The sequence below is a fragment of the Nicotiana tabacum genome, chromosome 18 (genome assembly GCF_000715075.1).
Source record: "Nicotiana tabacum cultivar K326 chromosome 18, ASM71507v2, whole genome shotgun sequence".
NCBI classification, from domain to species: Eukaryota; Viridiplantae; Streptophyta; class Magnoliopsida; order Solanales; family Solanaceae; genus Nicotiana; species Nicotiana tabacum.
In genome coordinates, this window is record NC_134097.1 from 92173238 (window position 1) to 92245326 (window position 72089).

At 38.8% G+C, this 72089-nt stretch overlaps 2 protein-coding genes and 1 pseudogene across 2 annotated transcripts in view; 2 read left to right on the forward strand and 1 right to left on the reverse strand.

The window, feature by feature from the left end:
• The window catches only part of LOC107783663 (dihydroorotate dehydrogenase (quinone), mitochondrial), a 14867-nt gene extending 3671 nt beyond the window's left edge, over positions 1-11196 (forward strand). The window contains exons 3-11 of the mRNA XM_075237058.1: positions 286-609; positions 817-1069; positions 1908-1988; positions 2097-2204; positions 2302-2331; positions 9100-9237; positions 9330-9367; positions 9466-9565; positions 10707-11196. Coding sequence (XP_075093159.1) covers positions 286-609; positions 817-1069; positions 1908-1988; positions 2097-2204; positions 2302-2331; positions 9100-9237; positions 9330-9367; positions 9466-9565; positions 10707-10781 — 1147 coding nt within the window. The 3' untranslated portion in view covers positions 10782-11196. The remainder of the gene's footprint in view (positions 1-285; positions 610-816; positions 1070-1907; positions 1989-2096; positions 2205-2301; positions 2332-9099; positions 9238-9329; positions 9368-9465; positions 9566-10706) is intronic.
• A 21921-nt stretch (positions 11197-33117) lies between these two features.
• LOC107783664 (receptor-like protein 53) lies at positions 33118-34390 on the forward strand (annotated as a pseudogene).
• Positions 34391-60684: 26294 nt separating this feature from the next.
• Positions 60685-72089, reverse strand: part of LOC107770299 (phenylalanine--tRNA ligase beta subunit, cytoplasmic) — a 21256-nt gene continuing 9851 nt past the window's right edge. Inside the window, exons 13-20 of the mRNA XM_075237059.1 lie at positions 70330-70458; positions 70132-70233; positions 69201-69332; positions 63663-63737; positions 63128-63235; positions 61942-62037; positions 61771-61854; positions 60685-61047 (exon numbers count right to left, since the gene is read on the reverse strand). Of these exons, the coding sequence (XP_075093160.1) occupies positions 60979-61047; positions 61771-61854; positions 61942-62037; positions 63128-63235; positions 63663-63737; positions 69201-69332; positions 70132-70233; positions 70330-70458 (795 nt within the window). The 3' untranslated portion in view covers positions 60685-60978. The remainder of the gene's footprint in view (positions 61048-61770; positions 61855-61941; positions 62038-63127; positions 63236-63662; positions 63738-69200; positions 69333-70131; positions 70234-70329; positions 70459-72089) is intronic.

Consider the following 72089-nt stretch of genomic DNA (forward strand, 5'->3'; position numbering starts at 1 on the left):
GCTTGTTTGTCTGAATTACTTGGATATTATATGTACAAAAGATTTTTGATCATCATACACATATAGGCATCTTTTGCATTTGCTGTTTGGTTTATGAGATTCTTTTGACAATCTTCTTCATCTTGTTGGCTTACATAAGTACTTCGAACCAATTCCGATTCTCCCTTTTCCCTTTGGCTGAGCATGTTACTTGTAATTCGATCCCCTTTTTTATTTCTGATTGACTGTTGTTTATTACAAGGTTTGTGTGAAAATAACATTTATTATGTTTCAAAAAACATGCAGTGGCTGGCTATTCTCAGCAACAAAACTAGTAAATCCGTTCTTTGCATTTCTGGATCCAGAGGTTGCTCACAAACTGGCGGTCTCTGCTGCAGCCCGAGGATGGGTTCCAAGGGAGAAGAGGCCAGATCCTCCTATATTGGGCCTTGATGTGTGGGGAAGAAGGTTCTCAAATCCTGTTGGTCTTGCTGCTGGTTTTGACAAGAATGCTGAGGCTGTTGAAGGATTGCTTGGATTAGGTTTTGGCTTTGTTGAGGTTGGCTCAGTAACTCCCATTCCACAGGAAGGCAACCCAAAACCACGTATATTTAGGTTGCCAAATGAAGGGTAAGAACGTATGTCTAATCAGACTATGTTACTATCAAGATCTATTATGTTGTCTGTGCTTGAACTGCTTTTATGTTTTTTGGTTATCCAGTGAAGTTCATTTCCTTTTTTGTAATAATTAGAAAGCTTGATACTTATCAATTATTAGAAACTCAAAATGCTTGATTTTGAAAGTTGAAAAAAAGAGAATCCTTTTATTGGTGGCAGTGCTATAATAAATAGGTGTGGCTTCAATAGTGAAGGAATCGTTGTGGTTGCCAAACGATTGGGTGCTCAGCATGGTAAGAGAAAGTTGGAAACATCTAGTACTTCATCTCCAGCTGGAGATGAAGTCAAGCATGGAGGGAAAGCTGGTCCTGGTATTCTTGGTGTTAACCTTGGAAAGAATAAAACAAGTGAAGACGCTGCAGCAGATTATGTGCAAGGAGTCCATACATTATCTCAGTATGCTGACTACTTGGTAGATCTCTGAAATGAAATGTTTCTTTTACTTGGATATTCTTTTGCATGTCTCTTGGGTTACACCTGTTTGGTGTTCCTTTTTGTTTTCACTTTGTGTGTAAATTTGTTTGCTTTTGTGATATAAATTCTACAAATGTCTATAAATTTGTTTATCATTTAATTATCTTCTAAAATGAAAGAAATTAGGTATTAGACTGCCATTTTGCTGGCTGAAGGAGCAAGGCACTTGTTCTTTCCCTAAACAACGCCCTTCAGACTAACTCATCAAAGTATTGAAAGATGTAAAAAGAACTACCCCCCCCTCCCCCTCCCCCCCACCCAAAAAAAAAACACACAAACTCCAGAAAAAATTATGGACTAAAAACTGGTTAAGTTCTTCTGTGTGTCTTTTTGTTTTCTGTACATGAGATATTGCTGGCAGTGCTTTCATTCCATTTCATCATTTGGTAAAATTTTTTAAAAAAACATACTCCTTCCGTTTCAATTTATGTGAACCTATTTCCTTTTTGGTCCGTGCCAAAAAGAATGACCCCTTTCCTTATTTGGAAACAATTTACCTTTATGCAATGATTTATAGCCACACAAAATATATGTACCTCATTTTACACCACAAGTTCAAAAGTCTTCTCTCTTTTCTTAAACTCCGTGCCCAGTCAAATGGGTTCACATAAATTGAAACGGAGGGAGTAGTAATTTTTCTTTGTGTGTGAGAACAATTGGGTAAACTTTCTCCAAGTTAAATTCTCTTGATGAAAGGAGACATTTTCTACCAGCTTCTGGAGACGCCTTACCTAGTTTTGCTTATAAGACTGATTCATTCTCCTTTACTGCTTTAGGTAATTAATATCTCATCCCCAAATACTCCAGGACTACGCCAGCTTCAGGGAAGAAAGCAGTTGAAGGATCTTGTGAAGAAGGTTTTTGCCTGAGATGTTGCCTTTCTGCATTGTTGTAATTTATCTCTGGTAATATGTGCCACCATTTTGTCAAGTACTAGATTAAGTCCTTTCAGTACATTTATTTAGGTTCAAGCAGCTCGTGATGAAATGCAGTGGGGTGAGGAAGGACCTCCGCCTTTACTTGTGAAAATTGCTCCAGATTTGTCTAAACAAGATCTTGAAGATATTGCAGTGGTATGGAAGCTTTTCTACTCATGTAAACTAGCTTGGGGTTGAGGCGGAGTAGTTGATGAGTTTGTTCTTATGGCTTGTTTGCTTTGTGCTATTGTAGGTGGCTGTTGCTCTTCGTGTGGATGGACTGGTACATTTTGAAAGAAAAACTTTTAGTATTCTTTTTTCGTGTTATTTTATTAGTAATTCCTTTTAGTGTTGGATTTCGAGCACTTTGGTGTTGGGAGATTCTTGATGACATTATCTAATTTGTTTCTGATTATCTATCCAGGAAGGGGGGAAAAACTAATGATATTGAGCCTATAGTGACAAACGGTAAAGTTGTCTCCGTGTGACCTATAGATCACAAGTTGGAGCCGTGGAAGCAGCCACTAATGCTTGCATTAGGTTAGGCTGTCTACATCACTTAGGGTGCAGCCCTTCGCCGGACCTTGCGTGAAAGCGGGATGCCTTGTGCATCGGGTTGCCCTAATCATTAAAAGCCGAGCAATTCAACTTTGAAAACCAAGGACCTGCTTGTTATATGGATTATTATGTCATATCTTCCAAATTGGCAGCACCCTACTTTTGTGGCTTTAAAATACATAATTTTCCTGTGCTGTGCCTTTGTGGGTAACTTTACCAAGCCCACCTTTCATTATATGAGAAAATTGGTTATCTCATGGATGGATTGCTTTAGTTCAGTTTTTACAGTGCTACAGCATCCCTTCTGGGAAGATATAGTTTTGACTGTGATATCTGCATTTGCAGTTGTAGGCTTAAACGTAGTCAAGTTTTAAGGGTATCTACTTCATCCTACCAAAAATCCCAAGCTTTCAGGGCGTAAACTTTTCTGAACCGATCTAATTGGTCAAATTATCCTCTCTATCTATTAGTGTTGTGAAGAGCGTGAAGCGAGGAAAAGCGACAAGCCCCTTTTCGCTTAAAGCGTGAAGCGAGAAGCGTAGCGCTCGTTTTTTTGAAGTGAAACGGAATTAAGAAAAATATTAAAATAAATACTGCATAGACAACACATACAACACATGTAACTGCCAATCCTAAAAAGATTAGCAATGAGACTAAGAACAAAAGATGAAGAACTGAAAGAAAAAAAAAATTGGCAGCATTTCGCTGCAATTTTAAGGACTGAAACGACTATTTTAAGCACCGAGAAGAAAACATACCTGGGCTTGAAAATTGAAACCCTAGTCGATGCTTGCTCTGCCGCTCGCTGATTTTGTAAAGAAAGACAGAGCTTTTTTATTTATCAGTGACTTAAAAGACAAAAGCAAGCGCTTCCGTCGTTTCTCGCTTCGCTAGCGCTTCTCGCTTTTTTGGCAAAAGCGGACGCTTCAACTTGCCCGCTACGCTTCACCCTACAGAAGCGACATAATGGCCGCCTCGCTTCGATTCACGCGTAAAGCGCTGAAGCGAGTGCTTTTCACAACACTGCTATCTATAGACTTCTAAGTTCCAAATTGTATCCCCGTTGGTCAAATTGTTGCCCGCTATCTGAAGCTCGAAATTGTTTCCAAAGTATTTCATCAAAGGAACCTTACATTCCCTCCATTTCCTCGGTCTCTTTCTTGGTCACTACTATTTGATAGTTATTTTTGTTTTTGGTTTGAATGAAGTCCTTTCATTTGTCACATATTTGTCTATTTACTTGGAGGCCGAGAGGATCCCAAGACTGTCTTCATAGCATTAACTGGAGTCATTCTTGGAGCTTACAATGTACCCTTATGCTTCCTTATCCTCAAATCAATGGGGGACATAACATTCAACTTTCAACAATCTTAAAATCCGCTAATTGTGGCTTCCTGTTTGTTAAAGCTACTTACTGATCACTTTCAGTCCTGGACATGTTATCGATGGACACTTTATCTTCTATCTAGTGACAAAAGTAAAATTTCATTTGTTACAAATAATTTATAGAGAGATTTTGAAGTTTGTGTTTATCTGCATACAATCTGTCTGAACCTTGTATATTTATGGATACATGCCAGTTAGACTGTCCAGCATCAAAATGGCAGTCACTTCAGTAACATCTAGAATAATATCAGAAATAACTTGAAGAAACTGCTAAGAGTAGGGGAAGTTGTCCTCTTTTGGTCCGATGGTTTAACAGCTACTACCATGGCTAGCAGGAAGGGCGTTGTTAAGCGAAAGGGAAGGTTACATGTAATGCTAGTTTACTTGTTCACTGTTGAGGTTAAGATATTGGATTGATCTGAAGAATAGCTTATAGTTACAACATCTGCTGCCTCATTTACTACAACTCTTATTCCCACTGATGATACAATATATTGTAAGGTAGTAGCCAAATTTAGGTTAACATTAATTAAACGGAAAAGGGCCAGATATGGCAAGGGCCAGATATGCCAGTAAAGCCCGTCGTTAAAAGGCGGACTCAGTCCTGCCCTTGCCGTGCATAAGTTGGGTCACATATGCCTTATTTTTAAAAGAATTCCTCAACCCACATATTATCTTCACTAATATAATATTTAGCACCAGATTTTGACACGTGCCATAATCTTGTGCATTCCATCTGAACCCTGAAGTTTAATAATAAACCAACCCGACTTCAAAATTAAATTAATCATAGCATCAACACACAACAAAACCCTGGGCCCACTCAAATTAATGTTAAACTTTCGAGATTGTTCCAAGGGTTCCGAGGAGTAAGAGGTGATTTCTACGGAGGAGTAGAGTGGGCGGGTGGTTAGAGGAACTCCGGTAAGACCCGAATCGGTGTCGGGTAGTGGAGTTGAGGGTTCGAAGGAGGATTGAAGTGATTGGGATTCGAGGAATGAAATGAATTCCTGTTGGGGAAAACAAGCATAGTGGCTACCGTATGAAGGGTTAGGGTCGAGGTGAAGGACTAATTTTTTGGCGGTGAAGGCAACGATTGCTAGTATGGACTCCGGCAGACTGGTGCCGACCACTATAATGTCGAAATTGGTTGGTTCATTTTTGTTAAACCCTTTTCTTATTTTATTAACACTCTCTCGCATGTCAAAATAAAATAAGAGTAACAAGTCGGGTTGGTTTATTATTAAAATTCAGGGTTTAGATGGAATGCACCAGATTGTGACACGTGTCAAAATCTAGTGCTAAATATTATTCCTTCCGTCTCAAATTATCTGTTGTGTTTCCTTTTTACCTGCCTCTTAAGAAAATATTAAATAGGAGAAGTTTTTGACTGTTTTATCCTTATTTATGTCAGATATAATCTCTCTTCATTTAATATTTACTCATAATTGAGGTATTTGTAGTCTACAAGAACAATTAATATTAAGGGTAGAATAGAAAAAAGATAATTAATTTAGTCTTGAACTTCTAAAATGGCAAATAATTTGAGACAACTATTTTTAGATATCACGACACATAATTTGAGACTAAGGTTGGCAAACGGGCCGGGCCGGGGCCTAAACGGGCCTCGTGGGCCGGTCCTATGTGGGCCCGGGTTTCGTGGGCTATTGGTAGGAACCGGACCGGGACCACGAACTAATGGTCCCGGGCTAAGTGGGCCGGTCCCGGGCCTAAGTGGGCCTGGCCTATTTTTTTTATTTAAGGCAATTTCTTGTAAATTATATTATATAGTTGTGACTTAAAATTTTTTAATTCAAATTTAAAACACAAAATATTGTAAAGAGATATTCAAAGGAACTCGTTATAATTTTTATCATTATTATGACATTAACAAAACATGACCCAATCTTTCTTAGTCACACCCCTCCCTCCCCCCCCCCAATGGAATGAGCGCAACAAAGTACTAATACCACTATTGAGAAGAAAAAGAAACTAATCAAGATATGCCAAAATACAAGTTACATATTAATTTTACATGGTATCTCTAATCCTTCAAGGTTCGGAGGAACTTTCGTTGGTGGTGGCCGAAAAGAGCTTGTTCATCACGCTTCCGGGCGAAGCTGCATCCTCCGCAAGTTCAGCTAGCATTTCTTCGTAAGATACGTCTACCTTTGGTTGTGATTCAGCAAGTCCAAAATTTCTTCGTTCCGAATGGATCCAATCTGTGAAAAGTATTATTTTTCCAAGCTCTCCCTCATAGACGCTCTATAATCACCGAGTTGAAGTCTTGCTTGACTGAAAGCGCTCTCCGATGCCACTGTTGAAGCTTGAATGGTTAAAATGTCTCGGGTCATCCTTGAAAGAATCGGAAAGTGTTTTTCTTTGTCCTTCCACCATTCCAAAATATTAAAGGAGCCGTCGGAATTCACTTCCTCAATTCCCTGTGACAAATAAACTTCAAGCTCATTTAGTTGTGAACAATCACTAGTACTAGAACCTTGAGAACCTCTGAATCCGGCCCAAGCAGTAAGTGCTCTTACTCCCGCAGTTCTTTTAGATGATTGAGAACTAGAAGAAGGAGTTAGAACATTTGGTCTAGCATTATCTATTGCAATTTGATAAGCACTATAAATAGTTTGAGCATTTATTTTAATTGAGGCTTGTGCGTCCGAAAGAGTAGGGGTAGTAACAGGGGGTCAGACGGGGTATCATTTGGATTAGTTGGGTTAACTTGAGCAACATGACTAGTGGGTGTATCGTCATCCGGTTGCGTTTCATCCAAATCTATTTTCTGCTCATCTTCTTCATCAATAGTTGGACTACCATAAAGAGAATTCATATATTCATGATCTAAGTGTTCACCACCTCCAACATTATGCACATATTGACTCTCGGTAAATTGTAATAAAGTATTATCACTATCAAGAATAGGAGCAGGTGGAGGGTGGGTATGAGGTTTGGGTAGGGGAGCCCGGGAATTAGAGGAGGAATAGGTTGGCCACTAGATTCTCCACTCTTGGATTTTCCCTTATTTTTACTAAATATTTTTTTTAAGGAATAAGCCATCTTAATTATAATTATACAAAGTAAATAAAACAAACCAAACTATAATATTAAAACTAAAGAGTTGGAACGAGTTTACCGAATTGACGAATAACTTGTTGAAAATTAATTATCGTTGAAGACTTGAATACTTCAATTCACCAACTTCACAATTTTTCACACAAATTGCATTATTGCAACAATAAAGTAACCAATTATAGAAGAAAATGAGAGAGAGATTGATGATTTTGTGAGAAAATGAAAGGATAAGGGGGTATTTATAGTTGAAAATAGGGAAAAAGTGAAATTATAAAAAGTTTGGAGTTAAAACAAAGTTGTGAGGGGGAGGGGTTAAATGACTATTTTACAATGCGGGCCAATGGCTATATTTTAAATGTTGCAACAGTTAAAAAAAATTTGGATTTTTTTAATTTAAAAATATCCGTTGGGCCTGTTTAGGACCGGTTGAACCGGCCCACTTAGCTCCCGGGCCCAAACGGTCCGGTCCTAACGGGCTTTATAACGTAACCGGCCCACTTAGCAGTCCTACCCCTGGTCCCGGAATTAAACGGTTAGTCCCGTTTAGGCCCACTACCCATATGGGCTCGCGGGGGCTGGGCCCGGGCCTAACCGGCCCACATGCCAGGCTTATTTGAGACACACGGAGTATATTAGTGGGTTAATATGTGGGTTGAGGAATTCTGTTAAAAATAAGGCATATGTGACCCAACTTATGCACGACAAGGCTAGATTGAGTCCACCTTTTAACGACAGGCAAATGTGTACAATTTCGTATAGCTTACTGGCATATCTGGCCTTTTTCCGTTAATTAAATAATAGTTTTGACAGAAAATATGTAACTTACAAAATATTTAAATTGTTGAAATGTGTGGCTATCTCGTCTAAAATCTTAAGTTGTCAGAGAGCACACTTTTATTTACTTAATTATTTCTTCAACAAGCCGTCTCACATGTGCGCCTTATTCTTTTTCATGGCCAAACATGTGAAATTCTTATTACTAATTAGTAACAGTGAGACTTGAACTATGGACCTTTGCCTGCTCTTGTATCATGTTGAAGTGTATGACCATCTCATTAAGAGCTTAAGGTATTAGAGATAACACACTTTTGTTTAGTTAATTTTATCATCAACACTATGAAGCTTGACATGCCTTAACACTTTTCCTTCTTTTTCTTTATTGTTGCCAACTTGGATGGTGCAAGCACCTTTCATTTGTATTATGTGCGCAAATATGACTTCAGTGCGTGCAAAAACTATAGATGTTCTAAGTGAAATAATAGGATACTTCCATATAACAAGATTGCAGGGAAAATATGGTGGATCAAGGGAGATACATTTTTGTCCTTTTTATAGTTAGAGGAGCCAAACTATTATTAAATTTTTAGAGTTCGAGGCTGGGAGGACATATGAATATAGTACAAGGAAAATAATACATGCTATGACGATTTTTTTTGAGAACTCAGATTGGAGAACATTCTGACACAGAGAACTGGATCAACTGGTCACTTATTCTATAATATTCACATTTAAACTGTTAGATCTTGGCTTGGCTTTTTTGTATAATGTATCAGAATTTTCATGAAACTGACGCCAAGGTGGTGCCAATCTCCAATAATAAGAAATATTGATGTATTAGCAACCCAAAAAGGGGAGCGAGAAACAAAGCTTTCTGATCTAGATATTGTAACTTCGTCCAACAAGTTATATATGCCTCATGGTTGCTCCAGGGATCAAGCTAAGCGTCAAGTAAAGTGGGAATTGAAGTTCTTACGTGAACCATTGCTTGTAAAATAAAATAAAATTGTGGCATTGACATTGCTTCAAATGCTAAGTGTGTATCCATGGAGTAATAACTATTGGTAGGAGCATTACTCACCTCCCCCCATGTCCACCCTACTCCCCAAAAGAAAAGAAAGCAAAAATAGAGATATGGGTAGCGAGGTTTATGTTCTCCTTTTTTTTTCTCATGTTTGACCTCCGTATTCCGCTAAAATGTTTTATTTTATAACAATAAATACCAACATCATATGCTTGATGGTTGTAGATTATATCAAATACTACTGTCCAAAGACCAGATTCCATAAGTCAAAACCCTGTGGCTCAAGAGGCTGGTGGCTTGAGTGGGAAGCCACTCTTTGACATGTCAACAAATATACTGAAGGAGATGTACGTTCTGACTAAGGTATGTTCTGTTATCCCCTTATATAGAAATTTGTGCAAGCTGCTGTGTCGGATTTGAAGCGACAGATAACCTCAATATGTCTGTTCTAACAGGGAAGGATTCCTCTGATTGGCACTGGGGGTATTAGCAGGTACTCCACTCCCTTGTCCATGATTGTAACAAGTAATAGCGTCCTTGATTAGATTTTGTGGTATCTACTTAAATACTTGTATTATGCATTTCTTGCAGTGGCGAGGATGCTTACAAGAAAATTCGAGCTGGTGCCACTCTTGTTCAGCTTTATACAGCATTTGCATATGGAGGCCCTGCACTTATCCCCGATATAAAGGTATTGGTATGAAGTATTTTGGAGTTCTGAATATGTATCATATATTCTTTTTGTTTTTTTTTCTATAAATATGTACAAAGTATAGTAAAGATGTGGTACAAGATAGTACAACCCTGATTCTAACAGATATTCTGGGCATACATTTCAAAAGTATCTCTTGCATATCGATCATGGGACTAAGGCTGATTTTCGAGTTCCCATGAACGAGATGCAAGAGAATTTTTGAAATGCGTTTTAGGACCTTTCCTTTTTCCTTTTTTGCTATTAGTTTATTTCTTTTTCCTTTTGGGGTCGAATTTTTTTGGCTAGTATTAACTTAAAAAGTTTGTCCATAGAATAATGATTAGGTAGGGTGTAAGAAAGGAGAAATATTTTCTATTTTCTTTGGGCTGGGGAAACTGCAAGGGGCAACGGGGCCAGTGGAAGAAGAGGGATAAGGGATGAAGGGGTAAAGATATACCCTTGGGATGGGTAACAATATTAAGTCTCAAAATATTTATAAGAAATTTAAGCAGCCGTTTTGCTTTTATACCATGCACAAGGTATTAGGTATATACCATGTGTGCGCAAATCCACCGAACTAAAATACAACCACACAGAGGACTGATAATCCATCCCTTATTTCATTATACTAGAATGACATCAAGCATTAGATGAATCAATCCAAAAGTATAGCTCCCTGTTTAGTGGTTTCGCATACTTCCTACCCCCTACTTGTGGGGGGTTGGGGGGGTGCAGCAGTTTCTCTGGGGGGAACTTCACCAACATTATGTTGAGTACTATTTGGTGTTTTTAACCTGGAAATTGGCATAACTTATAATTGCTTCTCTCCTCATAGACCTTATGCTTGATGGATGCACTGAACATGGTTGTAAACTTCGCAGTCTTCGATTTTACTTCATGAGTGTTAGTGATTGCAAAAGGAAAAAATGCACATTCTACTCCAATTTAATCTTATTTGAGATTAGACTATTGCTATTGATGCAAAGCTGCTTAATCCTCCGCAAGCCTATTTGTTACCTTTATCCTACTCTTGTTTGCAAAAGAGAGAACTCATATATTGCCACTTGCTATGATATCTTCTTTATTGCTAATGAGTGAACATTCTGCTCACATATTGCAACACTATCTCTTTCTGTAGGATGAACTTGCTCGTTGCTTAGAAAAGGATGGTTATAAGTCAATCAGTGAGGCTGTTGGAGCAGACTGCAGATAGTAGTAGTTGATATACTAAACCAGTCTTTTGAGTTTGAGGGGCAGAGCACATTTTTGCCACTTATAATAAATGATATATTTATGGTTTCCTCCCATGTGGCGTCATATCATTTGCTTCGTAATTTGTGATGTCTTCCCAAATTTTAGCTGTTTAGGGATTACTCGTGGCAGGTGACCCGTATTTTTGAAATGTAATATAGGAACGAAACTTTGTATGTTTGGTTGAGTTTTTTCTTGATATGGAATTAAATCCACACAATACAAAGTGAAAGGAAATGGTCAATTCTTGCTCATAGTTTTACTTGGCTTTCCTAGTGCTTTATAGACAAACTTGCATTAACCCGTGCTTGTAAATAGGTAGTTGGATCAATTTGTGAAAAATATCGTGTATTTTAAGTTGAAATTTCTTTGGAGGAAGGAAAATGATTACAGTGGTCAAAAAGGAAAGCAAAATCTACATATAAGGCAAAAAGGTAAAGCTAATATTTAACAGATACACCTTTTCATGCTTCACTTGCACTAGTTTTGCAACAATGTCAGCAAGAGGAGTAGAGAATAAAGGACATTAATTAAGTCGACTTTCATTTGACGTAAATCACCCTAGAAAGTAAAACCGTGGCCTAAGATGGAACGAGAGCGGACCAAATAGAGAAACAAAAAACATAAACAGAAGTACGTTAATGCTCATCCATTTAAAGTTGTAGTTATGTGCAAATGCTTCCTTAAACAATATTAATCCATCGTCGTCGCAACTGTTGTCATTGATTAATGGATAAACATTAACAAGTATTTTGGATAAGGAATTCTGCAGCTGAAGTGATCGCTCTTAATTGATCAGATGGATGGATCATAAGGATAGTATAGTGTATACAGTCGAAATCAGGTGCCCCCGATTTAGCAGGCTCGATGCTCCGGACCGAGGGCTGAAGTTCGGTAAAGACCAAGTCCGGGCTCGAAGACAGAATGAGAGGCTTGAAGACCTAAGTGTCCGAGGGTATTGGAGCCAAGTATGGCCAAGTCCGAGATAGAGCCGTTATGAGTTTGTTACAGAAGGACAAGATTCTCTCCACGTCCCCAAAATCATGGCGTAAGTTCCAGGATAGATTTGTACGAATCCGTACCAGGCAGTTATACAGCTGTCCAAATAAGATTCCTTACTATAAATAGAAATGTACCTTATTTAAGGCTCCCCTCCTATATAAAGGGGACTCAATCATTTGTAAACATCAACTGATCATTGGCAAAGAATATACTATCCTACTTTTTTCTCTTACTGTTCATCAGAATTGTCCTTTACATTTATTGTTCTTACTTTATTGCTCTTAGTTCATCTCGAGACCACTAAGCTCGAGGTCACCACTGCTGAGTAACATTGGTTTGGTTCACTTATTTCTTTCATTTCTACTTCATATTTCTCTATTATTAATTGGTATTGAACTAAATCACATATCTTTAAAACCACAAATCAAATTTAATTGTCACTCGTATTTTCGAGGTAAACAGTTTGGTACCCACCGTGGGGCTAAAGATAATAGTGATTATTTCATTACTGATTCTCATAAAACACGTTATTTTTACACTTTTCCTTGTCAAGAATTTTTGATTCTCAGGCTGAAACATGTCTAGCTCACAAAACGCACATGTTCATGACAACGAAGGTCTTGGAGAAAACAACAACATAGGGCTCGGTGTACCACCAATAAACCCTGGGAAAGTGCCAAATATAGAACTAGTTGATGTTAGCTCACACGTTGCTCTAAACGCAGATTTAAGCACAGACCCCGGAGGGAGTGTACGCAGGGAAGCCTGATCTAGTGGCCAAGGAGCACAAAGAATGGGAGATGGGGGAATCAGCCTCCAAGTGATATTTGAGATGTTGCAAGCTCAACAAAACGCCATCGCTCAACTTCAAAGTCAGAATGAGACTTCGAGTATAGCTGAACTAGAAAACACTCGGCGTGCTGAACCAGCGCAAGAAAGGTCGAACGGAAATGATTCGGGGACTAACCCCACCATTATGAGAATGCTCGAAGAGCTCACCAAGAGGATCGAGTTCGGGGAAAAGAAGATTGAAGACAATGACAAAAAGATGGATACTTATAACTCCCGTGTTGATCAAATACCGGGGGCACCTCCAGTTTTGAAAGGTTTAGATGCCAAAAAGTTCATACAATAACCATTCCCTCAGAGCGCAGCTCCGATGCCCATTCCCAAGAAGTTTCGTATGCCCGATATACCCAAATATAACTGGACAACCGACCCTAACGAGAATATTACTTCATATACTTGTGGGATCAAAGGAAATGACTTGAATGATGATGAAATCGAATCAGTACTTGTCTCCTAACTCTATTGATTTGTTTGCTATGTTAGCAGATGCCTTCGTGAAAGCACACATCGGGGCCATAAAGGTGGCAATGAGGAAATCAGACGCCTTCAAGATAAAACAAAGGAACAGCGAGATGTTGAGAGAGTTCGTGTCTAGGTTTCAGATGGAAAGAATGAAACTACCACCGGTCTCCGATGACTGGGCAATACAGGCCTTTATGCAGGGTTTGAACGAACGGAGTTCGATTGCATCTCGACAATTAAAGCAGAATCTGATCGAGTATCCAGTTGTGACATGGTCGGACGTACATAACCATTACCAGTCAAAGATTAGGGTCGAGGACGACTAGTTGGGAGCCCCCTCGGGCTCAGTTCATCCTAACAAGCTGGCGGCTAAGCCCCCGAGGGATACAGACAGGGAATCGAGATTCAACAAAGAATGGTATCAGCCATATGTCGATCGGAGAAACAACGGCTCATGTCGAAATGTTCCTCAGAATGATCGGAGAAATGATCGAGGTTAAAGTTCTCGGGGACTTATGAGTAAGAGCGGGTTCGACAAGCATACTGACCCCGCGGAGGCACCTCGATTGTTAGAGTACAATTTCAGTGTAGATGCATCAGGGATCGTGTCAGCTATTAGGAGAATCAAAGACACCAGGTGGCCCAGGCCCATACAAACCGATCCTTCTTAAAGGAACCCAAACTTGATGTGCAAGTATCATAGCACACATGGTCATAAAACCGAAGATTGCATGCAGCTTAGAGAAGAGGTAGCTTGGTTGTTCAACGAGGGTCACCTTCGAGAATTTCTCAGTGATCGATCTAAGGAAGAAAAACGAGCAGGAAGAACGACAACATGTGATCCACATGATCGTTAGAGGTGTCGATGTCCCACAAAGACCTATATTCAAACACATCAAGGTGTCGATCACCATGGAGAAACGGACTCGGAGCTACGTGCCCGAGGACGCCCTATCATTCTACGATGAGGAAGCAGAAGGTATATCTCAGTCGCACAACGATGCCCTGGTAATTTCTATTCTTTTAAATAAAATTCAAGTTAAATGTGTGCTAGTAGATCCATGTAGCTCAGCAAACATAATCAAATCGAGGGTCGTAGAACAACTCTGCCTACAAGGTCAGATTGTACCTGCATTTCGGGTCCTGAATGGCTTCAACATGGCAAGCAAAACAACAAAGGGAGAGATTATCCTGCCAGTAAACATAGCCGGGACCATACAAGATACTAAATTCCGTGTCATCAAAGGTGACATGAGGTATAACGCACTCCTCGGGAGACCATGGATACACAACATGAGGGCAGTACCTTCAACTCTTCATCAGATGATGAAGTTCCCAGCAAAGGATGGAGTGAAAACGGTCTACAGGGAGCAACACGCTACAAATGAGATGTTTGCAGTCGATGAAGTGATGCCGGTACCAGAGCCTTCGACCTCGGAAAAATCGGGGACGAAAGATAAGCTAGCGACCAAATAGCAATCACCGATCCCAGTCCCAATCGGGCCAGAGGAATAGGTAATCGAGGAAGAAGAAGAGGATTTCCTTACTCCTCAAACTTTCATCGTTCCAGAAGAGTCCGATGCAACCAAGTCGATGATCGAGGAACTGGAATAGGTCATACTGATAGAATACATGCCCGAAAGAAAGGTATACCTGGGGACGGGATTAACCCCCGAATCAGGAAAAAGCTCACTCAATTTCTTATTGATAATATGGATTGCTTTGCTTGGTCCCATTTAGATATGATAGGAATTCCACCGGAAATAACAACACACTGGCTAAGCATTGACCCCAGGTTCAAACCGATGAAGCAAAACAGAAGGCCCCGGTCCGAAGTGAAGCATGCATTCATAAAGGACGAGGTAACCAAACTTCTTAAAATACGGTCTATTCGGGAGGTAAAGTACCCCGAATGGTTATCCAACGTAGTTGTAGTTCCTAAAAAGGGAAACAAGCTTAGAATGTGCGTAGATTATAAGGATTTGAACAAAGCATGCTCGAAAGACTCTTTTCCATTGCCTAACATCGATTGTATGATCGATGCCACGGCCGGCCACGAGATCCTAACTTTTCTCGACGCTTACTACGGGCATAATGAAATTAAGATGAACCCGGAGGATCAGTAAAAGACCTCATTTATCACTAAGTTTGGAACTTACTGTTACAATGTAATGCCCTTCGGACTAAATATGCTGGAGACACATATCAACGCCTAGTTAACAAAATGTTCGAATAACAGATAGGTAAAACGATGGAAGTTTACATTGACGATATGTTAGTTAAGTCCATGCGCGCAGAGGACCATTTAACTCATTTGCAGGAAACATTCAAAATCTTGAGAAAGTACAACATGAAACTTAACCCGAAAAAAAGTGCCTTCGGAGTTGGCTCGGGCAAGTTTCTCAGCTTCATGGTATCTAATCGAGGAATGGAGATCAACCCCGATAAGATCAAGGCCATCGAAGATATCACCACCATGAATAGTATGAAAGTCGTCCAAAGGCTAACCGGACAAATTGCCGCCTTGGGTCGATTTATTTCGAGGTCATCGGATCAAAGTCACAGGTTCTTTTCCTTGCTAAAAAAGAAAAGGACTTTGCATGGACCCTGGAATGCCAGCAAGCCTTAGAAAAATTGAAGCGATACCTATCGATCCCACCTTTGCTTCATACCTCGAAGGTATATAAAAAGCTTTACCTATATTTGGTAGTGTCAGAGATACCGGTAAGTAAAGTACTAGTTCGAGAAGAGCAAGGTACGCAATTCTCTGTTTATTGTGTAAGTCGAACTCTGGGAGATGCTGAAACTAGATACCCTCATTTAGAAAAAATAGCACTTGCATTAGTCAACGCATCTAGAAAGTTAAAGCCATATTTTCAATGTCATCCCATATGTGTAATAACTGCTTATCCCCTCCGAAATATCTTGCATAAGCCTGAATTGTCGGGTTGATTGGCCAAGAAGGAAGTCGAACTAAGCGGGTACGATATCGAATATCTACCCCGAACGGCTATCAAGTCCCAAATCTTGGCTGACTTCGTGGACGATATTACGCCGACCCTCGTACCCGAAGTAGAAAAAGAACTTCTGCTAGGATCGGGTACATAATGGGGGGTATGGACCCTTTTCACGGATGGTGCCTCGGATGTGAAAGGGTCCGAACTCGGCATTGTTTTGAAGCCACCAACAGGTAGTACTATTAGACAATTTATTAAAACTTCAAGATTGACTAACAATGAGTGCCGAGTACGAGGCCATGATTGCAGGTCTTGAGCTAGCTAAGAGCTTGGGGGCAGAGGTCATCGAGTCCAAATGCGACTCCCTATTGGAGGTAAACCAAGTAACAAGAGTTTTGAGGTTCGAGAAGATAGAATGTAGAGGTACTTAGACAAACTACAGGTGACGTTGCACCGCTTCAAAGAATGGACCCTGGATCATGTGCCTCGAGAGCAAAATAGTGAGGCCGATGCGCTTGCAAATCTGGGATCGTCGGTCGAAGAAGACGACATTATCCCGGGGACTGTCGTTTAGTTATCGAGATCCGTGGTCGATGAAGGTCATGCCGAAATAAATTCCACGAGCTTGACTTGGTATCGGAGAAATAAGTATATAGATTATTTGAAAAATGGAAAGCTCCCTTCGGATCATAAAGAATCGAGGGCTCTACGAACCAAGGCTGCTAGGTTCACATTAGATGGAGATGGAACATTATACAGAAGAATGTTCGATGGGCTATTGGCAGTATGTTTAGGACCGGGGGATACTGATTATGTTCTACAAGAAATTCACGAAGGTACTTGTAGGAACCACTCTGGCGCCGAGTCTTTGATTCACAAAATTATCAGAGCAGGGTATTACTGGGACAACATGGAAAAAGATACTAAGGCGTTTGTCAAGAAATGTGATAAATGCCAATGGTTTGCACCAATGATCCATCAGCTCGAAGAACAGCTCCACTCGGTCATCATCGTGGCCTTTCATGAGATGGGGAATGGACATAGTCGACCCCCTACCAACGGCCCCAAGTAAAGCTAAGTTTATTTTGTTTATGACTGATTATTTTTCCAAATGGGTGGAAGCATAGGCCTTCAAGAAGGTCAGAGAAAAAGAAGTTATTGACTTTATCTAGGACCATATCATATGTCGGTTCAGGATACCTGCCGAGATTATATGTGACAATGGAAAATAATTCATCGGCAACAAGGTGACGGAATTCCTCGAAGCACACTAGATAAAAAGGATCTTATCAACACCATACCACCCAACTGGAAATGGAAAGGTCGAATCGACAAACAAAACTATCATTCAAAACTTGAAGAAAAGGTTGGACGATGCAAAGGGAAAATGGAGAGAAGTTCTACCCGAGGTCCTTTGGGCATATCGAACAACATCGAAGTCTAGCACATAGGCTACTCCTTTCTCCTTAGTTTATGGCTTTGAGGCCCTTATTCTTGTCAAGGTCGGAGAACCCAGCGCCAGGTTTCGACATGCATCGGAGGAGTCAAATCACAAGGCTATGAATACTAGCCTCGAGCTGTTAGATGAAAAATGAGAGGCAACACTAGTTCGGATGGCCGCGCAGAAGCAAAGAATCGAGAGATACTACAATAGAAGGACTAACCGTCGATACTTCGAAATCGGGGACTTAGTTCTACGGAAAGACACCTTCAACACTCGAGACCCGAATGAAGGGGAACTGAGCCCGAATTGGGAAGGACCGTACCGAGTCCTTGGAGTTGTCAGAAAATGATCTTACAAACTTAGCACAAAGGAAGGTGAACAATTGCCAAAAATTGGAACATATCACTACTAAAACGATAATATTGCTAAGGTATAACTTTCTCTTTTTGACCATTTTAATTTGAAACTAACCCATTGCAGGTGTTCAATCGAAGCTATTGAAGACACCTTTTTACATGAAGGCCTTAGGTTTTAAAGCATGCGTTGCACTCTTTTTCCCTTAGATAGGATTTTGTCCCAAATGGGTTTTACCGACGAGGTTTTTAACGAGGCAACAACTATGTGCTACCTAAGGAGAACTCAATAGTATCCAAGGCTTCTTTCCAATCAACCTCGAATACTGGGGGGCATCACCCTCGGAGGTTATATTTTCAAGGAAATACTTTACGCCAAAGAGGGCCTCGATAGGATAACTTTGTAATGGGCCAAACGGTCAGATGAACCGTGTCCATATAGAATAATCGAGCCCCGACGGCATATGCATGTATCAATTATTCAAAGAAACATTCTTTCTATATCAAAACACTTTGTGTCTCAAAGAAGTCTATTACCATACTACCTCTACACTTATAATTCTATGAAAAACGGCCCAAGGGCCAGAACGCAAACCCACTCCGAATACTCGAGGATTGTCATCGACAGTCAACATGTCCGAGTCGTCAAAAACTCGACCTCATAAGACCTCAAAGAGGCATCCCCCTCAATACAAAGGCCAAGGCCATCATACTCGGGGACTAACACTTTGAATAAGTTTGAAGGGTTATTGGGAAACAAGTCCAAGAGACATACCCGAAGGCTACGGCCATATTAAAGACCATGGTCATATAAAGGCTACAGCCATATGAAAGACTACGGTCATATAAAGGCTACGACCATATTAAATACTACGGTCATATAAAGGATGCGGCCAAAATAATGCGGCTCGGAGACGTCCGACTTCCACCATTAATTACAGGCCCCCAAACACTTTGAAAAAAATAGTTAAATCAAGATACCCTTGGCAAAATAAAATGATATAGGGCTTCGATAAAGTCAGCCCTCGAACAATTTAAAGGCTTCGATAACATCAGCCTTCGAAAAAGCCTTAAGAGGTATTCAAGTATGTTTACACAAACAAACCACAAATAAGGTTCCGATCTGTCGAACCTCGAAAAAACCCAACAGGTACGGAAAATACATGCTAAGGCATAGAAAAATTTCACTAAGACTTTTAGCCAAAAAAAAGGGAAATATTATAGCCGTCTTCGAGGCTGAATTAGCCCAATTTAAAGGGCCTAAAGGCCAAACTAAAAAAGCCTAAGGGCCAAAATAAAAGAACCCAAGGGCCAACCTAAAAGAGCCTAAGGGCCGATATAAAAAGAAGCCTAAGGGCCAAAATATGTAGGGTTCGAGACCTTACTCTCACTCAACTCGGACTCAAAGGTCTAGATACCCCGAGCTCGCATCAAATTGATTTGAGCTTAGCTCGAGGATTAACTAAATCCCTAAGAGGTATTATGTTGATCAATAAAAAGCCTAAGGGTTTATTATGTTCTAAGTCTAGTATTCAGATTGATAATTAGAGTTATACAATAAAAATTTCATAGATGAAGACGAAACGGAATTCAACACAAATTGAAGATAAAGCAAAAAGGTTCTTTATATCCACAAAATATGATTTTCAAAGTATATTTAAAATGACCACTAGGGTCCCTTACACAAAAAAGAAAAAGAAAACCTAATCTATTTCGGGGTCACATCCCCGGAAGCGACATCCTCAGGAACTGTACCCTCGACAGCTTTATCTTCAGGAACCCCCTCTTCCTCGGGGACACCTTCTTCACATTCCCCATACCCGGATCCACTCACAATGTCCTCGTCATTATAAGAAACAAGGAAACTGACATCGGTTTCCCGCACCTTTGCTTCAGCTATTTCATCAGTAAGGTCAAATCCCCGGGCGTGAATTTCTTCGAAAGTCTCCCTCTGGGATTAGCACTTGGCCAAATCATTACTCCGTTTTTCCCGGTTGGAGGCCTCGCTCAGATTCTCTTGAATGGCCTCAACATCCCTTAAGTATACGGCAATGGTCTTATCAGTCGTAGCCTTCGTCTTCTCAACTACAGCCTTGGCCTGAGGAGCTTCGGCCCCGGCTTTGGCAAGCTCTGCCTCTAACTCCTCAATTTTCTTGGCATAATCTAGGCTCTTCACCTTGATGCCTCGGAGTTGAGTTTCAGCCGAGGCCAGTTGGGCTATAACAGCTTCTTTATCCGTAACAAGCCGGTCCATGCTCTCTTTTTATCGGTGGCAGTCATTCTTAACTTGATTGACCTCGCCCCGGAGCTGCCCAATCATCTCCAACTTTTGCTGCAGCTGAGACATCGAAGTGTTAGTCTCCAAAGTAAGGACAAGAAGACCATACTTTGTTAAAATCACAGTTACCTACTCGTCTAGCTCAACTTCATTTTTAGAGCTTTGGCCAAATCGGCCCGGAGATCCTTGAGCTCCTCCTCTTTTTGGCTATAGAGGAGATTCAAGGCCTTCTCTTCACTCGAAGATTTCTTGAGATCGGACTCACATTGGCTTATCTAGGCCCTGAACTTGGTAATGGCCTACGCAAAAAACAAAGAGATGTCAGTCAACGCAGAAGGAGAAGAAAATTTTGCAACTACAAGGATTAGTGCTTACTCGGGAGAAGAGACGCTGAGCCTCTTTAAAGAGGGTAGATTCATCATTAAGGTCAGAGGCATCATCGACCCCAGTAAAGCAATCCTGAAAGGGATCTTCTTTGAGGACCTTGCTCGGATCAGGCGTACGTAGAGCCCGGGCATCCTCTATTGCCTCCTCAGAGTAACACGGTAGAGTAAGTGAGTGACCCATTGTCAAGGCCCCGAGCTCCTCACCTAGGTGCTCTAATTAGTGTCGGCCCTCTTAGAACTTGTCCCCTTAGGCATATTTGTTGAAGGAGGAGGAAAGGACTTAATCTCGGGGGACTCGAGGGCTTTACCTGAGTCTTTCTTCGGAGTTCCTTCACCAGGAGGCAAAGTTTCAGGTTTGGAGGGTTTGACGACCTCGACTGGTTTCCTAGTTTGGGGAACCAACGCCGATTCTTCGCCCTTGTTCTCCTCATCCCCCGGGAGTTGGGTGGCAGAATCCGACTCCATGTGGGCAGGCTTCTTCCTTGACTTCCAAGTAGGGGCCGACTTATCCTGGGTATCTTCAGGCTTCGAAGCCCTCTTTCTTTTATTGTCTTTACCCGACTTTGCAATCGAAGACTTGGTCCCTTCCCCAGGTGGGGCTCGCCTCATTTCGGAGACATCTCCGATGCCTGCACAAGTAAATATGAACGAGATGACACCACAAATAAAAGAAGAATATCAAAAACCTGAGAAGATAATTTACCATGATGTTTGTCCTCCCATTTTCCCCTCGATAAATCACACCATTTGCGCTCATCGTACAAGGAGGTCGTAGCCAACTTCGGACCCAGTCCTTGAGGTCCAGTACAGTGTGAGGTGTCCAAGAAATAGCTGGAGAAAAGATGAAAATATTATAGAACATGAAAGCAGAATACAAAGAAGTATTTGTTAAGGAACCCCACTTACGATTAAAATTCCATCTCTCTGGGAACGACATTTTGTCCTCGGGGATGACGTCCGAAGTCCTTACTTTGATGAACCGACTCATCCAGCCTCGATCTTTGTCTTTGTCATTACTAGCAAAGAAGGTCTTCTTCGTTTGACGTTGCATCTTGATGAGCCCTCGAAGCAGCTAGGGCCGATACAACCAAATAAGATGGTTGAGGGTGAATTCTAACCCCTCGGCCTTTCCGAAAAAATAACACAGCATGATCAAAATGCGCCAAAAGGAGGGATGAATCTGGCCAAGGGTGACCTCGTATGTTTTGCAGAAGTTGATCACTATCGGATCGAGGGGACCCAGTGTAAAGGGGTAAGTGTAAACACTTAAAAACCCCTCCACGTGGGTAGTGATGCTTTCCTCGGGGCCTGGGAATTGAACCACGACCTCGTCTCCCCAGCCGTAGTCCTTCTTCATATCTTTGATGTATTTTTTCGATATCAAACTGATGTATCGAGATACATGTTCACACTGGCCTGGGATATCGGGAGGATTCTCGACATTAAAATCCTTTTTTTACACACAAGGACTGGGGGTGATTTTGTGAAGAGCCGGCGACACCACCGGTTTGGCCGGCCGGGAAGTAGAAGAAGATGATGTTTTTTTCCTTTTGAGGGTCTGTCTTAGAAGTTTTTGCCATGATTTTGGATCATAAGATGCAGAAAACGGCTTGGCGTTTTCCGACACTAAGAAGGCAGTAGAAACAGATAATAAAAGGAAATAGATGAAGAAAAAGAGGTATAGAGGAGGTTCAGAGGTGGTTTGAAGATTGAAGTAAAGCCTTCTCAGAGGTTAGACCTTATATTTATAGATGGGCAGTGACATTTCAACGACGCTAGTGGCCGACCATTACTGACATGCATTTATTATTTTGGGGAAGCGAACCGATGGGACGTTTTCGAAAGTTGACATCACGAGGGTGACGTCATTATCAAGGGCTCAGAAAATCGAGGTTCAAATCATTTCTTATCATTTTGCTCTAAAAAACACGGGGACTATCTGTATACAGTCGAAATCAGGTGTCCCCGATTTAGCAGGCTCGAGACTCCAAACTAAGGGCTGAAGTTCGGTAAAGCCAAGTACGGGCTTGAAGACAGAATGAGAGGCTTGAAGACCTAAGTGTCCGAGAGTATTGGAGCCAAGTATGGCCAAGTCCGAGATAGAGCCGCTATGAGTTTGTTACAGAAGGACAAGATTCTCGCCACGTCCCCAAAATCATGGCGTAAGTTCCAGGATAGATTTGTACGAATCCATACCAGGCAGTTATACAGCTGTCCAAATAAGATTCCTTACTGTAAATAGAAAGGTACCTTATTTAGGGCTCCCTTCCTATATAAAGGGGACTCAATCATTTGTAAACATCATCTGATCATTGGCAAAGAATATATTATCCTACTTGTCTCTCTTACTGTTCATCAGAATTGTCCTTTACATTTATTGTTCTTACTTTATTGCTCTTAGTTCATCTCGAGGCAACTAAGCTCGAGGTCACCACTGTTGAGTAACATTGGTTTATTTTGTCAGCTCCAAGGTTTCACGTATTAATTTTGATGATAACAAAATAATTATTAATCAAAGAACATTTACTTGTGGTAATCTTATTCTTGTACATGAAAGAAAATGCTGGTAAAGATCCAAACAAATATGGGAAAGAAGATATCTTGTGAAGAATCTATCAAGGAAGATTATTTTCAGAGATTTAATCTAGAAGGAATAATATTTGAAAGTGAAATTTCAAATATTGAATGGCTTACTACAATATCAGAAGAAGAATCTATGGAAATTATGGATGGAAAGCTTTTCAACATCTTGAAAGGAAAGTTGCTAAAATCATGAAGAAGATCTATTATTTTGTGGAAGGAAGATACTATATGGAAAAGATACTACAAGGACAAGGAAGAATATATTTTCTATGGAAAGAAAATATATTATGGGTATAGTACAATGTATTTTATGGAAAGAGATTATTTTTCAAGACCTACTAAAGGAACATTGGAGAATTATGGAAGAATGCTTCCTAAAGTGTTGGACAACTAAAGAGAATATTAGTTAACAAGGAAAGTAAATTCAAAAAGGATATTCACCACAATTTGTAGAAGAAAAAGAAACCGTTGAAGATTTCAGACAAGGAAACAAATCAAGGAATATCTATTTGCCATCTGTCAAGATACAAGGAGCCTTGCCAATCTATCTAAGACTATCAGAAGCTATTAAGCAAAGATTCTTACCTACAATTATTAAGGAAAGTCTAGCAGGTGCACGAAAGAATATCAATATTCAAAGACTTAGTGGCCATGTTTGGAAAGATCAGGAAAGAAAGATTATCATGTCCTGCAATTAAGGAGAGACCCACAAGGAAAGGATTTCAAGCAAGACAAAGACTATATTCTGTCCAAGTTGATAAAAAGCAATCTAACCTTGGACAAAAAGCCACAAATCATATTGGTTCGAAGGAGGATCTCATGGCATGACCAAATTTATATCAAGGCTAGATATGGAAACAGATATTACTCCAAGATTTAAGGAAATAATGGGTGTAATGAAGATCGCGAGAATATTCAAAACTCCCTTGGGTCATGAAATAGCCAGAACAAGTTGAAAAGGATATAAATAGGCACTTCGAAGAAAGAAGAAAAGTACGCAGCCTTCTATACAATTATCTATCCAACTACAAGTTCTTTATTCTACTCTTAACAAGCATTGTAATTTACTTTAGTAGATTTAATGTGTACTCAAAAGAGAGAAGAGAGACAGAAAAATATTAGAGAGGCAGTGTGTCCTAGAGGTTGTGTCATTGTTCGTTTCTTTGCTGAGCGAGTGAAAACCAAAGAGTTGTTGTTGGTGAGCGAGTGAAAACCAACCCTTTCAGCGTTGATGGTGATCGCTGAAAATCATAAAGGTTGTACTCAATTCAATTTACAAAGAGCTCCCACGATACTCCTAGGCCTTCCATCATGAGAGCTCTAAAAGATAACACTCTTGCAATCCAAGAGAATTGGATTAGGATACAACATTGGTTCCGAACCAGTATAAAATTCTTGGTGTCATTTACTTTATGGCTCTCGTATTATATTCTGTTCTTTTACTGTTTATTGTGATTAATACTTGTTTAAATCGAAAGAACTAACAGTTCTGTGCAGGTTGTCTCCGCATAAGTCGACTAGGTCTGAAGAGTAGTCGACTAGAAATTTAGAAAGGCTACAATTCACCCCTCCCCCCTCTCTTGTACTTTCACTTATTTCTTTTATTTCTACTTCATATTTCTTGATTATTAGTTGATATTGAACTAAATCACATATGTTTAAAACCACAAATCAAATTTAGTTGTTACTCGTATTTTCGAGGTAAACGTATAGAAAGATGGTTTTCAAACTTTCATTTTTTGGTACCAAAGTAAAATGTTGTCACTTAAAACTACAATTCGAATCAAACTGTTTATTGCGTTTAATTCATAAAACTGGATAATTTTATCTACATATAAAAGTTACCTCCCACTTACCCGACAAATTTTATTAGTGGAAAAATATTTTATCAAGCAAGTTTTACCGGATGAATGAGATATATATCGGATAAAATCTTTTTACAGCTCGTCGTGGTTTCCGCTCTTTCTTCTTGTTTTAATGCTCCAAGTTGATGAAAGGCAAAGCCTGGTATGTAAGACTCCTTCCTCCCGTCATGATATTAGTTGTCTCTAATGATTCAACTGTTATATTATTGATTTTTCTTAAACACTATAATTACAAAAAAAATCCTATAATTTACTACATTTAACTAGCTAGTAATTAAGGTTCAACTTTTGTTAAATCTTTAAGAAAAAACTACAAACCTCCTACATAGGTAGCAAATTATACTAACACTGATGATTATGAATCAAAACTCCACTCAGAGTAAAATTATGCACCATCATACTCATTACAGACGCAAGTACTTCTATCTATCAAGAGTAAAACCGTCGAGACCTTAGTGACTTAGGGTGGGTTTGGTACGAAGGAAAATGTTTTTCTAGAAAATATTTTCATGGAAAATGAGTGATTTTATCATTTATTTTTCCTTATTTGGTTGGTGAGTAAAAAATAATTCGGAAAATATTTTCTAGTGTTTGGTTAGAGAGTAAAAAAGATATTTTAGCAAAAGAAACTAATGTGCCACTTTACTTTTTTACGAAAAAATAATATTGAAATTTGGTGCTCCATAACTAAAAAGAAAATACTCTTTTTTGGTCGAAAAAGAAAGTACTCTTTCAACAACATGAAAAGAAAATACTCATTTGGTTGAAATAAAAAAAAAATATTTTTTCTACATAAAAAGAAAGTATTTTTTTGTTAAAAAATACTCATTTGTTGAAATGAAAAAAAAATCTATCTATAACTATAACGACCCGGCCGGTCGTTTTGAGAGTAATAACCCTGATCCCCTATTTTCTACTTTCCCCGTATCAGTTTTTACTTATGTGACTTGCCAGTAGGTTTTATTTCTCGTTTCGGAGTGTTTTGGGACACTTAGTCCCTAAAACAGAAGCTTAAGTTATAAGAGTTTAGCCGTAATCGGAACTGTATGAAGACGATTTCGAAATGGAGTTCTGTCAATTCTGTTAGCTCCATTGGGTGATTTTGAATTTAGGATCGTATCCGGACTGTGAATTTGAGGTCTGTAGCTAATTTAGGCTTGAAATGGCGAAAGTCAAATTTTTGGAGATTTTGACCGGAAGTGGACATTTTTATATCGGGGTAGGATTCCGAATCCGGAAGTTGGATTAGGTCCGTAATGTTGAATATGACTTGTGTGCAAAATTTGAGGTTAATCGAACGTGGTTTAATAGGTTTCAACATCGGTTGTAGAAATTAGAAGTTTCAAGTTCATTAAGTTTGGATTGGAGGGTAATTCGTGTTTTTGTTGTTGTTTGAGGTATTTCGAGGGCTCGACTAAGTTCATATGGTGTTTTAGGACTGGTAAGAATGTTTGGTTGAGGTCCCGGGGGCCTCGGGTGGTTAACGGATCATTTTTGGACTTGGGAGAATTGCAGAATGTTCTGGTTTCCAGTTGCTGCTTTCCTTCTTCGCATTCGCGTGAGGAGTACCGCATTGAGGAGCTAGATGCAGGAGGAAGATTTTTCTTCGCGTTCGTGAGTTGGGGGACGCGCTCGCGAAGGTTTGTTAGGCAGTGTATCGTGAACGTGTGAAGACCATCGCATTCGCATAGAGCAAGTGGAGCAGCTAGGACCCCAAGGTTTTGTTCTACGCGTTCGTGTAGCGGAGCAGTAGGAAGTGGAATCTACGCGTTCGCAAGGGGTCAGTCGCATTCACCTAAATGTTAATTCAGCAACACTTCCAAATGTCACTTCTTCCCATCGCATCCGTCTTCAGGACGATATAGCCATAAAGATGCATGTTTTAGTGGCGGAAAAGATTTTGCCCCGGTGTAGACAAGAATCAACCTCTTCCCGGTGAGGTTTTGATGTATCGTAGAATCCGAAAAGTAGATTCTAAGTGAGATGATCTCGGCTTGTCCATATAAAAATCGGTTGATCACTCCCTCCTATGAAGGGGAGAGTTTAGTCAGTGAATTTTTGTTCAATGCGAATGCGAGGGTGTGACCGCGTTCGCGAAGAAGGAAGTACCTCGGCAGAGTATAACATTTCAAAAACGAGGGTTTGTCCATTTTTATCAAAACTTGAGTTTGAGAGCTCGGATTTGGATGAGATTTTGAGGGATTTTTAGAGACATCGATTGGGTAATGATTCTACACTTGATTTTGGGTATATCTCACTAATCTATCATATTCCACCTTTTGATTTCGGATTTGCGTTGAAAATTTGGGGAAAATAGGAAGAAGCTCTTCAACTAAGATTTTGGGTTTTGATATAGATTTTTATATCTGATTTGGATAATTTTGGTACGAGCGAACTCATGAGTGAATGAGTGTTCATATTTTGTGACTTTTACCCGATTCCAAGACGTGGGCCCGGGTCGACTTTTTGGGGTGATTTTCTAATTTCTTGCTTAAACCTTGATTTCATTAATTAGATTAGTTTTTTATAGTTATATTTATGGTATGTAATTTCTTTTGGCTAGATTTGGGTCATTCGGAGTTGGATATTCGTGGAAAAAAGTTACCAATTGATTGAGCTTGGTTCGAGGTAAGTGTCTTGCTTCCGCTTAGGATTTGGTACTGTTTGATATGTGAGCACCGTGTACGCGAGGTGACGAGTGCGTACACGGGCTATTCGTTGTAAAAATCCGATTCTTACTGAGTAATAACATGTTTCTTCTTATTTGAGTATTACCAGCATGTGTAGTTATCCTGTTTAGCCTAGGATAGCATGTCTACGTGCCTTAAATGCTTATCTGAACTCTGTGCAATACACTTAGTGGATTTCTTACTTTTTCCTTGACTTGTACTTAGCCTAAACTGTAGGATTTCTTGTTGTAACTGTTTCTTCCATTGTTTGAGCTTTGTATTTATTTGGGAACCACCGAACGGTATTCCGGGAGATCCCCTACATATTTATTTTTGTACTACGGAACGGTATTTCGGGAAATTCCCTGCATATTTATTTTGGGACTATGGAACAGTATTATGGGAGATCCCCTGCATATTTACTTTGGGACTACGGGACGGTATCCCGGGAGATCCCCCTGCATATTTATTTTAGGACTACGGAACGGTATTCCGGAAGATCCCCGTGCATATTTACTTTGGGACTATGGGATGGTATCCCGGGAGATCCCCCTGCACATTTACTTTGGGACTACAACACGATATCCCGGGAGATCCCCTGCACATTTACTTTTGGGACTACGAGACAGTATCTCGGGAGATCTCGTGTTGTTATTCCTGTGTACTGTATTGTTATTCTTCTGTGATTTTCCATCTTGTTAAATTTCAGTCATTTATTATACTTCTGTAATTTCTCATTGTTAAATTCTCATTCATTTCATTATATTATTATATCTTTTGCCTTGTTTCTTTTATTACAGTAGGGCCCTGACCTGACCTCGTCACTACTCTACTGAGGTTAGGCTTGGCACTTACTGGGTACTGTTGTGGTGTACTCATGCTACTCTTCTGCACATCTTTTTGTGCAAATCCAGGTTCTTCCTACCATGATAGATTTTAGTTGCATAGTTGCTGCTGCTCCAGAGACTTCAAGGTACATATGCCCGCATTTGCATACCTCGGAATCCCCCTCTGTCTTTTTGTGTTGTTTTCCCTTACTTCTTCTAGATATTGATGTATAGAACACTTTGACAAATATTAGAAGCTTGTGACTTATAGTATTCCGGGTCTTGGGAGAGTTTTGTATATGTTTTGAGATTTGGTTATTGTACATGCCGAGCGGCATTTCTGTCAGTATTTATTTTTCTGTTACAGTTAGCTATTAGATTTATGTTTTCATTTTTATTATTCCACAAATGTTAGGCTTGCCTAGCCTTAGAGATTAGGTGTCGTCACGACATCTTACGGAGGGAGATTTGGATCGTGACAAGTTGGTATCAGAGCTCTAGGTTCATAGGTATCATGAGTCACAAGCAAGTTTAGTATATATATGTACCTGCACAAAAATGTGCAGCTAGTATAGTATGAGTACATAAATCAATACATACCCAGTAAGTATCCTGTCTAACCTTGAAGAAGTAGTGATGAGGGGTCGACTCTGACACTTACTATGGGCCAACAATAATATTCCAATAATATAACTAAGCATGGGTTGCATAGAACGGCGGTAAACTCAATATCATGAAATAGGTAAACAATTCTTTTGTTAATAGGAAATTTTCAAATTTAATTTTCAAAATTTACCATTTATATCTCAAGCCGATGAAGAAATGTCAATTATCATGAGTTTCAGAGCAGCCATTCAATCATGCGCAAATCATGTCAAGATCGTACGACCCGATCAAACATAAATATTTAAATTGTGCACTGCTGAGGGTAGAACGGCACGAATCATAGATGCATCTTTCTGCTACCGAGGCGTTCGGCCTGCTCAACAAAAGAGAAAATACATTTAAAACAACCAATTCAGAATTTATTAAGGGGCAATTATTCAAGGAAATACCAAATCCTCATTAACGGTAAAAAAAATAAAGTTTAACATTTTACAATTCCTTTACCAGGTTTCAATATAATTTAAGCAATTAAATTAGCAAGTAGGTTGCAAACATAGCAAATATAACATGATTTGGGTCCTAGACTACCCATACATAAGCATAATAGTAGCTACGCACGGACTCTCGTCACCTCGTGCGTATGTAACTCCCAAAAATAGAAGCACCTATTAAATCAATTAACCTATGGGGTTAATTTCCTCTTACAAGGTTAGAAAGGAGACTTACCTTGCTCTGAAGTTTCATAGTCGGCTTCCAAGCCTTTCAAATAACTCAAATCGATGCTCAACGCTCCAAAACTAGTCAATAAATGTGCAAATCCATAAATATATACTTTAATACTCATTATAATCCAATTTATAACAATTTCCAACTTCGTTCGAAAAGTCGATAAAATCACCCTCGGGCCCACGTACCCGGATTCCTAAAATTATAAAACCACAAACTCAAATATATAATTTATTCCAAGTTCCATGTCCAATTTCGCGGTCAAAATCCAGAAATATAAATTTCTAGGTTTTTCTTCAAAAACCCCAAATTTTCACTAATTTTTCATGATTTTCCATGTTAAATCTAGATATAATCCAAGTATTTAACTTGAAATAGGTGGGAACCACTTACCTTGAAATAAATAATAAAGATAGAGCTCCAAAATCACTCCTAGGTCGGCTCCCATGGAGGAAATAAGATGAAATGAGCCAAACCGATTTTTGCAAACTTATACACTGCCCAGACGACCCTTCTTTGAGATCGTGGGAATACCTTCGCGGTCGTGAAGGCGAAAAATGCTGCCTCCCAGAATTCCTCTACGCGTTCGCGACAGCCTGGTCACGTTCTCGGACCTTTGACCACCATCTCTTCGCGTTCGTGTTCCAACAACCTCGTTCGCAAAGGCCAACCACTCCGGGCCCCGCTCCATCTTCCTCCTATGTGTTCGCGACCCTTGTGTCGCGTTTGCGAAGGGTTGCCCAGCTCTTGCCTCGCGTTCGCATCTTCTTCCCTGTGTTCACGAAGGCCACATCCCAACAGCCTCAAAATTCCTATTCCCGAGTGCAGGACTCCCTTCGCTCGCGAAGAAGAAAACCAGATAGCGGCAACAGCAGCAACAACAACAGCCAATCACTCCAATTTGGTCTGAAACCACCCCGAAATACACTCGAGGCCCCCGGGACCCTGTCCAATCACACAAACCAGTCACGTAACATAACACGGACCTGCTCGAAGCCTCAAATCACATCAAATAATATCAAAATCATGAATCGCACCCCAATTCAAACTTAATGAACTTTAGAACTTCAAACTTCTACATTCGATGTAGAAACCTATCAAATCACGTCCGATTGACCTCAAATTGTGCACACAAATCACATTCATAATTACGGACCTATTCCAACTTCCGAAATCGCAATCTGACCCTGATATCAAAAGTCCACTCTCAGTCAAACTTCTCAAAAACTTCAAGTTTCTAACTTTCGCCAAATGACCCCTAAATGACCTATGGACCTCCAAATCCACATTCGGACGCGCTCCTGATACCGGAATCACCATACAGAGCTTTTTCGAGACTCAAAATCCTAAACGGATATCGATAACACTGAAATGCACTTTAACCCAAATTTATAAAATTCTTCCAAAATGCCAGCTTTCCACAATAGGTGCTGAAACGCTCTCGGGCAATCCAAAACTTGATCTGGATATACATCCAAGTCCAAAATCATCACACGAACCTGTTGGAACCTTCAAATCCCGATTCCGAGTTCGTTTACTCAAAAGTCACATGAACTTCTCAAAATTAGAATTTTCTTTGGAAATCAACTCTGAACTTCTTGAAAATGCAGTTCCGACCATGAGTGCAAGTAATAATACCTGAAGTGAAGATACTTATGGCCTTGATCTCATCCAAGTCACACCTTTATTCGAGGTTATGAAATGGTCGATACAATTGTAATACCCAACTAAGAGTCGGGGTCGAATTCCATAGGGAGCTATAAGAATGGGATAAAGTAGTATATATTTGGACTTCCACAAATATGATTTTTTTTACTTCTAAAATTATGCTAAATATTGCAATTCTAAAAATATGAAACTAGGAAATATTGTTGTTTTTCAAATATTGTAAAAGGCATAGGGCTATGACCTTTACCTAGATATTTGCCTAAAGGGTTGTAAACTTTAAAGCTTATTTCATTGGTCGGGGTATATTATAGCTATCGACACTCAAGTACCCACTCAATACCTCTCAATAAGAGAGTGATTTTTCCCAATTTGACTTTCTCAAGTCCAAATGGGTATTGAACAAATTAGTTGATAAAATGCTCAAGTCGGGTTTTGGTGTCTCTAGGTTCAACCTTTTAATTGGGACTTGAACAAAATAGTTGATAAAATGCTCAAGTCGGGTTTTACTATCTCTACGTTCAACCCTTTAATTGGGACTATCAATCTCTTGATTTCATACCAAATTCTTGTTAACCAAGTTTTCCTAGATTAAGTCTCTCTTTCTCAAGTAGAGACCAAGTCAAATAGGCATAAACTAATGTTTGCAACCATTAATTATACAATAAAAAGCAAGAACAAGGCTAAATAATAATCATCCAACCATAAACAAGCAATAAATCAAACACCCATTAGTTTTACACACTAGGATTGGGTCACAACCCTAGTTAAAAATCTAACTACTCATAATGTGTATAGAAGAAAACAAGGAAGAAAAGATGATAAAACTCATATTCAAAGATTAAAAGATGAAAATCCAATACTAAATCACCAAAGTAAGCTAAAGCTTCCTAAAGCAGTAAGGAAAAACTACTACAGGAGTTCTAATATTCAAAACTTGACCTAATTTCGTGAAACTAGTCTATTTATATAAAGCTAGAAACTTCGGACAAAATTTCTCTTTCAGAGGTTCTGCGTCCGCACAATTCCATATGCTGTCCGCACTTTTCTTCAAACTTGACAGGAGCTGGATCTGCGGCCGCACAATTTTGGAATACGACCGTATGACTCAAGTTCTGCGATCCGTACAAATGTTAGTACGGCTGCACAGGGCCCTTCTATGGACCGCACAATTCTGAGTGCGGCCACAAGGCTGATTTTTGCGGCCGCACAATAATTGTGTGGTCCGCATTTTTTTAGGCTTGAAATGGTGACTCTCTAAACTTTGGCTCTGACGTAGCTTCTGCAGGCGCACAATAATTATGTGGTCCGCACATTGTATTGGTCTCTGATGGATTTCCTTCATAATCTGCGACCGCAAATGGGAATTCTGCGATCCACACTTGAGCTTTTGTGCATGCTTTTTGTCTTTGAGTTTACATTACTCCTTCTTGAATTGGATTTCATCTTTGTGGCTCATTTTTCAATACTCCTACAATTAAGCATATTTTATCAGCTTTCGGGAATACAATTAAACCTTTTTGGATTAAAATGAAAGCTAAAAAACGCTAATAAGTAGTCAAAATTCCCACTTATCAGGCCTTAAACCACAGAACGGCATGCTAAATCTCAAAATGACTGGTCTGATCGTTAAGTGGAGAGATTCCTTCGTCTATTTGCTATTTAACATCACTACAAATTCTAGATTTGGGTAGAAACAATCTGAAGGGAGAAATTCCACAATGTTTTGGAAACATGAGTGATTCTCTTGAGGTTTTGGATATGCACCACAATAATTTTTCTGGGACTCTTCCAACAACTTTTACCACTAGAAGTGTACTCAAAAGCTTCCACTTACATGGAAATGAACTAGAGGGAGAAATCTCTCGATCTTTGGCCAATTGCAAAGAGTTGCAAGTTCTTAATTTAGGAGATAATCACCTCAACGACACATTATTGATGTGATTGGGAACTCTTCCAAAGGTGCAAGTTTTAAGCTTGAGTTCGAATAAATTGCACGGACCCATCAGAACATCAAGAATTGAGAATTTGTTTCCTAAATCTCTCTTACAATGCCTTCATGGATAACTTACCGACGAGTCTGTTTCAACATCTGAAAGCCATTAAGACAATTGACCAAACAATGAAAGCACCAAGATATCTTGGAGACGGATATTACAAAGATTACATAACAGTTGCAACCAAGGGATTGGAGTTTGAACTTGTTAGAATTTTGACAGTTTACACCGCTATTGATCTTTCAAGTAATAGATTTAAAGGACATATCCCAAGTATTATGGGAGATCTCGTTGCACTTCGGGTTTTGAATTTATCTCATAATTGATTGCAAGGTCGCATACCACCCTCACTCGGAGATTTATCTTCGGTTGAAGCATTGGACCTTTCAGTTAACCAGCTAGTAGGAAAGATACCAGAACAACTTGCTTCTCAGATCACATATGTTGAAGTCTTAAATCTTTCCTATAATCATCCCGAAGGGTGCATCCCTCAAGGACCTCAATTTGCAACATTTCAGAAGAATTCATATGAAGGTAATGATAGATTACGTGGATTTCTGATTTCAAAAGGTTGTGGAAATGATAGAGTATCATAGACAAATAATATTGTATCTGCGCTAGATGATCAAGAAAACAATTCTGAATTTCTCAATAATTTTTGGAAAGATGCTCTTATGGGATATGGAAGTGGACTAATTATTGGATTACCCATAGCATATTTCATGATTTCAGCTCGAAATCCCAATTAGCTTTCTTGGATTTTCGAAGAACTAGAACACAAAATCACCATAAGAAGGCGAAAGAAGCAGCGACCCATCAAAGGCACTATAGAAGATGAAGTAATTGCGTCTGTAGGAGTTAAAAATTCAAGTATTCCAGATGTGTTCTACATTAACAATTAGTTAATCGCAACTATTAGCATCTTAGTTCTCATATTTTCTGTTCCAACAAATATTTTAAAAACCAAATTATTTGATTAGTAGAAGAAGTTGAAATGGATTTGCTTTAGTTAATGTTTAAAGCTAGTAAAAGATTAAGTATAACATGCGACTGAAGAGGAATTATGCGCATAAAATTTTAAATCTATGCCATAGTTAGTTAGAATTTGGAAGCTGTGATTACAGGGGTTAATCTATTTAGAGGCTGGTTTAACAAATGTTTCAAGTTCAAACCAACGAATAATTTGATTTTAGTGTAAAAATAAAAATCAGACTATTATATATATACATTGTTAATTAGGTGGCTCTTTCGCATTCCTTCTAGTTGGTTAGATATTTGTTTATAAAAATCAGCAGACTGAGTTTGTCTACTCAGGATTGTAATTCTTTACTTTGGTAATTAATAAATTTGTTCCTATTCAATTCTTTACTAGAAGTCTCTATTACAGTATTTACTTTTGTGTTTTTATTAACAAAATAGTACTATCGTTATTCTAAATACATTAGAATAAGAAATGTGTTACCTAGTTTCTCTGCTTTGATTGTATTTTTTTAATAGTGATGGTGTTTGACCTACTTGGGTGCAGCTCAATTATTTCATCAATACTAACTACTTCTTACTAAGTACATGTATCAAGTAAATTTGGCCACCAAAGCTAAGTAGATGGAAAGAAATCACCTAACGTTTTTGTTTATGATGAAATTATACCTGTGAGCACGTGATTTTTTGTTTCGCACGACAATCGCTCCAAAAAGAAATAAAGAAATAATAATTGGCCCTGCTGTACAATTTTTGGATTTCTGTGCGGCACCTTGTTGATTTATTTGTGACTTCGGCCCATTTTTATTTATTTACTTTATTAAAACAAAATTCAAAAATATATGTGTCCTGCATAATTCGAACCGTAATCCGGTCGTTAGATAGAAAATCATGAATAGGCATCTTCGTCCGTGATTTTATTTTTGTCTGACTTTACCTGTTTTGAAATATTTTAGTGTGTGTGCAAATAATTGTATTGAGTGTGTATTTAATTTTAATTTGATTTTTTTGGCTTAGTTTTGTTTTAAAATAAATAAGAACAAAAAGAAATAAAAAAAAATATAAAAAAAGGACCCTTTCCCTTCCGGACTTGGGCCAATTTTGTTCCCAAAACCCAGGCCTGCCCGGTCCAGACCACCTGATGCCCAGAGAATCCAAACGACGTCGTTTTGGTACAGGTTGATCTGGGCCGTTGATCTCAAATTGATCAACGGCCAAGATCAATTCCCCATAACCCACCAATAAACCCGACCCGTCTCACCCGGACCGACCCCAACCCTTTACCCTTGAAACGACACCGTTCCACTTAAGCTATCGGATCCAGACCGTAGATCTAGATTGATCTAACGGTCGAGATCAATCCACCCATTAACTATATAAGACCATAATCTTACCCTGGCCCCCCCTATCTGAACCCCAGCCTTCGTCTCCAAACAAACAGCCCTAAAACCCTAGCCGCCCCTGCGTACTTTCGCCATGAAAACCGGCGACATGAACGCCGGTGACCTTCCCCTTAACACCCTAGAACGCCCTTGCCATCCTGAACCCAAATCTATCAACCATGTAGTTCGAATCCCTCCCCACCTTCTCGAATCTTCATTTGAAGATTCGAGTCAAAACTCGATCTACTCAGTTTAACCCCAGTTTCATACCAGACACTCCCCAGACCCCCCTCGTGACCAAACCATACTTGGTTTGGTCCGAATCTGATCAGGGAGGCATGAATCCCAGATCTTGAGTTTTGGAAATTTTGTGTTCCTCCGTCACTGGTTCAACCGAAGAGATTAAGGTCTAATGGACTTTAATCAAAGTGTTTCTCGTCTGAGAAACACTTCGTTTAAAGTCCGTTCAGCCTTAAGAAAGGCCTGACCAAGTCCGAGTTAAGGTTTTGATCTTTTGCGGTTTAAGGTGAGTTTTCTTTCTTTTCTTAGTTGTTCTGGTTCGTTTGATTGTTGTAAGGGTCTGTTCGTTTTATGTTTATGTCCTTGACCTCTATCAACTGTGCTTCAACCACTTTGCCTGAACCTCTGTTTGTTTGTCTAAATCCCCCCTCCTATTCTGATAAGGCATTATGTATTTGTTTGTGCAAGTAGCTGATTTTCGAGTTTGGACTGACTAGTTGACTCCTCGAGTGTATTTCTGCTTAGTCAGTATAATTCGAACCATGTATCGATACTGTTTAAATGTCTGATTTTTGGCTACGATTGTGTATGTTAATGCTAATATAGTCGAGTCGACATGTGTCGTCAATTAGTTTCAACTGTCCGAACAATAACAAATCGATTTGCTTCTGTTGAACATTTGCCTGAATCAATTAAGAACCAAGTCCTGTTACTTATAGTCGTTAATATGATCTCAGAAACCTAAGGCTTGGTCTGTAACTGAAATCTGAGTTGATGGCATGTGCACTTGTGCACAGCATGTGCATTGTGCACAGCCTGTTTTCCTGCATAAAAAGGCTTTTGATTTTAAAAATGGTTTGACAGCATATGCTGTCAGATACATCCTATGCCCATACTTTGATTTAGTTTAAAGAAGTATTTAAACCTTGTAAAAGTTAAATCTGCCAGGGAATGTTGATGGGGTTTAATATTTAATTAGCTAAAGTTGGAATTGAAAATGGAAGGCACATGGGAGGGGTACTGGGATATTCTGAAAACAGGCTGTTAAAAGAGATAGTGTTGAGGCCTATAAAAGGAGGAGGACCTAGGGGAAATATACGGAGATATACAGAGGGATTAGAGATAGACATATACAGAATTAGAAGGGGGCTGATAGAAGAAGAGGGGAGGAAAAGGGATACCATCTGATATTAGAGTAATACACAGAGAGAGGGAGATTGATAGATACAAAGATTTTGATACACACACACACACAGATAGAGATTGATAATAAAGGGAGGGGAATACACTGATAGAAGAGGGATTTGATAAGAAAACAGGAAAAGAGAGTTGTCTGAAAACACACGGACAAAAATAGAACAAAGAGAGGCCTAACACAAAAAGGGGAACTGCATTTTTCTCATCTTTTGTCTTGATTCTCAACTGGTCTGGATGTGCCTGTTCCATATTGACTTATCCTGAGTCTTGTTTGAGATTACTGGCTGTGTGAAGTGTCAGTCCAGTTCTGGACCCATTCTGGTTAAAATCTGATTCCATATTGCTGGGAATTTGCTACATTCTGCCATCTTTCATTGGTTCTAAGTTGCATTCTTGCACTGGGTTTTGCTTCTATTTGGTTACCTGCTGTTGCTGCTGCTATTTGGTTTCCTGCTGCTGCTGACCTTTCTGCTCCATTTCTTCTTTGCATTTCAGTATTCAGTGTTCTCCAGGTACACATTTCAGATCCAATTTTGGTGTTAACTGTAACAATTCAAAAGCATGAAATGAAAGGAGTTCTTGAAGAAGATTTAGATGTCTGTTTCGTAATGTTTGTGGTATACTGATTTCTGTTGTATAAATTGATTAGCGTGATTCAGTAATGAAAGATTAGTTAGATAATACTTAATCAAGTTTAGCCTCTTGCATCTTAGTTCATATTTGTTTGCCAGTACAAGATGTAATAGTATAATATATAGAAGGTGTGGATAATTGGCATAGAACTTTCGACTGGTTTCCCATCAAATAATGACATGTATAGGATAGAATATTTCCACCTACACAATAATGTTCTGTGTTATTTTCTTTCCATTTATCAAAACCGTTAGGCAACATATAGGTACATGTTCGAATCCCCATTAGTAACAATGCCTAGCATTCAATTTCCTTAACCTAGTTTAAATAAATCTAGTTAAGTTCGATTCGAGAAAATATTCGGAATAAGTATTGCATTCCATCCACCTCCATATAGCTTCTTTGTGCAACCAAAATATTTCGTAAAGTATGGCGTCTTTTCATTTTTATAAGTGATCAGAAATTGACAAGAATCCAGATTTGGCAAAAGCCTATAATTGAATTAGCATGTACCTTTTCTTCTAGTTTTAGAGACAAATGCATTAGAAATGTAGCCACTTTAGGATATCCTTTCTAAAATAGAGATGAGCCTCGCCAAATAAAAAATGCAAAATTGCGGGGCCCTCAATAAATAATCATGATAATTATTTAGAATTCAGGATAGGCCATTTAATAAATTTCATGGCCTTCAACAAAATAATAACGTGTTAGACTCTTTAGGCGCGGCTTAATTAAATCATATTCTTAAATTCGGGTGCACATTGATGTGACCCAAATCCAAATCTCAACGAAGTCCAAATGTGTCGGCGATCACGGGTGCATTGATTGTGACGTGGTTCGAGATGCATTTTCACGACGTTGCAATTCTATAAAAATAAGTGATAATAATAAAAGCGGTTCAAACTTAATATAAAGTATGTAAGTCATAACATTGTATTTAAATCAGATATTTAGCCATTATAACAATTTAAGCGACCGTGCTAGAACCACGAGATTCGAGGGTGCCTAACACCTTCTCTCGGGTCAACAGAATTCCTTACTTAGAATTTCTGGTTCGCAGACTTCATTTGGAAAAGTTGAAAATCTCCTCGATTTGGGATTCAAGATAAACCGGTGACTTGGGACACCAAAAGCCAAACCTTTCCCAAGTGGCGACTCTGAATTAAATAAATAATCCCATTTCGAATATTGTCACTTAAATTGGAAAAACTCCACCCGCGCACTTAACCCTTCGGGGCCGGGCACGCAAAAAGGTGGTGTGACAGCTCTGGCGACTCTGCGGGGGAATATTACCCAGAACCACTGGTTCAGGGTCCAAGAATTCGAGCTTAGAATAATTGTTATATTTGGCTTTATTATCTGATCTTTATTACATGTTTTGCATAAAAGTGCTAAATGTTGTCTTTTACCGCTTTTGATATTATCTGAACTGTATATAAACTGTGCCGAAACCCTTCTTTTCTTACCTCCGGGGAGAAGCTCGCTGGTCGAGACTCCCTATTCTGTTAATGTCAATACTTGAAATAAGAAAGAGGTCGGACAAGTTACAAAGCCGGACGATCTCGCGGGTCCCCGGTACGTAGCCCCCTCCTCGACTCGAGTTGTCCGCTCGGGTACACAGTCTAGAACAAATACCAAGGTTTAAACCTAGTATAATGAAACTTCATGCCGGATCCCTAGTAGGAACGCTTATTTGCATCATATTGCATTTGACTTAGGGGACTCAACACAGGGGTTGGGTCCGTCTAGGACAGGCAACCTGAAATGGAAAAGACCATCATGCTGCATTCCTATCTGTGTTGTGCATTTATTTGCTTCGGTTCCGCATGTCGACCGGTTTCTAAAAAAAAAAAATAGCAGTGTAGGGAGATAATTACTTATTTTGGAAAAATAAAACCAATGTCCAAGTAGTGTCGAAACCTCGTCGGAATTTTTCCAAAAAAAAAAAAAATAAGAATAAAACCAAAAGTTGCCTTTTAGTCTGATTTATTAAAAAAAACATATAAAAATTGTTCTTTTCTTTTAAGAAAAAAGAGGGTATTTATTTCAAAAAATAAAAAAAATGGAAAACTCATAATTCAAAAAATGTGTTGTTTCTTTTGTAGTACCCTTTTATAAATTCGGACTAATAGTCCAAATATTGCAAAAAAAAAACAAAAAAAATATATCTTTTTTTAGTATTTATCTTTCTCCAAAAATAATAAAAATACTTATTCTTGATTACTAGGTTTATTTGATTTTCTCTATTCACGATATGACCGAACTACGCGGGTCTGATTCTCACCAAATGTGAGATACGTAGGCAAACCCCATCGGTTCCGGCCCCAATTTTTTTTTAAATTCAAAAAAATATATATTTTTCTTTAGAAAATACAAAAAAAAAATAAAAAAAAATAGAAGTTTTCTTTAAAATCAAATAAAAAAAATATATAAAATAAAATAAATAGTCTTCTTCTTTCTGAAGTCTTTCATATGAAAAATGAAATAAGCAGCAACAAAATCAAAAATAATACTCTTTGCTTTCTAGTCTCTTTTTGTAAAATGTCAAAAAAAAACAATATTTGAAAAATTAAATTTCAAAATATTAGGATTTTCCTTTAGAAGTGCTTTTGTAAATAAATAAAACTCAGAATTCCACATCATTTTCTTAAAAGTCCCTCTTTCAAAATTTAAGAGGCAACATCATATACATTCTTTCTTCCGTAGAAAAGGTAAAACAAAACAAAAAAAAATCAACCAAACATATTTTTCTTTTTTTTTTAAATTTCCAGAATTCCAGTCAAAAGCAAATAAACTTTTAGAAGTCTTTCTTTAAAAATAAAACAAGAACAGAATAAACAAAATTTTCTTTCTTCTTTTAAAGTAGTTCTTTCAAAATCCAAAAAAAAAAATCAAATCTTCTGAGCCCTATGCTAAATGAGCACTTGCTTCTTTATTTTATATATTTGTTTCGAACTACGTAATGATCTGATTCACGTAGGCATCGTGATACGTAGGCAATCCTCATCGGATCCGGTCGCATTTTTTTACTGCAAAATAGAAAAAAATATAATAAAAGAAAAACAAAAAAAAAATGCCGGAATGACGCATGCTCTCGTAGCAAACATATAGTAATCCACTTAACTGTATAGGTGCATCATGCCCAACGTGAGATTAACTATCTGTTATTTGCTGCAAATTAACCGTGCGCTTGTCGATGAGTATATCCAGGGTTTTTTGAAAGACGGTTGGTTTGGTGAAAGTCTGGCCTCGCACCCATACTTCACAAGGTCAAGGGGAAGTGTTCAGCTGCCTGTTGTTAGGACCAGAAGCGGTACTCACACTTACTTCACCAGGTCAAAAGGAAGTGTGGGAATGTCTTCAGAAATTCCATTGCAAACAATCCCTGTTTCTGAGGAGAGTTCGATCTCAGCCGTCCTCACGCCTGAATCCGCAACTGCGGAGGAAAATAGAATCCTACGGCTCCGCATGCTGGAAATGTTGGACGACTGGAATAATGGGAAAGAGCCGCCAAGTGTCATCCCCGGATTCCCTGAATTATTCTCCAGGTCAAGTGGGACTTCAAATGTTCCCATCAATTATCCTGCTACCCCATTCGGGTACCCAGCCACCTCAGCCTTCCCTGCTGGATCGCCTTCTGACCCTCATCCCCGAATGTCAGCCACCGATGCAAGCATGAACATCTTTACTGCATCGCCTTGCCCGATTACGGCACAGCCTGCCACGTACAAGCCAAGCTTTGACTCATCCTCTTTTACATTCCAAGCACCATCGTTCTCAATGGAACCAACTCGATTCGCTACCAGCACTAATCCTCTACCGCCTCAGTGCAAGCTTGCGCCCAGGCAGGATCAGAGCCTCAGGATTGCAGAACAAAATGAGATTGCCAAAAGAATGAGAAGCCTTGAACAAAGTTTGAAGAATATGCAAGGACTGAGCGGACAAAAGAGCGTCTCTTACGCCGACTTGTGCATGTTCCCTCATGTGCACCTGCCAACGGGTTTCAAGACCCCAAAGTTCGAGAAATACGATGGGCACGGTGACCCCATTGCACATCTTAAGAAATACTGCAACCAATTGCGGGGAGCCGGCGGAAAAGAAGAACTGCTAATGGCATATTTTGGGGAAAGTTTGGTGGGAGTCGCTTCGGAATGGTATATGGACCAGGACATATCTCGCTGGCATATATGGGATGATCTTGCCCGAGACTTTGTAGGGCAGTTTCAATATAATATTGACATCGCACCAGACAGAAATGCTTTGTCAAACTTAAAGAAGAAACCCTCGGAAAGTTTCAGAGAATACGCCATCAAATGGCGTGAGCAAGCGTCAAGGGTAAAACCTTCCATGGACGAGATAGAGATGGTCACTACTTTTCTCCAGGCTCAAGAGTCCGACTATTTCCAAAACATGATGTCGGCCATGGGAAAGCCTTTCGCAGAAGCGATTAAGATTGGAGAGATGGTGGAGAACGGTTTGAAAACGGGAAGAATTTTGAGTCAGGCAGCCATAAAGGCAACCTCCCAAGCCGTCCAAAGCGGGTCTGGAGGAATAGCAAGAGGGAAGAAGAAAGAGGAAACATCCATGGTAGTGTCAGAGGTGGGAGAATATCATAATCCCGGGCTTTGTTCTTCGGAAAGAACCTCGCAACATTATTTCCCCCACCAAAATGCGACCTACGCTCCTCAGCCTTACATGGTTATGAGCACCCAGCCTTATATCCAGCGGTCACAACCAGTCAATCGGGGGAAGGCCCCACATCCTAGGAATCAGCCTCCTCACCGAAACCACTACAATCCTCGACCTCCTCAGAATAATTTCCGTCCTCGGGAACCACCCAGGAGACCCAACTACACACCAATCGGTGAACCCTATTCCGCCCTATTCCCTAAGCTTGTCCAAATGAATTAGTTGCGAGCCCATACCACCAAACGGGCAGAACCTGGGATCACCATCATATCAGCGGGGTGTCAGATGTGCGTACCATTCAGGGGTAGAAGGGCACGACACCAACGACTGTTGGACATTGAAACAAGCTGTAGAGAATCTGTTAGACCAAGGAAGATTGTGTTGAGAGACGAAGATATCCCAAATTTGACCAATAATCCGTTGCCCGCCCACGACAACGGGCCGATAGTTGGGATGATTTGTGAAGACGAGGAAGTCGATCTGGCACTGAAAGCCATAATTGCTATTACTGATACAGAAAAGGGACCCAGGGTAACTCCGGAACAAGAAAAAGGAATAAGTGATGTATTCAAGCAGGCCTCCATGGTATGGGGGACGGTCAAAACACCTCGGCCGAACGAGCCAGTGTTTGTCGGACGCATACCACAGGAGCCAAAATACAACAAAGAGGAAGATGATAAGGTGTCCCCGCTCGACGAGAGTGAGGAAATATGTGAGGCAACAAGGGAAAAGCTATGCGAAATGCACATGGTCCAGCCAGGAGAGGGCACTAGCACCGTTGAAGTATCGTACATGGGGCCAAGCACCAAGCTTCAAAACTAGAAGGCTACACCATTCTTGATCAAACGGAAGTCCTAATGAACCTGTCTTGCCGCTTTCTCTGCATCACGAGTAACCCCCGAGGGTGACTCAGATGTTTTTCTTCAGTTTCATGTTTTTAATTTCCTGAATGTCGACCTTTTTCCTTATCTTCCCCAAAATGCCAAGAAATGAAATCATGCTTGATTACTCACTTTCTTCTTCTATGTTTTCTTTTGTGTTCTCTTCAATTCTGATAAATGCAGCTTTAAATAACATGACATGTTTGCGGACTTCATGCCCGGATCACGAGAACTCCGATCAGACTTCAAATAATGAGTCAAAATTTGAGATATAAAGAATTTGAAAAGTAGGAACAACTAAAGAAAATTGGTTCATGGTTTGGAAAATGTCCGTCACTAAAGCAGAGTTTGAGAGTAGTAAATGGGTTTAGACCCGTACAGAATGATAACCTTAATAACTGCGGTTTGTCACGGGCAATTATACCCAGAAAGAATGGTCCATACGTCATTGAAGAACGTTACCAAATGGAGCATTTGTATCTGGGCGACGTCGAAAGAAACGACGTCAGCCTTGCTTGGAAAGCAGGTGCAGCGATATGTCTAAATCACTCTGGCGATATCTTTGCACATTTTGAGATGACGAAGGCTTTCATTCTCGCTACCCAAACACTATCAACCCTTTGCAAAACCCATTTGAGCTGGTTACTCTTCTTTGATTACCCTCTTTGGAACCTGAAAATATTGTTGAAAATAAAGTGAAAAAAAAAAAACAAAAAAAAACAGAAACAAAAACAAAAAAAAACAAAAAAAAAAAAAGTGTTCCTGAACTACGTTTGACTTGATTCCGAAAGGATACGTATGCAACCTCTCCTTGGGGTTCAGTCACACCAACAAAAATCTAGGAATTCCCCGGAAAGTAAAACTGGGGCCGAAGTTATAATAATTTGGCAATAATCCCACCCAAAAGGTTCCAAAGCTGTAGTTCAATCCAAATTATTTTCACCCCAAACCTTTTTAAAGTCCTTCTGATCAATCAGCAAAGTATTTCAAAATAGGAAGATGGAATTATTTGGTTCCGATACAACAAAATGAGGAGAATAAAGATGAGAGAGTCTTGTCGGTGAAAACCTTTGGGCACCGTGAGGCGACGAGAGAAGAGAAATTGAAATGAGAGATCTTGTTTAGTAAAAACTCGCAAGGAGTACTAGCAGGCGACAGTAAGAAGAGAAATGAGAGAGGTCGACTAGCGAAAACCCGCAAAGGGCGTTGTCGGCCAAAAAGATGATTCCACCTCAGAAAGTCCTGGCAAGGTTCCCGGGTTTTTGAAAAAATATAGATCTGTTTTGATTCATGAGGAAATGCAAGTTCTCGGAGGTCAGGCATCCAGTCCAAAAGGCATGTCATGTCAGTTTGAAACTGGCATACACTCCAGATAAGTCCCTCTTTTCTCCCCGAAAGGGGCGTTTCTCTTTAAACTCATATGTTCTCCTTTACATAGTTTTCTTTGAGTTCTTTTTGATCTAACTCTTAATTCCGTAGTAATCGCAAAGAAAGGTGGCAGGACCGGTTTTACAGGGCTCCGTTTGGCGAGAGTCGAATAAAATGTACAAACTCGGTGGCGCGTCAGTCCCATCCCGACTGGCCATGATAGTTGATTTGCTTCCAAAACCGACAAATTCCCACAGGCTATCCCTTGTACAATTCCCCAAAGAAGTCCACCCCAGCACATCCCCAGCAAGTTTGCTAAAAAAAAAAAATCCCCACAGAGTCTCCCTGATAAAATCCCCACCAAAATCCCCCAAGCAGAAAGGGACAGAAAAGCCAAAGCCTTATAAGGCAAATCATCACAAAATCTGGAAACGCAAGTCTGAGTAGTCCAAGAGTTTTCGCATGTGAAATCCAATCAATAGCAGAGTTTCTCAACAAGAATTGGGCCAAGACAAAGCAATTGGAACAGTCAAGACCCCCAAACCAACCGCCATTTTCAAACTAATAATCTTTCTTTGTTTAGGAAAATTGAGACAGGTGCGACACAAAGTAGCTGTGTAAGAAGCAGGTGTAGCCCAAAAGAGATAAAACGCACAAGCATTAAAACAACCCCGCAGCAGAAAACGACCAAAGGTAAGTTTCCCATAATATTTTCATGCATTTTGATGAATCCTCCCGGCATAACCCGATGAATCTCCCCGGCATAACCCGATGAACTTTCCCGGCATAACCCGATGAATCTCCCCGGCATAACCCGATGAAGCCTCCCGGTATAACCCGATGAATCTTCCCGGCATAACCCGATGAATCTTTCCGGTACAACCTGATGAATTTTCCCGGCATAACCCGATGAATCTTTCCGGTACAACCTGATGAATTTTCCCGGCATAACCCGATGAATCTTCCCGGCATAACCCGATGAATCTTCCCGGCACAACCCGGCATAACCCGATGAATCTTCCCGGCATAACCCGATGAATCTTCCCGGCATAACCCGATGAATCTTCCCGGCATAACCCGATGAATCTTCCCGGCATAACCCGATGAATCTTCCCGGCATAACCCGATGAATCTTCCCGGCATAACCCGATGAATCTTCCCGGCATAACCCGATGAATCTTCCCGGCATAACCCGATGAATCTTCCCGGCATAACCCGATGAATCTTCCCGGCATAACCCGATGAATCTTCCCGGCATAACCCGATGAATCTTCCCGGCATAACCCGATGAATCTTCCCGGCATAACCCGATGAATCTTCCCGGTATAACCCGATGAATCTCCCCGGCATAACCCGATGAAGCCTCCCGGCATAACCCGATGAATCCTCCCAGCATAACTCAATAAATCTTTTCGGCATAACCCGAGAACCTTTCCATGCAATCAGCATTAGGGTTTTAAACCCTAAATTGAATTTTCCTTTAGTCAGCATTAGGGTTTTAAACCCTAAACTGAATTCTTCCTTTGTTCGGCTTTAGAGTTTTAAACCCTAAACTGAACCTTTCCCCAGCTAGCCGGTATTAGGGCTCCAACCCTGAACTGAGCATGCATATCCTCTTTCATCAATTTTATGAACTGCCTGGTAAATAATTAACGAAATTTTCCTAGTGAAACTGGGGCAGAAATTTTTGTTCGTTTGTTTGTTTTTCCCGCAGGTCTAACCTCGAGCCACACGGATCGAAATGACCCACGAGATGAGTCTCGACTCAGAATCAAAGAAGAAGAAAAAAAGACAAAAGAAGACATCCCGAGATATCAGAGTGAATGGAGAGCAGATCGACTCCAACATTTGACTAAGGTCCTAAACCCTGCCAATTGCGTCTCACTCAGTATCCCAGAGGTTAAACAAGTCGCCGCAACTCGCAAGCATCAAGATTCAGATCGGAGTCTACAAGCAGAATCAGCTAAGACCTAAGATCAAGTCGTAAAAGAATCATAGATAGGAATCTTGTAACTAGCAGTTGACATACATATAAGTAGTTAGTTCAGTTTCTAATTTTTGTTTGGTTGTAATAAGGCGGTCAGTGACGCGGCAGTGACAACAGCAACAGCAGTAGCAGCGAGCATTGCAATCCCATGGTAGTCCCAGCTACCAAAACTTCTCGAACTACATTGACCTGATTCCTGTTTAGCCCAGGATATGTAGGAAATCTTTGAAGCAAGATTCGGTCAGATCTTTCAAAAAAAAAAACATGCTTCATACGGAGTGGTCTATAGGCAAAAATCGCTCATACACGCTCACTTTATCTTTGCACGAAAACCCTTCGTGTTTCCGAACAAAGAGGGGCAGCTGTGAGCACGTGATTTTTGTTTCGCACGACAATCGCTCCAAAAAGAAATAAAAAATAATAATTGGCCCTGCTGTACAATTTTTGGATTTCTGTGCGGCACCTTGTTGATTTATTTGTGACTTTGGCCCATTTTTATTTATTTACTTTATTAAAACAAAATTCAAAAATATATGTGTCCTGCATAATTCGAACCATAATCCGGTCGTTAGATAGAAAATCATGAATAGGCATCTTCGTCCGTGATTTTATTTTTGTCTGACTTTACCTGTTTTGAAATATTTTAGTGTGTGTGCAAATAATTGTATTGAGTGTGTATTTAATTTTAATTTGATTTTTTTGGCTTAGTTTTGTTTTAAAATAAATAAGAACAAAAAGAAATAAAAAAAATATAAAAAAAGGACCCTTTCCCTTCCGGACTTGGGCCAATTTTAACAAAATTGGCCCAAACGAACAGCCCAAAACCCAGGCCTGCCCGGTCCAGACCACCTGATGCCCAGAGAATCCAAACGACGTCGTTTTGGTACAGGTTGATCTGGGCCGTTGATCTCAAATTGATCAACGGCCAAGATCAATTCCCCATAACCCACCAATAAACCCGACCCGTCTCACCCGGACCGACCCCAACCCTTTACCCTTGAAACGACACCGTTCCACTTAAGCTATCGGATCCAGACCGTAGATCTAGATTGATCTAACGGTCGAGATCAATCCACCCATTAACTATATAAGACCATAATCTTACCCTGCCCCCCCCCCCTATCTGAACCCCAGCCTTCGTCTCCAAACAAACAGCCCTAAAACCTTAGCCGCCCCTGCATACTTTCGCCATGAAAACCGGCGACATGAACGCCGGTGACCTTCCCCTTAACACCCTAGAACGCCCTTGCCATCCTGAACCCAAATCTATCAACCATGTAGTTCGAATCCCTCCCCACCTTCTCGAATCTTCATTTGAAGATTCGAGTCAAAACTCGATCTACTCAGTTTAACCCCAGTTTCATACCAGACACTCCCCAGACCCCCTTCGTGACCAAACCATACTTGGTTTGGTCCGAATCTGATCAGGGAGGCATGAATCCCAGATCTTGAGTTTTGGAAATTTTGTGTTCCTCCGTCACTGGTTCAACCAAAGAGATTAAGGTCTAATGGACTTTAATCAAAGTGTTTCTCGTCTGAGAAACACTTCGTTTAAAGTCCGTTCAGCCTTAAGAAAGGCCTGACCAAGTCCGAGTTAAGGTTTTGATCTTTTGCGGTTTAAGGTGAGTTTTCTTTCTTTTCTTAGTTGTTCTGGTTCGTTTGATTGTTGTAAGGGTCTGTTCGTTTTCTGTTTATGTCCTTGACCTCTATCAACTGTGCTTCAACCACTTTGCCTGAACCTCTGTTTGTTTTTCTAAATCCCCCCTCCTATTCTGATAAGGCATTATGTATTTGTTTGTGCAAGTAGCTGATTTTCGAGTTTGGACTGACTAGTTGACTCCTCGAGTGTATTTCTGCTTAGTCAGTATAATTCGAACCATGTATCGATACTGTTTAAATGTCTGATTTTTTGCTACGATTGTGTATGTTAATGCTAATATAGTCGAGTCGACATGTGTCGTCAATTAGTTTCAACTGTCCGAACAATAACAAATCGATTTGCTTCTATTGAACATTTGCCTGAATCAATTAAGAACCAAGTCCTGTTACTTATAGTCGTTAATATGATCTCAGAAACCTAAGGCTTGGTCTGTAACTGAAATCTGAGTTGATGGCATGTGCACTTGTGCACAGCATGTGCATTGTGCACAGCCTGTTTTCCTGCATAAAAAGGCTTTTGATTTTAAAAATGGTTTGACAGCATATGCTGTCAGATACATCCTATTCCCATACTTTGCTTTAGTTTAAAGAAGTATTTAAACCTTGTAAAAGTTAAATCTGCCAGGGAATGTTGATGGGGTTTAATATTTAATTAGCTAAAGTTGGAATTGAAAATGGAAGGCACATGGGAGGGGTACTGGGATATTCTGAAAACAGGCTGTTAAAAGAGATAGTGTTGAGGCCTATAAAAGGAGGAGGACCTAGGGGAAATATACGGAGATATACAGAGGGATTAGAGATAGACATATACAGAATTAGAAGGGGGCTGATAGAAGAAGAGGGGAGGAAAAGGGATACCATCTGATATTAGAGTAATACACAGAGAGAGGGAGATTGATAGATACAAAGATTTTGATACACACACACACACAGATAGAGATTGATAATAAAGGGAGGGGAATACACTGATAGAAGAGGGATTTGATAAGAAAACAGGAAAAGAGAGTTATCTGAAAACACACGGACAAAAATAGAACAAAGAGAGGCCTAACACAAAAAGGGGAACTGCATTTTTCTCATCTTTTGTCTTGATTCTCAACTGGTCTGGATGTGCCTGTTCCATATTGACTTATCCTGAGTCTTGTTTGAGATTACTGGCTGTGTGAAGTGTCAGTCCAGTTCTGGACCCATTCTGGTTAAAATCTGATTCCATATTGCTGGGAATTTGCTACATTCTACCATCTTTCATTGGTTCTAAGTTGCATTCTTGCACTGGGTTTTGCTTCTATTTGGTTACCTGCTGTTGTTGCTGCTATTTGGTTTCCTGCTGCTGCTGACCTTTCTGCTCCATTTCTTCTTTGCATTTCAGTATTCAGTGTTCTCCAGGTACACATTTCAGATCCAATTTTGGTGTTAACTGTAACAATTCAAAAGCATGAAATGAAAGGAGTTCTTGAAGAAGATTTAGATGTCTGTTTCGTAATGTTTGTGATATACTGATTTCTGTTGTATAAATTGATTAGCGTGATTCAGTAATGAAAGATTAGTTAGATAATACTTAATTAAGTTTAGCCTCTTGCATCTTAGTTCATATTTGTTTGCCAGTACAAGATGTAATAGTATAATATATAGAAGGTGTGGATAATTGGCATAGAACTTTCGACTGGTTTCCCATCAAATAATGACATGTATAGGATAGAATATTTCCACCTACACAATAATGTTCTGTGTTATTTTCTTTCCATTTATCAAAACCGTTAGGCAACATATAGGTACATGTTCGAATCCCCATTAGTAACAATGCCTAGCATTCAATTTCCTTAACCTAGTTTAAATAAATCTAGTTAAGCTCGATTCGAGAAAATATTCGGATTAAGTATTGCATTCCATCCACCTCCATATAGCTTCTTTGTGCAACCAAAATATTTCGTAAAGTATGGCGTCTTTTCATTTTTATAAGTGATCAGAAATTGACAAGAATCCAGATTAGGCAAAAGCCTATAATTGAATTAGCATGTACCTTTTCTTCTAGTTTTAGAGACAAATGCATTAGAAATGTAGCCACTTTAGGATATCCTTTCTAAAATAGAGATGAGCCTCGCCAAATAAAAAATGCAAAATTGCGGGGCCCTCAATAAATAATCATGATAATTATTTAGAATTCAGGATAGGCCATTTAATAAATTTCATGGCCTTCAACAAAATAATAACGTGTTAGACTCTTTAGGCGCGGCTTAATTAAATCATATTCTTAAATTCGGGTGCACATTGATGTGACCCAAATCCAAATCTCAACGAAGTCCAAATGTGTCGGCGATCACGGGTGCATTGATTGTGACGTGGTTCGAGATGCATTTTCACGACGTTGCAATTCTATAAAAATAAGTGATAATAATAAAAGCGGTTCAAACTTAATAAAAGCACATAAGTCACAACATGTATTTAAATCAGATATTTAGCCATTATAACAATTTAAGCGACCGTGCTAGAACCACGAGATTCGAGGGTGCCTAACACCTTCCCTCGGGTCAACAGAATTCCTTACTTAGAATTTCTGGTTCGCAGGCTTCATTTGGAAAAGTTGAAAATCTCCTCGATTTGGGATTCAAGATAAACCGGTGACTTGGGACACCAAAAGCCAAACCTTTCCCAAGTGGCGACTCTGAATTAAATAAATAATCTCATTTCGAATATTGTCACTTAAATTGGAAAAACTCCACCCGCGCACTTAACCCTTCGGGGTCGGGCACGCAAAAAGGAGGTGTGACAATACCATGATCTTGTGTGATTTTCACCCACTTTATTAAATGATTGGACCACTTAGTTAATCGTTAAACCACACTTCTTGGCACCCATTAGTCTCACTATAGAGTCAGTAGTCTATAAATAATTTGTGCTTCAATGTCATCACTTATACTATCACCTAGTGTAAATAAACATTCTTTTTATTATCCTTTTTTCTTTTGGGAGCAACACACAAAAAAGAGGGTTTTTTTTATAGTTCAAAACAGTAGAAAAAAACTTGAATGGGTGACTTGGTTCCTTGGTAATAGAGTAAAGAATACGTTCACTTAATGTTTCTATAGCAAAGACTATGCAAGGACTTGGAAAATAGACCCAACTAACGTTTACCTGGCAACACTTGCTCAATAACTTGAGAATGAAAACTTCTTCTAAACTTGGAATTGATTGATATGAAGGCATTAGTCTTTCCCTAATTTTTCCGCTTTGATTGCCTTTTTTTCCTTTTTAATAGCAGTGGTGTTCTGAATAACTAGTGCGGAACTCGACTATTTTATTGGATATCTGCTACCTTTTACCAGTAAAAATCAAATAACTCAACTACCACAGTTAAGGCAGATTGGAAAAATCACAACAACTTTTTCATCCATTTCATTAATAATTAGCCACCTATTGACCGTTAAACCACACTCAATTCTCGTGGCACCGATAAATCTCAGTAGACTCAATAACTTGTGAATAATTTGTGTTTCAATAAAATAAATTGAGATCATTATTTGTACTATCATCCATTAAATTTTTATTTTTTTCTCCCTCATTGAGAATCACAAAAAAAAGGTTTAATAGTCTCATCACGCCCTGAACCTGGGCCTGGACGTAACACGGCACTCGGTGCCTAACTACATGTGACCGAACGAACCAAATGGCTGGCTGAATCAACATGTGATATCATTACAAACTAAATACGGAAGATAAACTAACACATGTTGATATACTGAAAGCCTGAATGATAAAAATCAATGTGTGGAAACACTAATACAAGTCTAAAACATATCTGTAGGCAATATTGCTTAACATGAAAAGCTTGCGACTCTGTCTAACTGTTACTCTAGTCTATGAAGCCTCTAATAAAGTATTGAAAATATTGACTGTCTGAAAATACTGAAGACTATAAGATAATTATAATTCCATGAAAGAACTAGGATCACCAAACAGCTGATACGAGAGTCCTAGCGCTCTGAATCGTCAACCTGTAAATCATTAACAGCATCATGAGATGCAGGCCCCGGGAAAAAGGGACGTCAGTACATTTAAATTGCATTGGTATATAAAGAAGCTGAAAGAAAGAATTAAAAATGTCAAAACTGAAACTAAGTTGATAACTGAGAATTGATAATTGATAACTGAAATGATAACTATTGAAACTGAAACTGAAATGATAACTGATAACGGATAACTGAACCGATAAATGATAACTGATAACTGAATTGATAACTGAAATAATAAAGAAAGTAAGGATATGAATACTCCCTCTTCTGAATGATGAACAACCTATTTATCTGAATAAGCTACGGCCTGGGGCCCAATATATCTGTGCACAAGCTACGGCCTCAGGCCCAAGTATACGTATACATAACTACGGCCTCAGGCCCAAAATGCATAAAGCATAAACTATGGCCTCAGGCCCAAACATGCATAAAGCATAAACTACAGCCTCAGGCCCAAAAATGCATCAAGCATAAACTGCGGCCTCAGGCCAAAATATGCATAAAGCATTAACTGCGGCCTCAGGCCCAAACATGCATAAAGCATTAACTGCGGCCTCAGGCCCAAACATGCATAAAGCATTAACTGTGGCCTCAGGCCCAAATACAGGTGTTCGACATTCAGAAATTTAAAATCAAGAATTGAGAATCATACTGCAATACATGATAGTGAAATGCTGAATCACACTGAGTTACATGATACTGAAATACTGAATAGGACTAGACTGAGACATGTATTCTTGAACTGATTATGAACACTAAAACTTTAACTGTTTATGACATGCTGAGTAAGCTATACTGAGACTCAGGGACATCAAGCCCAAGTCTATATTGAATATGAACTGAGCTCACAACATTAAGAATGAAAGTCATGAAAGAATTATGAAGCTAGAGAATAGAAGTTCTACAACTATTCAAGGAACTAGGCTAAACTACATTTCTGAGGCAATTAGATACGTCGTAAAAGAAACGTAGTGTAGGGAGAATCATTAGTATTTCCAAACATAGAGAGTTGGCCTCACATACCTTAACTTCCTGCTCTTGAGCATAATACAACATTCGCCAACCCCTTCAACTTCAATCTATATCAATACAAGTCAAAGGGATTCCGTATTAGCAATAATACTCATATTTTGGTCACTTAGGCATTTTCTCAAACACTTGGTGGCATAAAGCTTCATAGTCCTTATTAATGGTGTCTCTACACCCAATAACTCATTCTCTTGCTCCTAGATAAATTCTAAAATCTCAAATGGTTACAATCAAAATCATTCTTTATCACCTATAAGATAAACAATACCCTTAACCAATAATCAACAATCAACAACCCAAGCCTATAATCCATTCATGCTTTTCTATCAAACCTATTAACTCATATCTCATGAACTAGAGTCTATAATCATCAATCCAATGCTAAAATCAATTAGAGGGTGAAGATATTACCTTCTTGACGTTCAATCTTCTTGAATTTGAGTTCTAGGGTTTCTTCTCTCAACAATGATGTCCCAATCAAATATCTAATAATATGGAGGGTTTGCCCATGTTAATAAGATGTTGGAAAATTGAAATTAACTTAGAATCACCATTAAAACTTACCTTGGGTGGTGGAGGGACCCTTGAGGAGTTAGGTTTTTGAGAGCTCCCCTCTCTAGAGTAAGGTTTTTGTATTTTGGGGGTGTGGGGGACGAAGTAGGGCTTTAAAATGACACCCCGTGAGCGCCCCCGTGCACCTGGTAGGCCTGACCATGCACCTGACCGCGCAAAATGGCAGTAACACTGCCTCAGGAGCGTGGCCGTGCTCGGGTCGTGCTCAGAGCGTGCATATCACATACTATTCTGTAAAACGCGCATAACCATTTTCACAGAGATTTGTTCAGGCTAGATAATATATAATTGGAAATCTATTTCAAAGGCCTACAACTTTCATGCTTTGAGTTTTCCCAAATTCCTTACATATGTTCACTAAACCCTAATGGAAGACAGACCTTCTGCAAACTTAGTCGATTTTGTCAAATCTTATGCACCTCACTTTCCATCTTGATTTTCAAACAACTATTTTACCCATAATCATCCCGATGGGACTTCACATGTCCAAAATATAACCTTACTACTCCTTTAACTCATTCATACCTAAATCGAATTTATGGGGTGTTACGTTATCTCCCCCTTGGGATCATTCATCCTCGAATGATTGTCCTGCCTGTAACTTCTGCTAACTCCGGACCTTAAACAGGTCTGGTGGAAACATGAACTTTCATTAACACCTGTATACTAAACTGAATGAATACATGATTACTGAACTGTTGTGATACTGAACTAAATGACTTCTGCATTGACTGAATATTGGTCTGCCATGGATACGTGAATACTAAAATAACATGGATATATGAATATTGAACTGGCACGAATATTTGGGTAATCTGAGTACTAAGTCGGCATGAATATCTAAGTATTGGACTAATATGAGTAGTTGAGTATTGAGCTGACATGAGTATCTGAGTACTGAACTGACATGAGTATCTGAGTACTGAACTGACATGAGTATCTGAGTATTGAACTGATATGAGTATCTGAATACTAAACTGACATGAGCATCTGAGTACTGAAAACTTGAATGTTATAATATGACACGTGAAATATTGAATGTACCACCGCTAATTCTGGTGGCAACTACAACTCATAAGCTAATTGACTGATCCTTCACAAGATTCTATATGGACCAATATAGCAGGGATTATGTTTCCCCTTCTTCTCAAATCTCATAACGCCTTTCATAGGCGAAACTTTCAGAAACACCCAATCATCAACTTGAAACTCTAGGTCTCTATGCCGCATATTTGGATAGGACTTTTGGCGGCTCTGAGCCATCTTCAGACGCTCTTGAATCAACTTAACTTTCTCCATAGCCTGATAAACCAAATTTGGTCCCAACAACTCCCCTTCACCAACTTTGAACCAACCAATTGGCGATCTACACCTTTTCCCATCCAGAGTCTTGCACATGCCATCTTGATACTAGAATGGTAGGTTATTATTAGAAAGGTCAATAAGAGGTATGTGATCATCCCAATTACTTTTAACATCGAGGACATATCCTCAATTGTTTAAACAATGCACTCTGCCTGGCTATCTTTTTTAGGACGAAAAACTTGTGCCTAATCATTTTTGAAAGAACTTCAAATAGTTCATTTTAAAATGAGCACCATAGTCCGAAATGATGGACAACGGAGTCCCATGCAATCAGGCGATTTTCTGAATGTACAACTTGGTATAATCTTCTACTGAATCTGTAGTGTTTACTGGCAAGAAGTATGTTGACTTGGTAAGTCGATTTACAATCATCCAATCAAATCATGTTTTTAAAATGAGCAAGATAATCCCGTTATAAATTTCATATTTACCATCTCCACTCAAAATATGTGTATTCTGTGATAAAACACTAGGCTTTCTACTGCTCAACTTTCACTTGCTGACAATTCAGACAATTGGTTACAAGTCTGCGACATTCTTTTTTCATGTCGTTCAACCAATCAATCTCCTTGGTCATGATGCATATTTGGGGAACTTGGATGGAAAGAATACGAGGAATTATAGGCTTCTAACATGATCTTCCCTTTTTAAGTCCATCTATGTCTGGAACATACAATCTGTCTTGGTACCTCAAAGTACCATCATCTCCCCCTTATTTCAAAGGTCTTATACTTGCGGATCCTTCTCTTTTTTGTTGGGATCCAAATAACTTTCCTTATTTTCTGCAATTCTTTGCACTCTACATCAATGATGACTCATCTTCCAACTTACTTCTGAGAACTCTTTCTTACTAGGAAAAACTAAGTTATTCACATAATGGAAAGGTAATGTATTCACAATAATCCTATACAATCTTAATAATTTAAATCTGCTCACACTGTCAATCCTAGAGAAACCACATTTTGATAATTTCTAAAGGCTATTCTTCTATAGTTTGCCCTCTTACTGCTAGCTGATTTTTTCCCCACTGCCACTGTACTTCGGGTCTAACTTAAACTCTTTGGGTTCTAACACATGTTCGATATTTCAAACTGCCATCCACTCATTTGAGGTAACCTGGCTAAGTGAATCAAATCTTACCTCTACTAGCTCTATTGAAATGCTAATTCACTGCATCAACTCAAAACTTACTTATTATTCTTTTACTAAACACCTGCTAGAATCATGTTTTCTTGTTCTACTTTGGATAACTAAAGTGAGGAATAAGGTTATTTCTAACTTCCCTCACCATCCGACCATGTTCTATGGTCGCATACTTACCGTTTTTTTGGACCATGTACATGGATCACACTTAGGAAAGTTCATTTGTCTTAAATAAAATTGGAATATCTAACCCCAACCATTCAATATAATACTAAATCATATCATACTATAAACATCCGTGGTAATCACTTAGTCACATAACCTAAGGAGGAACTGCCATATCTTTTATCTTACATCAATAGTTGCTTCTTATAGCAACTACTAACGTGGTACTTCTAGTTTTGATTTGAATAAATATAAACAACTTAAAATCGCTCCCTGAAATTCATTATTGGCTGCTCTTGGTTCTTATTCCATACATCATATCTTCTCGTCATTTGCATGATCACATCTTTGGTAATAACAAACATTTCTGACCCCTAGGTATTTTATCCTTAGGCTCTTTTCTGTCCAAAACTATAGTGACCAATGTTAGGGTCTGACATCTGAACTATCATCATCCAACTTGTGGCTCCATTTCCAAGAATTAAAAATAAAATTGTTTCATGAGGTAAAACACATATGAATACGCTACCATACACAAACTTGTCCTTCAGAGTATATCATTGTCTAATAAATCACTTCTTGCGCCCTTTGGTGAGTCTTGGCATTAATCCGGACCTAAGATATGCGAAGGTTTCGCTATAACCACTGTTACTTACATTTTTTTTGAGAAACCATATGCATTACTGTATACTCACAAGTTACCGAAAATTTTGATACACTGAAAATGGATATTTGGTAACCATATATCTAAATACTGGCGTACTGAATAACCATAAACTTGCTAACTGAAAGACTGTATAACTGAAAACTGAGGTAAACTGATAACCATAAGACATGATAATTGCTTTTGTACTTTCTGATAAGGTTATGCTCTAATCTATACTACTATCCATTGCATCCCACTTTTAATATCCACTCAAGTCTCATATTTACTAGCACGTACTCCATAATTATACCCCAATGGGCAATTATCCTCTTTAGGACCTTACGTTTCTCCTGCGCGTCACTTGGGAATCCAATACGTTTGGAATTCGATAGGAAGAGAAGGTTAACTATTGTTCTAAGCTTCATGGCACGATCTAGAGTAGAAAGAGATAAGACAATCCTAGATGTCTTGGTAGTTAACCGTTTATATGAATGGCCGACACACACATATAAAGGAAACTCCACTAAACACGGCTTCATAGACTCTCTAGGACTCTTGAACCTAGTGCTTTGATATCAAGCTTTGTCACACCCTGAACCTGGGCCTGGACGTAACACGACACTCGATGCCTGACTACATGTGACCGAGCGAACCAACTGGCTGGCTGAATCAACATGTGATATCATAACATACTAAATGCGGAAGATAAAGTAACAAATGCTGAAATACTGAAAGCCTGAATGATAAAAATCAATGTGTGGAAACACTAATACAAGTCTGAAACATATCTGTAGGCAATACTGCTTAACATGAAAAGCTTGCGACTCTGTCTAACTATTACTCTAGTCTATGAAGTCTCTAATAAAGTACTGAAAACATTGACTGTCTGAAAATACTGAAGACTTTAAGATAATTATAATTCTCCAAAAGAACTGGGGATCACCAAACAGCTGGTACAAGAGTCCTAGCGCTCTGAATCGTCCACCTGTAAATCATTACCTGCATCGTGAGATGCAGGCCCCGGGCAAAAGGGACGTCAATACATTTGAATTACATTGGTATGTAAAGCAGCTGAAAGAAAGAATTAAAAATGCCAAAACTGAAACTAAGTTGATAAGTGAGAGTTGATAATTGATCACTGAAATGATAACTATTGAAACTGAAACTGAAATGATAACTAATAACGGATAACTGAACCGATAACTAATACCTGATAACTGAACTGATAACTGAAATGATAATGGAAGTAAGGATATGAATACTCCCTCTTCTGAATGATGAACAACCTGTTTATCTGAATAAGCTACGGCCTCGGGCCCAATATATCTGTGCAAAAACTACGACCTCAGGCCCAAGTATACGTATACATAACTACGACCTCAGGCCTAAACATGCATAAACTATAGCCTCAGACCCAAACATGCATAAAGCATAAACTACGGCATCAGGCCAAAAGATGCATAAAGCATTAACTGTAGCATCAGGCCCAAATACAGGTGTTCGACATTCAGGGATTTAAAATCAGGAACTAAGAATCATATTGCAATACATGACAGTGAAATACTGAATCACACTGAGTTACATGATACTGAAATACTGAATAGGACTAGACTGAGACATGTATTCTTGAACTGATTATGAACACTGAAACTTTAATTGTTTATAACATGCTGAGTAAGCTATACTGAGACTCAGGGACATCAAGCCCAAGTCTATATTGAATATGAACTGAGCTCACAACGTTCAGAATGAAAGTCATGAACGAGCTATGAAGCTAGAGAATAGAAGTTCTACAATTATTCAAGGAACTAGGCTAAACTATATTTCTGAGGCAATTAGTAACATCGTAAAAGAAATATAGTGTAGGGAGAATCATTAATGTTCCCAAACATAGAGAGTTAGCTTCACATACCTTAACTTCCAGCTCTTGAGTGTAATACAACATCGCCAACCCTTTCAACTTTAATCTATATCAATACAAGTCAAAGGGATTCCATATTAACAATAATACTCATGTTTTGGTTACTTAGGCATTTTCTCAAACATTTGGTGGCATAAAGCTTCATAGTCCTTATTAATGGTGTCTCTACACCCAATAACTCATTCTCTTGCTCCTAGATAAATTCTAAAGTCTCAAATGGTTACAATCAACATCATTCTTTATCACCCATAAGGTAAACAATACCCTTAACCAATAATCAACAATCAACAATCCAAGCCTATAATACGTTCATGTTTTTCTATCAAACTCATTAACTCATATATCATGAACTAGAGTCTATAATCATTAATCCAATGCTAGAATCAATTGGAGGGTGAAGATATTACCTTCTTGACGTTCAATCTTCTTGAATTCGAGTTCTAGGGTTTCTTCTCTCAACAATGATGTCCCAATCGAATATCTAATAATATGGAGGGTTTACCCATGTTAATAAGATGTTGGAAAATTGAAATTAACTTAGAATCACCATTAGAACTTACCTTGGGTGGTGGAGGGACACTTGAGGAGTTAGGTTTTTAAGAGTTCCCCTCTCTAGAGCAAGGTTTTTGTATTTTAGGGGTGTGGGGACAAAGTAGGGCTTTAAAATGACACCTATGAGCGCCCCCGTGCACCTGGTAGGCCTGACCGCACAAAATGGCAGTAACACTGCCTCAGGAGCGCGCATATCGCATACTATTCTTAAAACGCGCATAACTTTTGCCACAGAGATCTGTTCGGGCTCCATAATATATCGTTCGAAAGCTATTTCAAAGGTCTACAACTTTCATGCTTTGAGTTTTCCCAAATTCCTCACACGTGTTCACTAAACCCTGCTAAAAGACAGACCTTCTGCAAACTTAGCCGATTTTGTCAAATCTTATGCACCTCACTTTCCATCTTGAATTTTAAATAACTATTTTACCCATAATCATCCCGATGGGACTTCACATGGCCAAAATATAACATTACTACTCATTTAACTCATTCATACCTAAGCCGAATTTACGGGGTGTTACAAGTCCAAAACAGTAGAAGAAGAAATTTATTATGGTAGATAAGTTATTCAAAGTTAGAAGAGGTTTGAAAAAGCAATCTCTCTTTATTGATGAAGACGTACAAAGTACACGTTAAATAATTCTAAATGTCATCTCTCTTCAAGCCTCACAAAAGTTCAGAAGAAAATCTATCATACTTCTCTAGCTTTCTTTATGTTGCATCAACATTGTTTTTGAGCTTAGGGTTTAGCTTTCTAACGTAGAGCATGGGACAATAGCAAAGTGGTTAGGCTATTTTTCATTGCAAACTAAATAATCCATTAAGATACAAGGAAGGGGAAACAAGAGAACAGCTTCTTATAACAAAAGTTATGTTGCTCAAAGGAAGATAATTAACCAGGCTAACAATCAATGATTATCTCAATGATATCAAACATGATGCTTGAGAGAGGAGGGTTTCCTCTCATACAATAATCGAACCAAAAATGTATGTGTATCATCTTTCTGAATTCTACCTCAGTTACCGAGTATCAATCAACACAGAGACATCTGTTAAAATTGTCGCCACATTACAAGAAACTCTGCATGTCAAGCTCCACAAAGGAGCATGGATCTGGGATGTCAAATTCCTTGAGGACCTGAAACCAAATTGCCAAAACATAAAACTCCTGAATCGGGAATGATAATTTGCACTTGAAAACAGCCCACACATGTCATAAGGTCTAAATTCAATGCACAACCGGGAACCTTTGCCTGTTATTTTCAATTGTTCGAAAAACATGCTCTATTATGAATCAGTACACAATTCTTTTGGAACCATCTAAAAGTGTCTTAATCTGCTACTCCATTTGTTAAAAGTATAGACAAGTAGTGGTTCAAGCTGCAAAAGGTGAAAATATCCAAAACTAAGCAGTTCATGACACTGGTAAGTTTTCTTTTTCAGGTTAACAGGGGTGGCCTCCATCCTTGTCAACTGTATAAAGTTATACTGTCTAGAGGCGAAAATATTAGGCGAATTTAAGGCTGTTATGGCAAGCTCAGAATTCTTTTTCCTGAATTTAGTGTCAGCTTTGACTCTCCAAAGAAAAATATTTGAGGTGGTCACTGTAATGATCTGTAATACCGAGGCAACAGTACATCTTAATTGAAATTTCAAGAGTGAGTAAGAAGTGGCTGAACCAAGCATCCAAATGAAAATAAGCAGAAACCAATTGCCTATAGCCCAACAAGAGTAGTAGGTAATCTGTCTTAACAAATCCCACATTTTAAGGAGGCTTACATGTAGATATTCTTTAAGTGACCTGATAATAAAAAATTCTTTGCGTTGACAGCGTATATAACTTAAACACTAATAGAAATACCTTAGGGTGCACAATTCCGAATGTTCCAATTCGATTTCCTTTGTAAACAATTTTAGCTTGTCTTCCCTGAAGAAATGCAGGCTCCTATGACACAATAAGACAGAAATAAGCACAGACAGCAATACTCATAATGAAATGAAAGAGAAAGAATTGGAAATATGCAAACAGTACCTCTGATCTTTCTATGTAGTAACCTTCACAGTCCCCAGGTGATACAAAAGAAGTTCTAGTTGCTTCCATGATTCTGTCGACTAGACCATGTATTAGCTGGAAAAAATGTCAAGACAGTCAAGCCTTTGAGTGTCTAGAAGCTAGTGCACAACCTACAGGACTATTATAATTATACATATGACTCCGACAAAAGAATGAAGCAATCAAACCATTGCTTGGAAGACAGAACAACTTATATTTAAGGAAGTTCCACTCAAGATACTTTTAGAGTAGAACTTCACCTATAAGCAAAATGGCGAAATATATTTTATTCAAGAACCTTCCAAGTTTGGTCCTGGCTAAGAAGTTCAGAATTTGCAGAAATCATCATTCATCACAGCACAACTGATGTCGAAGTAGGATTACAAAATATTCTCTCCCACCCAAGCTAATGATGGACTTTTCCAGAACTCTCTGTGCATACAAGTAGTTCTTGCAAAAAGGATATGGTACTAGCAATGATCCATGTCAAAGAAGATACTCCTTCAAATCCAACATAGCAACCTATTCTAACTAGCACAAGATTTAAGAGCAAAATGTTTGAATTGATTATTATATTAACTTTGGTAAATAAGTGTTTAACAATCGCTCCAAATGTAAAAGTGGAGAACTCAACTGAAAGATGTCACATCCAATTTGAAATAATATGAAGGGAGAAAATTTTGCCCTTTAAAGAGAGGCCAAGCTAATTAGGGTAGACCATAAAAGGAAGTAGGTCAATCTAATTGCAACAGAGGGAGCAAATGGAAATGGGTCACTCTGAGAGGAAGACGAAAAGAGAATCTGCAGGGACTGGATGGCAAAGGTGAATTCATAATTAGGTCCAGCTCTCCATTATGAAATAACATTCACGACTGAGGCAAGAGAACTATTTTCATATGCCAACAGCCTTTCCATTTAAATTTTCACTGGCAACCAAATCTCCCTGAAAGAAAAGAGTATAGACCTAAAACTGAGCTTCCTTTACAAGTAATATATTCACCCAAAACAATTCATATTTCAACTGGAGCTTGTAATGTGCAATAGATGCTACAGAAAGTCTCTATGCATTTCAAATAGCACGTTCACATCCACGGCGATCGCCAAGAAGATGTTGCAGAACAGATAAACTACCGATATATGAGCTACAAATGTGGTACATCTGTACCTCAAATCCTGAGTTAGCGCCGCAATACAGAGCAGCAAGGTGGCGACGGTTTACTGCACCAACATCCTTTGTGCCATCTAACAGGACTACATCACCAACTTCAAAAATCTGAACCAAAATGAGAAAAAAACATTGAATCGATCATGCAGAAGCCACTCTCAAAAGAAATGGCAAAAGAGATATGCATGACAGTAACAAGATGGACACATAACTTATTACTTGGAGATAGCAAAGGAGAACTAACTAACAAGTGTTACTTTTAATTAAGCAGAAAAACCATTCACTGGTTGTTATAAAAAACATCTCGCACATAATTAAACTTCTATAGCCTACTTCCTTCTCGAAAAGATTCAACCGGATAACTCACAAGGTTAGCAAGAAAATATTCAATTCTATTAGACGACTAGGTGCGTACTGCTATTTACTTAAAACTCTCATTAATTGCAATCCTGAGCATACTTCACACGTTGAAGCAATAATGCCAGTGGCCAGGTAATGGCGGGAAACCATGCCGAAGTTAGTTATATTCATTTACCTTCATCGGCTTTGGATGGTCCTTGTTATGTCCAACGGTTCTCAATAATCCAGGCATGAGATTAGTCCGCACAACCTGCAAAACAAGAGCTGTTTCAGTTACCAGCATTTGGTACATAATTATGCAAATAGAAGAAACCTGCAACTTTGTACAAACTTTTTTAAAAAAGTGTGTAGCTTGCATTGAACTAAATCTAAATCAAGAACAACAGAATAATTACACAAAGCAGCATCTCCTTTAAGTAGTAAACAATCTTTTTCACTAGACTGGAACAAGGGGATAAAACAAAATGACTTTTTCCTCATCTACGTTAACTACCTCCGCAGCATCCTCTCTCCCTTTACTAGGGAAGAGACATGTTTAAGTTTGAATTCAAGATATCTAATTTTGACATGTAACAATTTCCTAAAAGAAGCAAAGAGCATAAATGAAAGATTTCAAATACAAACTTCTTATTTTGGGTTTCATCAAAACCTTATCATGATTCTTTCTTCTACATGCCACTTAGAAATTGCAAATATCTGAATGTGCATCGTGTTTCATGTGGCAGTAGGTGATGAAAAAGTGCCACCTGGGCTTGAAGCCATTTGAGGCAACAGCATTCTATGGATCAGTAGGATATTCAATAGATTGACATTCTACTTTGTGTTCTTTGGCCTGTAATGAGAACATCTAGGATCTGGCAAATCAGGATTAACCTAGAAAAGCTTAAAGGGCCATTTTATACAGTAAGAAGAGTATGGTTGCACTGTCGGAAAAATTTATCTGGCTTATCAGCTTAATTGTCGGCATATATAAGAACATGCATAAGCTGTATTTTCAGGTTGAAAGAAATCATAGGCATATTGTACTGGATGGACAAAATTTGTTTTTGGATGGCAGACAAATGATATACGCAAATCAAGCAAATTGATGCATAGATTTCAGATTGAAGGACGGCGATAAAGGATTATTGTGTAAGCTAGACATCAGAAAGGAGAATCCGTTCTTATCCGTCCTAGAAAGGAGAGCTTTTGAGGGGATTGAGTCTCTACATCTTAAGAATAGTCTTTTATCTTTGATCGCTTTTTGGTGCACTCATATAGCCCCTACTTTTTTTTTGAGAAGGTAACATATTTATATATTAATGAAAGGACTTCACTAAAAAAGTAAAGTCACCCATATTTACAAAGAAAGTGCCTATAAAACCTTGGTCATCTCACAAGGAATCTAGAACATCAAAAATGGATTCATGATCCTCCATAAACTTTCCTTTACACCAAAAATAGAAAAGAGCCAAACATTTCATTTTTATCTTCTGGATGTTACTGGACTTGTCTTCAAAACATCTTTGGTTTCTCTCTTCCCAGATTGTCCACCATATGCATGTTGGAACTATTCCCCATCTCTCTTTATAGCTAGAAATGTTGCCCTCTTTATTCCAGCAAGTTAGAACATCATTAATTCTTCCCGGCATTGCCCATGAAATTCCCCTTAAGCTGATGAAGATTCTCCATAGTTGTACGGTGAGTTTGCAGTGCAAAAAAAGATGGCTAATTGTCTCTGCCTCCTCTCCACATAAGTAACATCTAGAACACAGGTGGAATCCTCTTTTGATTAAGTTGTCCTGTGTTAGTACTGCCTCTTTTGCCAGTATCCATGTAAAGCAAGCAACCTTGTATGAAATTTTTACTTTCCATATCAGCTTCCATGGCCAACAACCAACCTGGTTGTTAGACAAGTTAAATTCCTTGTAAGCAGACCCAACAGAAAGCCTCCCCTGCCTATTCCTTTGCCATACGATAAGATCTTGATTAGAGTTGGTACACTGAATCGCTCCAAAGTATTGTAAAAGTCAGTTACTCTTTCAATCTCCCAATCATTTAGCAATCTTCTGAATGTAAGATTCCATCCCTGATTAGTCCATGCCTTGTGTAATATTACTTGTTGTTGCTGATTCAAGGAATATATGTCAGGAAAGAGATCCTTCAATGGTCCTTGTCCTAGCCAATTGTCATCCCACAATGAAATCTTCCTACCATTTCCTACCTTGAACTTGGATTTGTTAATCAGTTTTGGCCACAGATTCCTAATTGACTTTCACACACTGACACCATATGGAGTTCTCACTGATTTGGTTGTCCATTTTCCTTCCGTTCCGTATTTCTCCGTAACAACCTCCGTCCACAGTAATTGTTCATCTGCCGCAAACTTTCATAGCCACTTCATCATCAAACTCTGATTCAGAATTCTTATGATTTTTATTCCCAGTCCCCCTGCCTTTTTGGTAGTAGTCACAGAGCTCCAATTAACTAGGTGGAACTTCTTCTCACTGTTGCCTTCCCATAGGAAATTCCTTCTTAAGGCATCAATTCTCTTCACTACATTGACTGGGATTGGAAAAAGAGACATCATATAAGTAGGCAAGGCATCTAGTACAGAGTTAATCAGAGTTGGTCTACCCTCCATAGATAGATAATGATTCTTCCAATTTGCTAGCTTCTTTTCACACTTTTCCAACACTACATTCCAAATTCCTTTTGACTTACTCTTGGCTCCCAATGGCATCCCCAGATATACAGTAGGCAGTTCACCTACATTCCCACCTAGAATATCAGCAAGACTTTGTAATTCCATTACCTCATTTACTAGATAAATGAAGCTTTTGTACCAATTTATGCGTAGTCCAGAAGTGGCTTCAAAAAGAATGAATATCACCCTTAGTACTTTCAGTTGTTCTCTATCAGCTTCACAGAACACCAAAGTATCATCAGCATACTGCAAATGTGAAATCCTCATGTTGCTATCAGCCCTGCAATTCACCTTGAAGCCTCTGATCCAATTATTTGTTTGTGCTCTTTTTAGCATATCGTTCAGACCTTCCATAGCAATAATGAATAAGAAAGGGGAAAGGGGATCCCCTTGTCTCAAACCCCTCTGGGAAGGGAAGAAACCAGCTGGGGCTCCATTGATGAGTACAGAGAAGCTTACAGTTGAGATGCAGTATTTTATTCGGTTAATCCATCTTCCACCAAAGCCCATTTTCCTTAGTGTTTCAAGCAGAAACTTCCAATTCAAATGATCATATGCTTTCTCTATATCCAGCTTGCATAGTATCCCTGGTTCCCTGCTTGTTTTCCTTGTGTCAATGCATTCATTAGCTATAAGGACAGTATCCATGATCTGTCTTCCTCTTATGAAAGCCATTTGTTGAGAATTCACCAGTTTATTGACCACCTTTTTTAGCCTCCCAATTTAGAAGATTGGGTGTCATTTATAGAGAATCATGTTCTGATGTAAATTCTCTACTTTTTGGTATACTTCTTGTATACGGGAGTTTTCTCCTTTTGATTAATACAATTTACCTTATCAAAAAAAAGGGTGCTAAGCAAAAAGTTGATTGAAGGTGTGGAAAATTATTGGCTAAGAGGTTTTCCAGTTCGGACTAATCTGGCAATCCTATAATACCTTCTACACATGCATTCAGTGGATTCCATCAATTTTTGGTAAGGCAGGAGAACACTTCAGATTCGGAGAGGTCCTACAAGGTACAGCATGTGAAGCAATGCATATTAATCTTGGCAAAGATCTGTCTCTATGGGTTAATGATATTTAAAGCTTCCAAGAATGTCAGATTATCGCATTGGATCTTCTCCCTCCTCCCAACATACCTTGGACTTTGTACGAGATTAAGTCACAAATCAAGACATCAAGGGGAAATGTTGGGACTTCAAATTCATGAGATACAGATACTGGGATGGGAAGCGGAAAAACATGTATCATCAAGACTATACCGCACCCCCTCATCAGGTGATCAAGGAAGGAGAGAAAAGCATGAAAAGTACATAGTCAACTCTACAACATCCTCTACAAGAACATGGGAGTGAGGCTCAGTGATTCATGATGTTAAAATGAGATTGAAATATAGACAGTGATGTCCTTTTGCTTTGTTGTCTCTTCGAGGTAAAATCACTCATGTTTGTGGTCCCGTGTTTTTTCCTAGTCTAGTTTAGTTTCAAGAGCCTCACTCTCCCTATCCCTTGCTCATTTTTGAAAGCCTTCCATGGAGTTCAATTTGAAATACAAAGGGTTCACTAAAATCATTCATGTTTGTGGTCCCGTGTTTTTTTCTATCTTTTTTAACAGGGGAAGCCACGTGTGTGGCAATGCTCATGCAAGACCATCTCCAAGAAAGAGGGAAAATGCAGTGCTATAGATGCCGAATAGGTCCCAGAAACTAGGAACATTGAGAGTTGACATGGGAGTTGTGGAACATGTTTCTTTCATTTTGGGGATAGTACAGAAGAAGCTGAAAAAAATAGCCAATACCTCGTTAGTTGGGGAGGATGCCCAGTCCCAAAGGTAGTTAGGATGTTTCAACTTCCCAGGCACAACCCTTTTAAGCATTATGTGACAAATATGGAAAGGAAGGAATAATACATGAGGGAGTGACACATCTGATACATAGTTTGAAGTATATTGTCTTACAACTTTATCCAAGACAACAACACCAACAACATACCCAATATATTCTCACAGTGTGGGGTCTGAGGAGAGTAATGTGTACGCAGACCTTACCACTACCTTGTGGAGGTAGAGAGGCTAACAACTTTATTCAAGACTACAAAAAGATAATTCCTTTACAACTTTGTATCTTTTAAGCGGTCAGTTCATGTAAATGGCACGTGATTATAGTGGATCTTTTGAGATCACTAGACCTGTAACTTATAAAAAGGTTTTATAGTGCTAATGTGGGCCTTCTAGAGGGGGAAAGCAGAGCATATGTGCAATGCAGCACCAAGAACTTCCAATAAATCAGCGAAACGTAGCTGCTGATATTTGGAACATGTTTATCACAGTTTTGGTAAGATGGGTCATGCCTAACAGTCTCAAGGATGCCTACATCAGTTGGATCTCTTGGAAAGTTGATAAATCCATCAAACAAGTCTGGAAAATGATTCCTGCTGGTATTTTTGGTGTGTTTGGAATGAGAGGAATAGAAGATGTTTTGATGGAATATCAACTCCAAACCACGACCTTAAGGCTAGTTGTCTTTAAAATTTATGTAGCTGGGATAGTTTGTCCCCTGTAGACTATCATGCCAAACTTTTGGACTTTGTTAGCTCTTTATCCTTAGCATAGGCCTCATTGTAACAGAGCTAACAAACTCTCACTTTTGTACTTTCGTTATTATGCATCTACTTGATGCCATTTATAATACCGCTTCATAAACAAAAAACAAAAAAATTACGCAAAAGCTAAATCACAATTTTGAGGGAGGGAAGGCTATCTTAGCCCACCAAGACACCGCATAGAACAACTGATATAAACTTATGTGTTTTAATCAGCCTCTTTTCAATAAATCTTGTGTTTATCTCACTGCACATGCACAAGATTCGAAATAAAATACTCTTTTTTAATCAAGAAGAATATCCAAAGTGAAAATGCTAAATCTTCTTCTTCCTAATTTAACTGATTAAACCATGCCATAAGGGGTTTCTGGCAGGGGGCCAGAGTCGATTGACAACTTAAACTCTTTTCGGGACATAGCAGACTCACCTCAAATTCAGATGTACGAGAATCAGCAATGATTACAGCAGACTTATCCTCTTCACAGTTCAACATAGAAGAAATTTCTTTCTTGGAACACAAGATCCATGTTAGGACCTCCGTATAACCAGCCATTGCAATCTAAAATTGAAGAGACATTAAGTTAGATGAAAAACAAGTTATCAACAATAACTTGTGAATCAAGGATGCAATCGAATACATACACACAGGACAACTTCATGAGGCCAAAAAAAAAAAAAGTTACTGTTTTTTAGAGAAATTATGTGACTGGCACAGAACACTTAAGTACGAAGCTGCGTTTAAAGAACTATTCATATAGTTTAATCAGATAAAACCAGCAAGCATTTTTTTGGGGAAGGCAACATATTCAATATATTAATCAAACATCAGCACAGAGTTTGTACTGGAAACCAAAATTTATATCTTGAAATGCTTAAACAACACCAATAAGCATTAATTATCTACAACATCGTACCATGAAGAAATGTAAATGAAAGGACTGCAATTAATTGAAGAACAAATTGCGAAAAGAACAAATGAAGAGGGAAGTACCTGATCAAAAGAAAATAAACGAAGAAGGCAGCACAGGAAGGGGTAATAATCCAGCTAGAATACAAAAAACATTGGAACTAAAATTGAGACTTTGAAACTCCCTCCCCACCCCTTCCTGTCTAGAACTTGATAAAAGGCTAAAGTTTGTTTAACGAACTCTAAAAGTCCCAAAAATATATAACCGCATTCATGTAAGAGGCAATATCAAGAGAAGAAATAATTTTATGAAAGATCACATGTAACAGAGACTATACAGAAACACAATAGAATGATGCTACCTTCTGCAAAATTAATAAATACCCATGACAGCTTGAAGTCTGTGTCTACAATATGAACTCTCAAACACGGAGGTGTATAAACACATTACCTCCGACCGAATTAGATCACTAAATTGACTGAGAGGTAAAGGCTTCAATGATGCAGGTCTTCTCTTCGGGATCTCATTGTAGCCATAAGCAATTGCAACATCCTTTAGAAAAGAATACAGAGGTTGAAGCCATATAAGAACGACAGCAAAGCAATGGTGGGATAGTAACTATAAGCAGTAATGCATCAAAGCAAATACCTCCGCTACATCACAAGGATGAAGGACATCACTTCTTGTGGGAGGTACCGATACGACAAACTTGACTTCTGCATTTTCTGAGACAGATTCCACTGCACGCAATTGCATTTTATGCAACAAACTAGCCACCTGAAATGTTGTTTGGCTGTTTAGAGTCTAACGAAAAAATTCAATCTTCTATTTCATACCCATAGGATAATCTATATCATTATAAAAGTGGGAAGCTCTTAACTAAAAAGTTGAATTACTTAAATACCCTTTTAAATAACCTAAATACCCAACTTATACCAAGAAATAAAACATCAAATTTTAAATAAGACACTAAATTTATTTGAAAAGATATGATCCTTCATATTAGTGAAGCTAGCGACTCTTTACAACCTTGAAGTCTAACGGCGAACATTTAATTTTTGTGCAGGCATATCAATTAAAATACAAAATAAGAAAATACCAGAAAGCCTAAAATGAGAGGACTCTAATTTAACATAAAAAAAGTCCATGATTTTGGTTCATGTCTCTTTTTGATATGGAACCTTCTTGCAAGGTACGTTTTCATGGATTTTTTTCTCCTCTTTATATTCCTTCAAGTAAATGGAGAAACCTTATAATCTGTCATTATTTGTTTAATGATAGCAATACCATTTTCAATTCTTGAGTTTATGTTAGCAAAGTAATATAATATAACGTGTCTGTCATGCAGTTTGCATGTTAGTAACAGCAAAACCACTTATTGGAGAAGAACGAAGCAAGATAATAGAGATAATAGTTACAAATGAAAGGTTGTGAGTTCGAGTCACCCCAAAAGCAAGGTGGGGGAGTTCTTGGAGGGAAAGGATGCCGAGGGTCTATCAGAAACAGCCTCTCTACCCCAGGGTAGGGGTAAGGTCTGCGTACACACTACCCTCCCCAGACCCCACTAGTGGATTACACTGAGTTGTTGTTGTTGTTGTAGTTACAAATGAAAGGTAAGTTAAAATCAAACAAATTTTAATAAAAAATTATCATTGACCTACTAGGATAAGTAAATGAAATTTATGCAATTTGTAATCTTAAAATATCGATGTAATCAATATAAATGTTACTTTATATACAGTGATTACATAATAATAGGTATCTACTTCCCGATGTGGGACACTATACATGACTAACTACTTAACATGCAAAAATTATAGCAGGTCAATCTGCTACCAAGCATACTTTTATCCTAAAAATTCAAAGATCTCCCTCTCTCACACCAAAAAAATGAAGGATAAAAAAATGAAGGATATCGTTTAAATTCATTCAAAAATAATTTATTGTACGTTTATATTTTGTAATGATGACAAATAAATATATGGTCAAACAATTTCTAACGTATCTACCACAATATGTTCTCTCACATGGCTAATTTTACGTTGCACTTTCAAGAGGATATCAATGTCAACAAAGAGTCCAGGTCATGACAGAGCAATCAAAATAGATGAAATGAACATACGCCAAGAATATCGTCTATAAAAAAGTATTAGTTAAGATACGCTTCACTACAGTTTGTACCTCATAAAATAAAAATAAGTAAAAAGTCATATTTATCTAATTAAACTTGGATTGTCTCATCTTCGTATGTTTAGATGATATCAAATCATCTTGACATCAACAAACAAGTCACTATACGATGATCCACATTTAATTTGCAGAAATGTATGTGACAGCACTATCTTTGGTAATTTTTTTATATAGGAATGTAAGAATTATATTTGTAAATGTTTACTCATTTCAATCTC